This window comes from Benincasa hispida, chromosome 11 (genome assembly GCF_009727055.1).
Source record: "Benincasa hispida cultivar B227 chromosome 11, ASM972705v1, whole genome shotgun sequence".
Taxonomy (NCBI): Eukaryota; Viridiplantae; Streptophyta; class Magnoliopsida; order Cucurbitales; family Cucurbitaceae; genus Benincasa; species Benincasa hispida.
Window position 1 is genome coordinate 75378277 of NC_052359.1, and position 72089 is coordinate 75450365.

Sequence of the window (72089 nt, forward strand, 5' to 3'; positions counted from 1 at the left end):
GTTACTAAAGCTCTCCTTAACACTGAAATGTTTAAAGTTGTGATAACTCAAAATAAAAGACTTAAAATTTCTCCTAAAGAAAATGTCCGTCTTTGGCACCTAAGGTTGGGACACATCGATTTCAATAGGATTGAGAGATTGGTAAAGAATAGACTTCTAAATGAGTTAAAAGAAAATTCATTACCTGTATGTGAGTCATGCCTTGGAGACAAAATGACTGAAAGATCTTTTACTGGAAAAGGTCATAAGGGCAAAGAACCCTTAGAGCTTATACATTCAGACCTTTGCGGTCTTATGAATGTTAAAGAAAGAGGATGGTTTGAATATTTTATCACTTTTACTGATAATTATTCAAGATATGGGCATGTTTATTTAATGCGATAGAAGTCTAAAGCCTTTGAAAAGTTCATAGAGTTTAAGGCTGAAGTTGAAATGCATTAAATAAAACAATTAAAACATTTTAATCTGATCGAGGTAGAGAGCTTTTAGATCTTACATTCTAGAACTATTTGATAAAACATGGAATTGTATCCCAACTCTCAGCACCTGGTAGACCACAACAGAATGGTGTATTCAAAAGGAGAAATCGAATCCTATTGGATATAGTTCAGTCTATAATGAGTTATGCATCCCTACCGGACTTGTTTTGGGGTTATACAGTATAAACTGCAACATATATTTTGAACTGTGTTCCATCCAAAAATGTTACCAGAACACCTTTGGAATTATGGAATGGTCGTAAAGGTGGTTTACGCCATTTCAGGATATGGGGTTGCCCAGCATATGTGTTTGAGGCAAATCCTAAGAAATTAGAACCTCGTTCAAAATTGTGCCTATTTGTAGGCTACCGTAAAGGAACGAAAGGTGGTTACTTTTATGATCCTAAAGAAAATAAAATGTTTGTGTTGAAAAATGCTACATTTCTAGAGGATGACCACATTAGGGAGCATAAGCCCTGCAGTAAAATTGTGTTGAATGAACTTTCCAAGGAAACGACTGAACCTTCAACAAAAGTTGTTGAATAACCAAACACATCAACAAGAGTTGTTGAAGTTGGTTCATCTAGTAGGTTATGTCCATCTCAAGTGTTGAGGGAACCTCGACATAGTGGGAAGGTTGCGAACTCACCTGTCCATTACATGTGTTTAATAGAAATCCTAACTATGATAGTTGACGAGGATGTTGAGGATCCATTGTCTTACAAGAAGGCATTGGAGGATGTTGACAAAGATGAATGGATCAAAGTTATGGATCTCAAAATGGAGTTTATATACTTCAATTCAGTTTGGGATCTTGTAGATCAACCTTATGGGGTAAAACCTATAAGTTGTAAATAGATCTACAAGAGAAAACGAGTAGTGCTAATGGTAACATGCAAACCTTCAAAGCTAGACTTATGGCAAAGGGTTATACCCAAGTTGAGGGAGTCAACTATCAGGAGACTTTCTCACATGTTGCTATGTTAAAGTCTATTCAGATCCTCCTGTCCATTACCTCATATTATGACTATAAGATCTGAAAAATGGACGTCAAGACTACCTTTTTGAATGGCAATCTTGATGAAACCATTTGAATGGAGCAACCTAAGGGATTCATAACCTAAGATCAAGAGCAAAAGGTTTGTAGGCTTAATCGATCCATCTATGGCTTGAAGAAATCCTCTTAATCTTGGAATATAAAATTTGATACTACATCAAATCTTATGACTTTGATCAGAATGTTGACGAGCCTTGTGTATACAAGAGGATCATCAACCGTTCAGTAGTTTTTCTAGTGTTATATGTAGACGATATCCTACTTATTAGGAATGATGTAGGACTACCGACAGAAATTAAGAATTGGCTAGCGACCCAATTCTAAATGAAAGATTTGGGAGAGGCACAATTTTTTCTGTGTATTCAGACCTTTAGATCAAAAGAACAAAATGCTAGCTCAATCTCTGGCATCGAACATTGATAACATTCTTGTCAAGTTTTTGATGCAGAACTCCAAGAAGGGTTTACTCCCTTTTAGGCATAGAGTTAAATTGTCTAAGGAACAATGTCCTAAGACACCTCAAGAAATTGAGAAAATGAGACGGATCCCCTATGCATCGATTGTTAGCAGCCTGAAGTATGCGATATTATGTACTAGACCTGACATCTGCTATGTGGTGGGGATAGTCAGCAGATATTAGTCTAATCCAGGATATGATCACTTGATCGCTATTAAGAATATCCTCAAGTATCTATGAAGAACGAGAGACTACATGCTCGTATATGGTTCTAAGGATTTGGTCCTTAAAGGATACATGGACTCTGATTTTCAGACTGATAAAGATTCTAGGAAATCCACATCAGGATCAGTGCCTACTCTTAACGGAAGTGCAGTAGTCTGGAGGAGCACCAAGTAAGGGTACATTGCTGACTCTACCATGGAGGTTGAGTATGTAGCGGCTTGTGAGGCTGCTAAGGAAGTTGTGTGGCTTAAGAAATTCCTGACTGATCTGGAAATGGCTCCAAACATGTCAAAGTCCATCACCCTTTATTGTGATAATAGTGATGTTGTAGCTAATTCCTGAGAGCCTCGGAGTCACAAATGCGGGAAACACATAGAGCGAAAGTATCATCTCATCCGAGAGATTGTGCATCGAAGAGACGTGATCGTCACGCAGATAGCTTTGAAGCACAACATTGTTGATCTATTTACAAAGGCCCTCACACCTCAGGTGCTTGAGGGTCACCTACAGAGTATGGGTCTATAGGAAAAACCACATAGTCTAGGGAAAGTGAGAGATTTTGTACTGGGCACATTTTATGCCCTAGTTTAGTAATTTTTTTTACTTGTATATTAGTATGACTTGTATATTGTACACTTCACTAGTTTTAGAACAGAGAATTGTTGTAGTTGGTGTCCTAAATCTTGTAGGGTCATGTAGTTTGTAATTGCATAATACAAATATTTTATTTATTTAATAAAATATTAGATGTTTTATTTGACATTTAGTAGCATTAAACCCACAAACCAATAAACTAACATCCAACGTTATCTTCTGTAGCTTAAACATGTATGTAGAGACATACAGGTGGATCATGTTTACATAATAACCTAAATGGTCTATAGTAGATGGATAAGGCTGGATACCTTATCCTGTTGACACTATGATGTAGATGTTACAATTGTTGTAAAGTTCTACAAATAATCTGATCTTGATCATTCATGTGGAGACATGTGATCGGGGCTATTTTATACAAAGGAATTTATATAAGACCGGACCACGAAATGACTAGTATCATTACATAACACTGTTCATAATAGAGACTTACATTTCACTGGGATGACCATAGGTGACATGACCTAAATCTTGAGTGAGTTGTGAACTCCTGCTTATGAGGGCGATTGTTTTTATTTATATGGGTGAGAATGGCAAGATCGTCGACTCAACAAGCCTACCATTTTGGGGATTCGTCTAATTGGGGAGTTGGGAACACATCTACACAAGATGGAATTCACTCCTTCCCCAACGTCGGGGAAAGTAGATAAATTGCTCGCTTAAAGGCTGATTTTGGGACTTAAACAATGTGGTGCCACATACTCTCCTGGTTGAGTGGGGTTTAGTCATAGTTAAACTATGACTTATTGTTCATTAGAGGGATCAGTGGTACTTAAAGAGTTCGATGTAACTATAGAGGAAAAACGGTAATTTTTGGCCTAGTTGTACTTACGAGCAATTTGTGAAGGGTCATTATACTGTTGACCGGTTACATCCAATGGATACAGAAATATATCTGTAGTGCGAAGAGTGCAGTTGTTGGTCTTTAATGGAGTGTCCGACAGTTAACGGATGTTGAGTAATTTGTAATTTAATTAAAGGAGTTTAATTAATTATTCAAATACCGTTGAAGCTTCAAGTTACAGATCCATGAGGTCCCCTCTATAGTTCAACGGGTGTTTATGAGAATCAATTTTGGATTAATTTGAATTGTTCAAATTAATTGAGCAAATTAATTATATGTGATATAATTGTTTATTTTAATTATATATGATACAACTATTATAATATAAAGTTTATTTGAGAGGAAATAAATATTTGAATATGATTCAAATATCAATTATATGAATTGGACTCATATAAATGAATATAATATAAATGGGATTTATATTAAATGTCAATAATTAAAGAATTAAAACTATAAGTTATATTGTATTTGATACAATATAAAACTATAGGCTATGTGTAATATTTGATATAACATATATCCTCCCTCTGGATTCTCTCAAGATCGTGAGGTAAGGTGAAAGGGTCTTCATCTTCTTCTCATGAGACTGTGAGTTCTCTCTCCTTATGTGTAATTGCTTCTTCCCAGAGAAAAATCACTTCCTTTCATCTCATCTTTCTCTCTCCCAAAATTCCAAGAGCCCACAAACTCTTTGGATTCTCAGAGGAAACCAATTGGTGGTTGGGCCTTTCAAGGTCCTAAAGCGAGTTGGCCATGTGGCTTATCGATTAGCATTGTCATCGACCTTTTATGCAGTTCAGAACGTCTTTCATGTCTCCATGTTAAGGACGTATGTAGCAAACTCGTCTCATGTGGTAGATTACAAGTCATTACAATTGAATGAGAACCTAAGTTATAAGGAGAAACTTATCCAAATCCTAGCTAGAGAAGTGAAAACTTGTGTAATCGTGAGCACTAGTAAAAGTATTATGCAGAATCATCAGTTTGAAGAAGCAACTTGAGAACGATCGGACGAGATGAGGACACAGTACCCAGAGCTTTTTCAGGATTAAAACTTTCAAGGACAAAGTTTTCTTAATGAGGGAAGATTATAACGTTCTAAAATTTTGAGGTAAATTTCAATTAATTATCTCTAATTATTTGGGATGTATATTGAATCTTTAAGGATCGATTGTTTTACTTCGAAAATAATGTTTAATTCAATTAGTGAAAATTAAAATTTATTTGGAGAAAGTTTTGGAAAAGACTTCCTTATTTAATAAAAGATTTTGGAATTTAGTTTGAATTTGAAATTTGAAAAGTTAAAAGGGAAATATATATTTAGGAAAAAAGAATAATTTAATTCTCCAAATAATTTAGCTCCCTACTAACTCAATCCAATCAGCTCGACCAAATGTCCCTCGGTAGTTATAAAGAAATGGGCACCTTATGTCCACCTCACTCAATACCTCAAATTAGAGGTTTTTTTTTTCTTTTTTATAATTAATTAATATTGTACTTTTTAATGAATTTGTGAAAAGCTTTCCCCTTTTTCTGTTAAAATTAGGGGCCGATTTAGCAAAAATTGAAATCAACAGTAAAAATTGCACACTGTTATTAATTTAGGGTCTAATTTGATGAAATTGAATTAAGGTGGGAATAGATAAGATTGGTCTAAGTCGGTCAAATTTGATTTTTTTTCACCACAAATTAACCTGGCACTCATAAATACATATAATAGAATCAGAAAAACTTTATTTCAAATAATACAACATTTTTAAATCCAAAGAACAAACAATAGTGAATAAATACTCCATCGCCTTCGTTGCCCTCCATCACAAAGTCTTTCCTTACGAATCAAATGTTTCCATCACACAGTATATATTCAACTCACAACATCTTTGTATATTATGAATTGTTTCTTCAGAAAAATTATTACATTTTTTGGAAAGAATGTGTTAGAAGCAGATGTACCTTTTTCTCTATGGTATGTAGAAGAGGCATCCTAATTACACCACTTAATATATTCTCTCTACTGTGGATACTGGATGTAAAAATACAACGATTACTGTGATGTTGTCGTTGCTGCCCCGAGCTGCCGCTTCTGTTGCGAGTCGCTTTGAGCACATTCCCGGATCTTTGACAGTGTCCCTGATTATACCAACTACCTCAGAGTTGCTAAGGACATCCCACAATCCATCACTAGCCATAACCTGATATACAACATCATGGTTTCATGATCAAAAGAAATGAAAGGAATATAGACTATGAACAGTCATATTGTTTGATCGATAGAGTCTATTTTGATTGTACCTACTGAGAATCTGTTTTCTTTTTCATTGCTCATCTCATAGGTTGGAATTGATATCACAAAATTACTTTTCCATATGAAGGTCCTAAGTAACTAACTATTGCATCACAATATCAAATTATCTATAACATACTACCCATCTGCCATCTCAAATCCTTTCTGTGACTTTGAAATGAAACAGAGTTTGTAAACTGATTTTACCAGGTAATCATCCTGTGATGTCAGAACAGTTTCCGTAATCTCAGGTTCTGCAGTCACAGCTGGCTTCAGATCATCATCGCCAATTGATCGAGTTACCTGTTCAAGCTCAGAAGAGTCAATGAAAAACATCATTTAATGTGAAAAAAGAACTAAAATTACTGCGTTGATCAGCTTTTACTTCCAACTGCTGCAAACAATCTTTATCCTAAGATATATTATTTTGCCATCTGAAAAGAGAATGTGTTTATAACTATTTGTTAAGATTGTAGAAGGGGTCAATGGGGTCATAAGATAATGAGTTTGTTGGGAAAATTTTAATATCAGCACTGCGAGCCAGGAAAGTCTACTTTGGAGATTAGAAAGCTGTCGGTATATAAGACAATCGGAGAACTCGAAAGAGAAGGTACAACCATCACTGCTAAAGTGATCAAAGCTCGGTGGTAATTCAGCTGTACTTCTTCCCCTCAGGTCGGAAGTTGAAATCTCTATATGAACCAATAAAGTCACGCATTGCATAATCCCACTAAGCATGGAGTAGCATTTCATGACAATGATTTTCAACATTGAAATAATTAGCAGATGGTGAACGATGAAATTTTAAAATAAACGTCCTTGGATAATCTAGTTAAGCTGTACTCGGCCCTAGGAAAAAAACTGATTGGTTAGGTGTATTTAACTTTTATATATATTCTTTATTGAAATTTAGGATCTCATGCTTATACACCAAGTTAAATCTACATTATATATTTCTATAAAACTCACCAAAGAATAGTGTTTACCAAGCCACAAAAATAGCCATTTACATTGGAAAGCAGAACCAGCTTTGGTTCCTTTTGCATTCAATAAACTTTTCATCTGTAGTGGAATGCAGAAATTGTTAGCTTTAGGGCTTCAATCAAACCAATTATTTTGATGATAACAAACTCAGATTTTTTGTACTAACATTTTCAGTGTTTCAAAGTCACTATCTTGTAGAGCTCGGAAAGACGATTCCAACACAATTTGAATCGCTCAAATCGGAGTTCAAACGAGAAAATTATAAGCAAAAGAAGATTGGAGAGGAAATCCAACATGGCAGTGACACGTGGCATCCGACGTGGTGGCTGATGTGGCACACAAACGGTCAATTTTGATGACGTGGCACTCCAACCAGTCACTTTTTTGCTGGCGTGGCGATGGCATGGCCCATGATGTGGCAGTGACGTAGCGACCGTGGACGAATAAGATAATGACAAGTGGCAGCTGATATTTAAAAAAAAAAGAAAAGGAAAAGGAGGAGAAATCGTTAATTGACGCGTGGATCAATAGTATGGCGACACGTGGCGCAGTTTAAGATTTTTCAGCCTTTACAAATTTGATTTCCTTCCTAAATTGTCATCCTTCAAATCCTTTTTTATTCTCCAAATCTCAATAATTCCAATTTTTCAATTCCTCTCTTAATTACAAATCCTTCCCTTTTCTATTTTTATTCAATCTCCACTCTTCATTTGCAATCATATCCAATGGCCAAAATTTATCCCCTTCGCCTATAAATTCGACTTGATTTTACTCTTCAGAAACACACACCAAAAGCTATCAAGTCCTTAAGCTCTCAATTCTCTCTACTCTCAAATTTTTGTCCTCCTTGCTCCTAAATTGGCCTAGAGTTATTTTTGTGAGTTTTTTGTTTGAGTGCTCAAATTGTGTATTTAGCCTTCAAGAGGTAATATTCTGAGGTTTTCTTTTAATTTTTGGGAATTGTATTAAGGTGTGGGTACACCTTGGGTTATGAGAAAAAGAAATTGGTTTAATCCTGAACCAGTAAAAAGGATCTTGGGTTTCTCTTTAGCCTAGGAAAAAGAGAGTCGTGTGTCGATTTGGTCCTCACCTGCAAGAGGATCCCTTAGTGAAATACCCAAGAAGGAGTCTTGGAGAGTGGAGTAGACAATTTACCGAACCACTATAATTCACGGTGTTTTCTCTTCCTCTCTCTCTTTTATTTCTTGTTTTCAAATTTTTTACTCCTTGTCTTAGTTATTTTTTTAATCTTTCCTAATTGCATGATTTAATTTTTAGTGTGTTATTTAAATTTATCCTTGATTAAATTGTCTTTAAATTTGAAGTTATCATAGCTTGCATGATTTAAGTTTTGTCTTGCATAAATTTTCTTTAATCAAATTAGTGGCTTAACTTTATTGAGCATTGTTTGAAGATAAAATTATTTTTTAAAAATTGGTAGTCAACCCTATTCAACAACCCCCCCCACCTAGTGTTGCCTTTAGATCCTACAGAAATTATCTTGGTGTAAGAGGAGAAAAACATGGTCCCATAATTTATCCATCAACTTGGTAGACAACACCCATTTTTATTTGTTGCAGAATATTTCAGCCCTGTTTCATAATCATTTAGCTTTTAAAAATTATACTTATAAACACTACTTCCACTCATAAGTTTCTATACTTTGTTATCCACTTTCTACTCAAAGTTAGATTTGAAAAACAAAAAAAAAATAGTTTCAAAAACTTGTTTTTGTTTTTACAATTTGACCTAAAATTTAAATGTTTAATTAAGAAAGATGAAAATTGAAAACCATAATAGAAAAATGGGGAAAAAAACAAACGTAAATTTAAAAAATATAAAACTAAAAACAAAATTATTAAACGGGATCTCCGTTTTTCATAGAGATCAAAAGAAAAAAAAATAATAACAGACCTGAAGAGCAGCCGGACCAACCCTCCATGTATCAACTTGCCAATTGACCTGGCCTCCAGCACTGATGACACGCTCTCTCTCCTCGAGACAACTAGCGACATGATCCTGATAGAAAATGTTGATTACATCAGATACGTTAGGAACAGAATATAATGAAAAGATTATAAAAAGAAAGAACAAAAAAAACACAAAAAAAACTCACCTTACTTAGAACAACGGGATCCCCAGCCCGACACAATATTGTCCTGCAATCACCAGCATTGGCAACAAAAAGCCTTTCTCTAACAATTAGAGCAACAACAGCAGTGCAACCAGGATGCCAGTCTTTCTGTTTGACTTTCTTGGATTTGCGAAAAAACTCGAGTTGTTTTCTAAACTCAATGTCTGTTTTTACAAATGCTTCCATTAATGCATCTACAGGACTGCACACAGTAGATCCATCTGAGTATATAAAAATAAAAATGCCGAAAGGTGAAAAAGATGGAAAATATTAAAAAGAAAGAATGAAAACCTTCTTGTGGAAAATGATGTTCGCAAGAATCCAGGAATTGCTTGATCTGAAAACTCAGCAGCTGCTGCACCTGCATGCTTTAAAGCTAAAGCATTAGGCATTTCACATACCAACAATACGTTGAAGTGATTAGTAATTGGTAAGAAGGTAACTGAATGGCAAAGCCAGAAAGATGTCTAGTATATCAAATGACAAATACAATTCCTTGTAAAAGTTCTCTTTAAATCACAACAGTATACTTCCCCAAATATTAGCTATGGTTTTAATATGATAGATACTCTAGATATGTAATCGTTTAGAGATATTAAGCATCTGGAACATATACTTTTTTATCTTCTAAAACTAAAATAAAATACAGTAAAAACCTCGATACCTGCCTCACTGTCACTTCTGAAGGTGCTAATTGCCTTTTCTTAAACAGTGTCCCACCCCAATTTCCACTTCCTAGGATATTAGGTAAATTGAATCAGGCCCATCAATCATGGATCTATGATCTAAACAGCTTCCACCCCTAGAGAGAACTGCTTTCAGTTTTGGGAGTTTTCTAGGTACCCCTGCTATTCATGCAATAACCAACTTTTTTCCTAATTTCTTCCACTCCTGTTATGTAACTTTTATCCCAACCACTCTCATTAATGGGTTGCTGAAATGTTTAATTTCCATCCACTTCTCTCTGCACATACTTATAACTGTTTTCTTGATCATTATCTCCTTCCAACCTTGATCTCCTTCTCCAGCACAAGTAAAATGCATTGCAGGCCTATCAACTTATCATGTCAAGCCCCATTGCATCAATTATACCTCTTTCAACTGATACATGGCGTGTATGAATAATATCACTTATTTTTATAGAAACCAATTTCATTTGAAGACGAAGTATACAAAAGAGAGAAGATTCCATAAAAAGATCTAGCAAAGAAGTCAAAAGTCATGAAAATGCTCTCTCAATTGAGTGTAGTAGAAGGGAGATTATTCACAAAAAAGGCACAGATAATTCACACACCAAGAAGAGCAATCTAAGACCATACAATGATCCGAGTCTCTCAACATGAAACATTCTTTGAATTTCTACTAGCCACACTTTCCAAGAAAGAGATTGGATTGCATTAAACCAAAGAACCTTCTGGCTTCCATCTCTGTAAACATATGACAGCACAAAGTTGACAAATTCAGTTATCAGTTTTCCTTAGCCTTTATTAAACCCATTCCACCAAAGATTCGACCAAAGGGGTTCAAAAGTATCTGTTAGGCCTTATCTTGTTTGACTGGACCCCCTTCTTAGATTGGTTGGGATGAGCATTTTATGTCTTACCGACAAAAATTCCTGCAGAAGGATACACCAAGAAGTAGAAGAGCTTTGGCATCTTTATAAGTTGAATTTCATCACTTGTATCGATACCTTGTTAGATGTTCTTATTTTCCATTTCAATACTAATTCACTGGTGCACTAAACAATAGTTTCACTATTAATGCAGGGATTCAACATAGAAATTTTCCCTATTTTGAAAAAAAACAAATTGAGTTGATTTGTGGGGGAGATTTTCCATTCTACTTTTTAATGACAAAAATTCTTTAAAAAAAAAAATCAACAAAAGTATTGTTCACACAAATATATGTGGTTTATCACTAAAGCAACAGAGTAATGTGAACTAATGACAGTTGCATTCTTCTCCAATTCAGTCTGAGGTGCTTTGATAATAGTTAAAGGAATTTGCAATTACAAACCTCTATGACCATCAAAGATCCCAAAGACATGGATGTCCTTTTCACTGCAGAAGTGAGGCAAAAGAAAATGAGTGTCCTCCATCGTCTCCCTCCTCCCACAGGTGGAGAAGGATCCCCAAGAAAGTGTTGGGCGGTATGCCAATTGGTCAGCTGAGAAATCAAGCCACTCATTCAAAGCACACCTATCTGCATCAGATGACTTTTGAGAACAATGTTCTCCCTGATGTGACCAGTTAATATCTTCTCGATACACATAATCATGTTCATTAGCATCACTAAGCCTACCGCACAAGTCAGATTGTATAGGGGTGTCAGATTCTAGACCCTTTCTATTCTCCCAAATTGACTCCAAGTCCATAACTATATCAGAAAAAGATGGTCTGTTTATAGGATTTGCATCCCAGCACCTCCGTATAAGTGATAACAACCTAGATGGTGTGCCAGACTCATCACTAGGAAGAGCTGGCCGCAAGCCATCTGAAACAATAGCTGCCGTAAGTAGCTGCTCTGTATAATTCATTTCCAGTACAGTGTGGGCCTGCCCAATGAAAATTCACACCATTCATCTAGCCATCAAGTGCTTTGAAAAAGAAAGGATATATTTTCATGCATCACTGCTAAGTATAGATATGAAATGAAATGTGATAACAGAGTTGTGATATGCCAATATCCACCTCATAGGGCATAGGATTTTCCAGTCAGGTAGTGCTTTTCAATCCAAGTCTTTTTCTTCCCCCCTTTTTTCCCGCTACGAAATAATTTCATTAACAAAATGGAGGCTAGATTTATATTTTAGCACCCTATTGCTTGAGTGGTTTTTCAATTTAGCTTCTAAACAGTTTAGAATGTTCTAATTTAGCTGCTTAAATTTTAAGATTTTTCAATTATGCCATTTCCATTAATCAATATATGTTAAATGCGGTTGATGGTAACCTTACATGACATACTACTTGGAGGAAAAATGAGAAAATTTCCTCAATTAGGTTTTTCATCCTTTTAACTTTCTAATTGCAAGGAAACAAACGTTGTTCAAGAAAGCCCTAGGTATGGAGTACATTTAACTTGAGGGAGATGATATACATGATCTATTGGTATACCACAGAAATAATAATAAAAAGAATATTAAGAGGAAAAAAAAAAAGACAAAAAGCAAGTAGATGGTAACTTGGGAGTGGACTACAGTATATACACAAATACGTTTCAAAAGATATATGTTGTTCAATCAATAGCTGAACACATCTGTAAGAAATGCTTGAATATCCAATTGAGTGTTACTTAATCAATATCTAATGTTCATTGGTAAAAGATTAATTAATTCAACATATCTGACCTGTGCTTCAGTACGAAGATCGGTATATGGAACAACACCAGTCAAAAGCTCACTGCAGCAGAAAAGTCACAGATTCAAGATTCAGGGGGAAAGATAGAAAGAAGCTACAGAAGAAAAATGTGATTGCAGTGGTCAACAACTTTATGAGAACTATCAAACACACTAATCACGATAAAACTCATTGATCCCGTCCTAATCATGCTGCATGCACACAATTGGATGTCTAAAGTACCAACTCATCCCTTTGAATTTTAAAGAGTAAATAGACAAAATTACCCCTGCATTTAAGGTCTTGTGCACGACTATTCCCTGGTCTGCATTTTTTTTTAAGTCAGATTAGTGATGTTTAACCCAAGTATCCAGAAGAAATGTCTCAAAGATATATATATATATTTTTAATATGGACAAACTTTTCGTTGATATATGAAAAAGGAAGAAAAAGTTCAAGGGAAAAGGAGGGAAAAAATGCCAAATAGAACCAGCAGCAACCAAAAAGAGGAACCAAAAGTACAAGAACCAAAGACACCAAAAAGGAAAAACAAAACCAAAATTCGGGTAGGCTAAGGGACTAAAGGTGAGAATTCACCAAGAATCAAATCAAAGCCTATATTATCAATCAGGGAGTGTCCACTACATAAAGGGGAGATTCTCTATTTATAAAGAGTTAATAGAAAAGGATACTAAGAAGGGATTAACCAAGTAAAAACCCAAAATTAACATAATCCTACTATATCAATTCTATACCTCAAAAAAAAAAAAAAAAGAAAAGAAAAGAAAATTCCATCCTCAAGTTTTAAAAACAAAACGAAGGTTTACAAGTACATTGCTGGAAGTTGAATTTATGCATGTTGGATTTGATTGTATATGGATGACCCATTTAAAATGCCTTTTTTCAATTGGTGTACTCCCCATAAAAAAGTTTCAAAATTATTCCATTTTGGTCCTTACGCTTTCCAAACTTTACTTTAGAATTTATTTAATTTTGGTTGATAAACTTTCAAAATGTTTATTTAAGTCTCTAAACTTTAGAAGATGGATTTAGAAAAATTGAATCCATTGGCTTCAAGTATATGTATCGACATGCTGCATGTATTGGAGCCAAATGGGTTGAGTGGTTGATTGAGGTGAGTGTAAGGCCCCTAGTTAGGAATATTGGAATAATTAGTATGATGAGTGGTAAGGGACATTCTAGTAATTAGACGTTAAGTTTGTTAGGTTTTTTGGTTATAAATAGTATAAGAGAGTATGGTTGAGGGTATGAAGAATTTTGTGGTATTTCCTAACTTGGGAATTTGGGAGAGTCTAGCCCTCTCGAAAGACTAGTAGTTATCTTGCTACTTTTCTATGATATCATAGAATATTCCAACATATTTCCATATTTGATTGTTCTTGAGTTTTGATGAAAAACAAAGTAGAGAAAAAAAATAGCACACCAAGATTTTACGTGGAAAACCCTAATCTGGGAGAAAAAACCACGAGATAAAAGGATTCTTATTAGAAGATTGATACACAGAGTAAATAGAGACTGCCAGAATAAATAGAGAAAAGGGAAACCCTAGGGTACAAGTATAAAGATAGAAATACCCCTAGAGTAAAAAACCCTAATTTCAACACTCCACCTCAAGTTGGGGCGTAGATGTCAATAAGACCCAACTTGCTCACACATGCGTCAAACAACCTATGTTAGGACATCTGCAATCTGTTGGTTGGAAGGAATATAAGGAACACAAATGTTGCCACTATCAAGTCTTTCCTTGATGAAATGCCGATCAATCTCCACATGCTTTGTTCTATCATGTTGAACTGGGTTATTTGCTATACTTATTGCAACTTTGTTATCACAATAGAGTTTCATTGGACCGGTATGATCTTGATCAAGGTCTCTTAAAACTTTTTCAAGCCAAATTTCTTCGCAGATTCCCAGACTCATGGCCCTGTACTCAGCCTCGGCACTACTTCTGGCAACAACACCTTGTTTTTTGCTTCTCCATGTAACAAGGTTACCCCACATAAAGGTACAATACCCTGATGTCGATTTTCTGTCTACTACAGATCCTGCCCAATCTGCATCGGTGTAAGCTTCGATGCATCGCTTTTCAATTTTTCTGAACATCAAGCCTTTCCCTGAAGAAGTTTTCAGATATCTCAAAATGCACTCCACTGCCCTCATATGTTCTTCGTATGGAGACTGCATAAACTGACTTACCATACTTACTACATGTGAGATGTCGGGCCTAGTATGAGAGAGAGTTATTAATTTCCCAACAAGTCGCTGATATCTTTCTTTGCTAACTGGAACACCTTCGCTCATACCACTTAACTTTGCATTTGCTTCTATAGGAGTGTCAACTGGTTTGCAATCTGTCATACCCATTTCCTTAAGCAAGTCCAGAGTATATTTCTGTTGGGAAACTGAAATTCTTTCTTTCGATCGAGCTACTTCCATTCCAAAGAAGTATCTTAGTTTTCCAAGGTCCTTGATTTCGAATTCCTCAGCCATCTTTGCCTTCAATCGGTCAATCTCTAAGGTATCATCGCCTGAAATAACAATGTCATCAACATAAACAATCAAAACTGCAATCTTCCCGGATACTGACCTTTTAGTGAAAAGAGTATGATCAGAGTGACCCTGTTTATATCCTTGCAACTTTACAAACGTAGTAAACTTGCCAAACCATGCCCTTGGGGACTGTTTTAACCCATATAAGAACTTCCTTAATTTGCAAACTCGGTGATTAAACTGTTTCTCGAATCCTAGGGGAGGACTCATGTAGACTTCTTCCTCCAACTCTCCGTTGAGAAAGGCATTCTACACATCAAGCTGGTGAAGAGGTCAATCCTTATTAACTGCAACAAAAAGCAGGACCCGAACTGTATTTAGTTTTGCGACCGGCGAAAAAGTCTTGGAATAATCAACCCCGAAAGTCTGAGTAAAACCCTTGGCAACTAATCTGCCTTTGTATCTATCAACTGTTCCATCGGGCCTATTGATTATGGAAAATCTCCTCCTACCTTGTACATTTGATTTTATTCCCTACAATTAGGTTTTATTTTTATTCTTACCTTATATACAATTTTTGACTGTTATAGATTTTTCTATACTTAACTATCATAGTTGTATATAAAAAGGGTGCTCCCTCTTGTAAAATAATCACAAGAAATATAAAGAAAGAATTATGTATTTCAACATGGTTTCTATTGGTTTCACGTCCGAAACCCTAGAAAGAAAACAACAGAAAACGTTGAAATCTCAAACATACCGTTCTCTTTGAAGCAGTACATCAGACTCTTTAGAGCTTCACGTCCGAAGCAAACTCATACTCCAACTCTCACGAACGGCTGATACTATTCGAAACATTCCCGGCCGTTGTATGTACTCCCACCGATTCTTCGATCGACACTCGTTCCTCAGCCGATTCTCTGAACTTTACTATTTGAAGTCGATCTACTGTGACTCAAAGTCGCCGACCATGGGGTACCGAAAGTCGTCGACCGTGGGGTACCAAAAGTCGTCGACCGTGGGGTACCGAGTCTCGTAAGCGAAGTCTCCGTTCGTGGGTGGTTGCTGATCGTGGATGCAGAGTGGCTGCTGAACCGGGTCGGATCGTGTTAAGGAAACAAGCAGACTTTAAACCCAACCAAGTCGGATCCGTTTGTGAGTTTGTCAGCCTGATTAGGTCGGGTCTGGAGCAGCAAGCGACCGGGTCTGGAGCAGCATATCTTCGTGTTTTTTTTCCTAGTCGGGTCGATAAACCAGGTCGGGAACAAAATTTGACAAAAATCGGGTCTGGAGAGGTTTTTTTATAAGTTTTCAGTTTGATTTTCCCCTATTTCATCCTTAATTTCCTTAATTTCGTGTTTTGCCAATCGTCTATTTCTCTATGGCATCCATAAATTCTAACAATACTGAAGGGACCATTCTTCCAATCACTAATCACAAATTAAATGGAAGGAATTATCTACCTTGGTCACAATCAGTCATGATGTTCATATGTGGAAAAGGAAAGGAAGACTACCTGTCAAGCAAATTTCCTATCCCAGACCAAACTGATCAAAGATACAAGACATGGAAAGCAGAAAATAATATGGTTATGTCATGGCTAATCAACTCCATGACAACAGAGATTGGTGAGGATTTTTACTCTTCTCAACTGCAAGCGAAATTTGGGAAGGAGCTCATGAAACTTATTCTGACCAAGAAAATACTACAAAGTCATTTGAAATTGAAGGAAAAATCCATGAGCTTCGGCAAGGGGATATGCAAGTCACTCACTATTTCACTCAACTATCTCGCCTTTGGCAGCAACTGGATGTTTTTGCAAGCCATAAGTGGGAGTGCACTGCAGATGAAGCTACATTCAAAAAGATAGTTGAAAAGAAACGAGTGTTCAAATTCCTGCTTGGGCTTAATAAAGAACTCGATGAGGTACGTGGTAGAATCTTAGCTATTAAACCATTACCTAACATCAGATAAGTATTTGCAGAAGTACGAAGAGAAGAAAGTAGGAAGAAGCTAATGTTAGGAGTGACTGCAAGCTCTGAATCTGAATCATCAGCCTTACTTGCTCGAAACCTTGGTAATGAGGTATGTACAAATACTCATGATAACCGTTACAATCGAAACCAAAACTACACAGGAACTAAAAATCGGCAACGAAAACCAAAACCATGGTGTGAACACTGTAAAAAACCAGGACACACTAAAGAAATGTGCTGGGATATACATGGAAAACCTCCAGATTGGAAGCCCAACAAAGGTGCAGGAGACAGACGTGGAAAGGCATATCAAACAAGTACATCATCAGAAGGTAACGTCAACCCTGAATATAATGTGTTTACTAAGGAGCAGTTGGACCTTCTCCAAAAATTATTCGGCCAACCGAAACCTACTCAAAAGACATCAGAAACCAGTGTAGCAGCAACAGTGGCACAATCAGGTAACTTTCTCTGGGCCCTTAATGCAACCAAAGAAAATTGTAATACTTGGATTATTGACTCTGGTGCATCAGATCACATGACAGGTGACATCTCACTTTTAACTAACTACACACGCTGTAACAGTCAAATTACTGTAAAAATTGCCGATGGTACCTATTCTAAAGTAATGGGAATTGGTAATGTGCTTGTATCTAAAGATCTAGTATTAGAGAATGTGTTGTATGTCCCAAATCTTAAATGTAATCTTCTTTCCATAAGCAAATTAACATCTATGAAAAACTGCAGTGCAACTTTCTACTCACATAATTGCATATTTCAGGATTTGAATTCGGGGAAGATGATTGGCAATGCTAAGGAAACCTCCGGTCTCTACATACTAAATTCTCTTAAGCCACAAGTCAAGGAGTTAGGTCTTAGCAAATCTCATTTTATTTCTAAAGATTATTATGACAGTGCATCTAGTACATCTAATTTTGTTGTCTCTAAAGATAATTATGTTAGTACATCTACTTTGGTTGCTTCTAAAGACAATTATGACAATACAATAATGTTATGGCATTAATCGTTTAGGACATCCCAATTTTCTATATTTGAAACGAATGTTTCCAGACATTTTCAATAAAAGTTCTCAGGTGTTTCAATGTGAGTCTTGTGAAATGGCAAAGTTGCCTCGATCCTCATATCCGGTAAGCGCATATAAACCCTCTTATCCTTTTTCTATGATGCATAGTGATGTTTGGGGACTTAGTAGAGTTCAGAATGTAACAGGAGCTAAATGGTTTGTTTCATTTATCGATGATCACACTAGACTTACTTGGGTTTTTTTAATGAAAGAAAAATCTGAAGTTAGTTCCATATTCCAGAATCTGTTTGCCATGATTCTCAATCTCTTTAACACCAAAATACAAATCCTTCACACTGACAATGCTAAGGATTATTTTAACAATTCCTTAAAAAAAAAAATTTAAACGAAAAGGGTATTGGCCACCTGAGTACATGTCCTAACACTCCCAGCAAAATGGAATTGCGGGGAGAAAAAACAGACATCTTCTAGAAATTTCTAGAACTTTAATGTGTCACGCCAACAGCCCCCATTGTTTTTGGGGAGAAGCGGTTCTAACAGCCACCTATCTTATTAATAGAATACCCTCTCGAATATTAGGCTTCAAAATCCCCTTACAAAAACTTAAGGAAGTATTTCCTCATGTTAGATTATTTTCTCAAGTCCCTTTAAAAATATTTGGTTGTACAGTTTTTGTCCAAGATCATAGACCCAATAGGAGTAAGTTAGATCCTAAGGCAATAAAATGCATCTTTCTCGGCTATACTCCAAGCCAAAAAGGATACAAATACTATTCACCAACTACAAAAAGGTTCTATGCATCCATGGATATAACCTTCTTTGAAACCCAACCTTACTTTAAAAAGCAAGACACCACTGAACCTTCCACCCTCATAGAAAACGGAAAACTTCTAGAAAACGAAGGAGACCAAAAACTAGATCTCATTGAAGAGAGCGCTCCGTATGTTCCCTATATACATGAAATAGATATTCCTAATCAAAGCCCACTGGAAAGTAGGAAAGAGCCTATAGTCTATACTAGAAGGAAGAACACCCTTGAACGTACATCAATACTCAATCAAAATCCAACCGAAATACAGGAAAATCATGTCTCCAACTCCACAGCTAAAACTCCTACTGAAGACACAACTGAAAATATTGATCTTCCCATTGCAAAACGGAAAGGGGTAAGAACTTGTACAATGCATCCCATCCAAACCTACCTGTCCTACAAAAACCTCTCTCCCAAGTTTAAAACATTCATAACTACACTATCCCAAGTTTACATTCCAAACAATGTCTATGAAGCCCTCAAGGACATTAATTGGAAGCAAGCTGTATTAGACGAAATAAAGGCCTTGGAAAAGAACAACACATGGGAAATAACAAACCTACCTCCAGGAAAGAAAACAGTAGGATGCAAATGGATCTTCACCATCAAGTACAAGGCTGATGGAGAAATAGATAGGTTCAAAGCTAGACTCATCGCCAAAGGATTCACCCCAGTCCTATGGCATTGACTATCAAGAGACTTTTGCCCCGGTGGCAAAATTAAATACTATTCGTGTCCTGCTTTCCTTAGTTGTGAACAATGATTGGGTTCTTCACCAATTAGACATAAAAAATGCCTTCCTTAATGGAGACTTAGAAGAAGAAGTGTATATGGATATACCGGCCAGTATAGAATCAACTCAAACCATAACTAAGGTATGCAAACTCAAAAAATCCCTATATGGCCTAAAACAATCCCCTAGGGCGTAGTTTGATAAATTCTCAAGAGTAGTAAAGGAAAACGGATACTTACAATGTCAATCTGACCATACTCTCTTCGTCAAACATTCTTGCACGAGTAAAATAGCAATTATCATTGTCTATGTAGATGACATTATTCTTACAGGAAACCATCAAGAAGAAATAAGAAATCTAAAACTTCTCTTAGCCAAGGAATTCGAAGTAAAAGACTTAGGCAACTTTAAATACTTCCTAGGAATGGAAGTAGCCTGCTTAAAAACAGGCTTGAGCATTTCTCAAAGAAAATATGTCCTTGACCTGTTAAAGGAAACTGGAATGCTTGAGTGCAAACCTGCTAATACTCTATTTGACACAAACAATCACACAATCAAAGAAAACAATCACAAAATGGTTAACAAAGATCAGTATCAAAGGCTAGTTGGAAAATTGATTTACCTAACTCACACAAGACCTGATATCTGTTTTGCAGTTAGCTTTGTAAGTCAATTTATGAACAGACCAACAGAAGACAATATACAAGCAGTATACAGAATACTCCGGTACTTGAAAGGAACTCTAGGAGAGAGATTATACTTCAAGAAATCTAAGAGAACAAACATCGAAATCTTCACTGATGCCGATTGGGCAAGCTCAAAAATAGATAGAAGGTCAACTTCTGAATATTGCACCTTTGTATGGGAGAATTTAGTCACCTGGCGAAGCAAGAAACAATCTGTAGTATCCAGGAGTAGTGCCGAAGCAGAACTAAGAGCTCTAGCTCAAGGAATATGTAAAGGAATGTGGCTCAAAAGCATTCTATCTGAACTTAAAATCAAATCAGAAGAACCAATGGAGGTACACTGTGATAATCAAACTGCTATCAGTATCGCCAAAAACCCAGTCCATCATGATCACATAAAGCATGTGGACATTGATCGGCACTTTATTAAAGAAAAAATTGAAAACAAAAGCATCTCACTCAACTACATACCTACCAAGAGGCAAATTGTTGACATACTTACAAAAACCCTATTCAAGAATATGTTTGAAGACTTAAAAACCAAGTTGGACATAATCAACATATATCGCCCAGCTTGAGGGGGAGTGTTGATTATGGAAAATCTCCTACCTTATACATTTGATTTTATTCCCTACAATTAGGTTTTATTTTTATTCTTACCTTATATACAATTTTTTACTGTTATAGATTTTTCCATACTTAACCATCATAGTTGTATATAAAAGGGGTGCTCCCTCTTGTAAAATAATCACAAGAAATATAAAGAAAGAATTATGTATTTCAACAGAACCTATACTTTATTGTGAACACCCATTTACATCTGACTGCTTTATGACCACTTGGAAGAGTGACTTGGCCCCACGTATGATTTTTCTCAAGAGCCCCCATTTCTTCCAAGACTGCGGCTTTCCATTCAGGGCTTTCCAATGTTGTGTGTATACTGTTTGGTATCACCACTGTGTCTAGATTTGTAGTGAGGGCCTTGAACTCAAGAGATAGATTGCTATAGGACAAGTAACTCTGCAGCGGATATCTTGTACATGATCTAGTACCTTTCCTTAAGGCAATCAGAAGATCAAGGGATTCATCTCTGTCTTTACTTCCTTCTGACTTCATACTGCACCCACCCTCCTGTTCTGTCATTTTCTCACTTTCAACGATGTTTTCAGCGGGAGTAAGAGACGTTTCTTTTCCAGGTTCAACAACGTTCTCAAGTGTCTCACAATCATCTGTCAAGACACAATCATCGACCTCAATTACATTTTTGCTGTCATTATCTTCCCTACTTTTGCTCTCAACATTTTCAACACAAGCATCAGTTTTATCACATTTATTATCATGATCAGGGATAGGAATATTAGTATCTGGAACTGATCTCTGTTCTGACTTATGGACTGAAGCCAGAGAAAAAACAGGCGGCGCCATTTCCTTCCTGAGATTCCTCCTATAGTATGTGATCCAAGGGACTTGTTTGGTCGGGAGAATAGGTTCCTTGGTACTGATACTGATATCAAGGGTGGGTTCAGGCAAGACAGATAGACTCGGACCCCAATTGGTTTCTTCACTAGTATGCTCCCCCTGCAGAGAACCATTAGGAAAGAATGGATGATCTTCAAAGAATGTCACATCCATAGGGACAAAGTATTTTCTGGAAAAGGGATGATAACACTTGTACCCACGCTGATGTAGTGGGTACCCCATAAAGATACATTTCTGAGCCCGAGGGGTAAACTTGGTACGGTTAGGACCATGAGTATGGACAAACACCACACAGCCAAAGACACGAAGGGGTACATCAGAAAGAAGTCGGGTATTTGGGTAGGACTCTTTGAAGGAATCTAAAGGGGTTTGGAACTTTAGAACCCGGGATGGCATGCAATTTATTAGATAGGCTGCTATCAAGAAAGCATCACCCCACAAATAAGAAGGAAGGGAAGTTGACAACATAAGAGATCGAGCAACTTCAACTAGGTGACGGTTTTTCCGTTCGGTCACTCCATTTTGTTGAGGGGTGTACGCACAGGAACTCTGATGGACAATTCCTTTTGAGATTAGGAATTCTCGTAAGGAGTTATTAAGGTATTCTCGACCATTATCACTCCGGAGAATAGTGATTTTGGTGTTGAACAGGGTTTCTATAGAATTGTAGGATTGTTGGAAGACCGAAATAACTTTGGATTTGTCTGTCAGAAGAAAAAACCCAGGTTAGTCTAGTATGATCGTCAATAAAGGTTACAAACCATCGCTTCCCAGTTATGGTAGTAACAGGTGACAGACCCCAGACATCGCTATGGAACAGGGTGAATGGTTTAGAGGGCTTATAAGGCTGAGACGTGAAATAAACACGATGTTGTTTGGTTTGAACACACACATTGCATTTCAACTTAGAAATATTAATATTATGAAAAAGATGAGGAAACAACTAGTTCATATACTGAAAATTAGGATGGCCCAGGCATAGTGCCGATAAACATATAATCAGTTTCAGAAACAGAAAAATGAGAAGAAAACAAACTAGTCCTATCACATATCCTAAAGGAGGCTTCTTCAGTGAGGAAATAGAGTCCCCTGTCATGCCAGGCAGTGCCAATCGTCATCCCCGAATTCAGATCCTTAAAACAAACAGCATCAGGTGAGAAGATAACACGACATTTTCAAATCCCTTGTAATTTTACTAATAGATAACAGATTGTAAGAAACTTTTGGCACATGCAACACATCTTGGACGATTAAGCCCGCAAAGGGCGAACCACCCGTCCTTTTCCAGCAACGGGGGCAAAGGACCCATCTGCAATCCTGATCCTTTCATTTCCAGAACCTTGATATGACAGAAATTGATTGGAGGAACCAGTTAAATGGTCCGTGGCTCCTAAATCTAATATCCATGGTTTATTACCAGTTATACTCATAAGGCCAAAGGAGTGAAAAGTACCTGATTAGGCGATTGCACTTACTCCAACAACTGTAGTGGTAGTGCTCTGAGTGGTTTCTTGATTCTGAGGCTGAGTATCTCCAGTTACAGATTCACATACAAGAGCCCGGCTTGGCTGTCGTTTCTTACCATTCGACGGTCGGCCGTGAAGCTTCCAGCACTGATCTTTCGTGTGCCAGGGTTTCTTGCAATGTTCACACACTGGGGGTGGCTTACTGTTCTATTTATCATGGACGGGGCCTAAAGTTTTGAAAGAAGCGGAATTTGTTGGTGTTACAAGTGTACTGTTCATGGCCCTCGACCTATCTTCCTCCAGGCAAACTTCAGAACAAACTTCCATTAGGGATGATATAGGTCTGGTCCCAATATACGACTTCGCACAGCATCAAATTTAGAGTTAAGTCCAGCAAGAAAGTCATACATGCAGTCAATTTCCTCAGACTGATAATGTAAAACTCCTCCACAAGGACAGTTCCAAGTCATTTCACGGCACAAATCCATCTCTTGCCACAAGAGAGATAGTTTGTTAAAGTAAGTTGTAACGTCCATTGTCCCCTGTTTACATGCATGGACCTGCTTACGTAGGGTATATAAACGAGAGGCATTCTGTCTCCTGGAGTAGAGTTTTTGGGCTGCCTCCCAAATATTACGGGTCGTGGCTGCATATAATAAGAGTTTTCCAACCTAAGGTTCCATACTTCCAATCAGAATCGATCTCAATAAAGAATCCTCTCCTTTCCAAATTCGCTCTTGGAGATCACCTGTCCTTGGTTTTGGTATTTCACCTATCAGATATCCAAATTTGTGACGACCTTCAAGGGCCATTTTAATAGATTGGGACCAAGAGAAATAATTATCGCCATTCAACTTTTCTCCCATAATAAAGCTAGAAGAGTTGCCTATAGCTCCAGAACATAAATTTGAGGAGTAAGTGGGGAACGAAGTTAACAAATTTTCAGGATATTGGTTTAGATCTGGTTGGACATTGGATGCCAATCCCAGGGCTTCCCCAATAGCAGCTATCTGCTACTGAAACATCTCGTTCTGTCGTTTCATCTGCAGCTACAACTGAGTGAATTGATCTTGGATTATACTCCCTTAGTTCTGGTGGTATGATGAAAAATCTCCCCCTTCAAACTCACCCGGCGAAAACTGCCCCAACCTGTTGCTCATGTTCGGCTGAAAAATAGGATCCCGACAGCTTCTGAAAGATTATGATTTGAATAAAGATTTCCTTCCAAGGCCAGTTCTTCAAGTTCTTGAGTTCCATTGCATTAATGAATCGGCTGAGGAGGGAAGATCGACTGCGACTGGGGAAGATCGTCGGTTTTAAGGAAGATCGACTGCGACTGGCGCGATGCGCTTGCGGCAGGGATGCGACTGGGTAGCGCCGATCGCGACTGGCACTGGGTCTGATCGCCGATCTGCAGGTCGCGTCGACTGGTTGTCCCTACTTCGAACGAACCGGTTGGCAGGTCGATGGGCTGCAACGGCTGGTCTGCTGGATGGTCGGCTCGGATCGGCTGGTCGGAATGGGTTTGGTGATCGTCACGCTAAAAATGGGGAAGAAAAAACTGAAAATATCTATCAATGGCTTTTTGGATAACACTGGTTATATCTTGATTATTGGTTTGGGATTCTTCTATTAGGTTTTCCTTAATGGTGGCCAGGGTTTCGTCTTCATGCTCTAATACCATGATGAAAAACAGAGTAGAGAAAGAAAAATAGCACACCAAGATTTTACGTGGAAAACCCTAATCAAGGAGAAAAAACCATGGGATAAAAGGATTCTTATTAGAAGACTGATACACAGAGTACATAGAGACTGCCATAATAAATAGAGAAAGGGAAACCCTAGGGTACAAGTATAAAGACAGAAATATCCCTAGAGTAAAAAACCCAAATTTCAACAAGTTTATTTCGTGTTCTTGAGTATTTTCTTATTAGAAGGTATCCTAACAGTGAGTTCCTATAAATGAATATTAGATGATAAAATAATAGCAAAACCAAATAAATTATTTTTTGAAATTCAGGGAATAATAAACATTTTGAAAGCTTACGGACCAAAGTAAAACAAAGTTGATTTAAACCCTAATTATTACTTTGGTCAGCTTCTTCCGTTCGTTTATTTAGTTTGTTGGTTTTTGGTGACAGATTAAACACAATTCAAAGCTGTTTTAGCCTTGACAATTAAGAGGCTTATTGGCAACCCAAAGGCATCAAATCCATTAATTAAAATTCTATGGTACGAGTGCTGGACACACCTGAAAGATTCCAAGCTGGAAATCTAACCTGTATTCATTGACTGAATTTTCCTTCGCTAGAGGAGCTACAGCTCCTTAGAATAGAAATACATTCTTCCTTTTAAATTCTCTCTTGCTACATAGTTTACACAAGCAATGGCACAAATGTGAAAATAAATTAAATAAGAAGTCTTACTTCATTAGGATGCCAAAGCTATAGACATCTGATAGGTCTGTATATATTTCCTTCCTCAATATCTCAGGAGCCATATAGATGAGTGTCCCAACCATGCTTTTCTTATAGAAACCACCTGTTGGCTTGCCAGATGACTCCCAATTTTCAGCAGAAATTTCTTTCAGATATTTCCGGTGTATTGCTAAACCAAAATCAGCCAAGTATGGATGCAAATCTTTGTCAAGCTGCATCAGAACATCGCTAGAGCTTAGTGCCAAATACACCCCAACGAAGGCCATACCACTTGGACTTTTTCAAATCTTTAGGACAAGCACATGACCAGATTAACAGAGTAATCTGGAAGACACTTACAAGAACATTCGCTGGTTTCACATCCCTATGTACGATCCCCAAGTTATGCAAATACTGCAAAGCCTTTGCTGGAAGAGAATAATGTGAATATGAACTAAATATGCATCCTTAAATAAGCCTAAAAAAGAATGTAAAACTGTTTATACAAGTTTTATTGTATCCGCAACAGCAACTTTATTGTTATTTTTGTACGAAACAATTAAAAAACATGGAGAATTGTGTGCCAATTGCTGAGTGTTTAGCTAACACGTATGCAGATGTTTGTGAAATATGTAAAAGAACATCACCAGATAAGGTCTTAAATTGCTGACTATAGAAAATAAAATAACCAACGTTTGCTGGACCTCTGTTAAACTATAGCTTTAACAAGGATTGCCATCTCGTCATGAAGAGGGTTCAGTTTCATCCTCCCTTCAAGGATAAAGGTAGTGTACTTGGCAATGCAGGTATTTTTCTGCCCTGGCTAGGTCTAATGCCTTGTTTTGGGCGTCCAATAAGGGGCTATTTGGGAGGCTGTAATGTAATCAAGATTACTGGGAATCAGACGAGTGTTAAACGTGAGAAATCGAGGGTGGAATGGAAACAGGATCATGAAACGTGAAAACGGTGGAAAAGAAGGTCAGATTAAAAATTGTTCAAGTGAAATGAGTTTAATATTATAAATTGGGTCGAGAACACTCAATCCAAACATGGGTTTTGGATTACATTACAATCCAAACTCATTCCATTACGGGCCCCCAAAAAACCCCTAAAAGTATTTTATAATTACTTGTTAGACATAATTCTTTTGGATTGGAGCATGTTTTTGTTTAGTTAGGTTCAACTACATATTTAAGGGCTGTTGTTTCTTTATTCCATTTTTTTATTGGACTAATGTTCTCCCCTCTTTCATTTTACTCAATGAAAGCTTTGTTTCTTCGGACCCGTTTGGATTGACTTAAGAAAAAAGTATTTTTCAAAAAACTCATTTTTATTTAAACACTTTTGATAAAAACTTATTAAAATACACTTAAAAAGCTATTTTGAGTGATTGCCAAACACTCCAATTTATTCTAAAATGACTTATTTTTTAAATAAAACACTTGAAAATGTATTCGAAATACCTCCTTCATTAAAAGAAATTATTAAGTTTAATCATTTATTAAATTAATTTTTTTTTATGAGTTTATAGATTATCAAGAATATCTATCATCATTCATAAAATTGAAACATTATTTCATTGACATCAATATTTAGAACCATGAGTATAGAAACTACTCCATCATTGTTAAATTAGTCGGGGCTTAAAGAACGGTAAAACCCAGAGTTGTGGAGAGAAAAAAATACATATACAGAAACCAACCAAAACACTCAAATTCTACAAATGAAAAATTATAGACACAAAGGTACAAGATAAACCACTTAAAATAAAGAACAAAGAAGATGTTATCAAAATTGATACCGGAAAAAATTACCTAACTGTAGAGTGACCGTGAGCACCTGATTGATACTTGGATTCCATTCTTCAGCATGCAATTTCTCCGCAAGATTTGGAGACTCGTAGAATTCAAAGAAAAACATGTAGTTAGGTGGCTTCGCATTTGCTGCAACCAGTTTTACTATGGCTGGATGATCTAATTCACTTCACGGAAAGAAAATTTTATGAGTAAAAGGAAAGACGCACCCATTATCATCAGCGCTTATTATTTTATTTTTTTTTTAACAAGAGAGTCGGAGACAACTTTTCATTGATAGATGAAAACATACAAAATATACAAGCAAACTCCCAAAGGGAGAAAAAGAAAAGAAAGAAACTGTGAACCAGAAATTAAAATAGGCCAAAAACAAAAGGCGAACAACATAGACTCTGAATAGTAAATGGACCAATCAACAAAATTAACCCACAACAAAGAACCAAAAACCAAAGAAAATACTTGACAAACTAAAGAAACCAAAAAAAAAAAACAACAACAGCAGAAGACGTACTCCCAAACAGCCAAGGACAACCGTTTGAAAATAGCAAACCAGCCACCCCAAAAGCTTTCTGCAACCCAAAAGAGAAGAAAGCTTTTCATCACAAAGCACACCTTTCTGTTCATTTTTATTGCCGATATTATGAGCTGGTTAGTGTTGGTAGGTCGATACGGGTTTAGTTGAGGGTCTTGTTTAAAATACTAATCTCGGAGTGTAAAACATAGAGAATTTCATGATAAATTTCTTATGAGAACGAATCTAAGAGATTGGTGAATCTCACTCGGTTAAATTGGAAGTAGTTTCACAATCGATGGAGACTAGAGGTTTAGACATTGCTGCATTGTTAACCTGACAGTCTGAGACTACATAATGAGGCTATGTTGGTAGAACAGTAATGTCATTTTTTCATAGAACTGCATTGACGTAGCCTAAGTATTCAAAGGCGAGAAATCTCCAAGAATCCAAACCAAAGTCTTTTTTTAATGAGAAGATCATCTAATACAAGAAGGCTTCTCTATTTATAGAGAAATACAAGAGTCCTAAAAGGATAACTAAAAGATGTTAAAACTAATTAAAATGTAATTAATCAAGGATTAACCAAGATTAACTTGATTTTACCAAAATATCCCAAACCTATTACATCATATTCTATCCCTCCCAAAAAAAAACTCGTCCTCGAGTTTTAAAACGAAAATGAAGGTAATAGTAAAACAATAAGCCACTCGAACGGAAATATCTCTGAAGAATCAATACCAACATCCAAATTGTACAATTCGGTCCAAGATTGGACTTTTGAAATGGAATAAATTTTTCTGCACAATCATCACGAATTAATCCAAGAATTATGTTGTCCAAACAAGCCTTTGTCGTCAATTTAGACTCCTCTCAGAATGAAGGAAAACCCATGTGGTAAGTGTGAAAAATCAAAAAAATTCAATTGGACTTGGTATAAGATATTCAAAGAAGATCAATGGTCCTTTTCATCCATTAATCACCACATTCTTGGATCACCCTTCGACAAAGGGTTAAAGAAAGTCTCAAAAGATATTTCATCCCTCCCCTACTCCAAGAAAGGTGTATCACCATCTTCTAATTGCGCATTGAAACCCAAAAGCAAAGCTCACCTATTCAGACCTTTTCGAAAGCAATTCATAAGGAAGAAGACAACCTTCCGCGATGTTTGGACAGCCATGGTAAACGTGGATTTGCTTGAAGAATGTTGCATTAAAGTCCAAATTCTGAGGTCCTCTCCAGCCAAGCCAGATAGTTCTCACTCTAAATCTTGTTATTTCTCTTATTCTGATTTCAAAATTGCCAGCTTAAATTAGCCTTTGTGCGAGGAACCTTGGAATCTCAACAAGCCGTTGATCAAAACCGAAAATATGATTCAGATGGAGATTCTATAGCCAGCGTCAGTAGTAAAGAGCTAGAAAGATTAGATTCTGAGGCTGTCCAAGAGGAGGAAGAAACTTACGATGATCAATATAATGCTTTACAGTGCTTATTTTAATCAGAAGAAGGACATGTGACTGATATTGCAACTGTCCCACCCTTACAACCTATTGACAAGAAGGCAATTTTGCAAAAACTATTATCAGTGATGGAAGATTGCAATTTGATCCTCGGTTGAATTCCAGTGTAAGAGCTCCTTTACAATGTTGTCCTAGCATGAAGATCTTGTAGTGGAGCACAAGAGGATTAGGCAATGACTCCAAAAGATTGGCTCAAAGATGAAGCTTAAAGAAAATAAACCCGGATTTGGTCTTGATTCACGAAACTAAAAGAAATTCATTTGACGTTAGCTTTATCAAGGAGGTATGGAGCTCAAAAGACATCGGTTGGGACTTTATTGATGCATTTCGAAAATCTGGAGGCATTCTAACTATGTGGGATGAAAGCAAAATTTCAGTTTTGAAAGTGCTAAAAGGAGGCTATTCTTTATCTCTGAAATGCTTGACTGTTTGCAAGAAATCATGTTGGATCATAAACATTTACGGACCTACTGATTATAGAGAAAGAAAACATATCTGGCCAGAATTTATTTCACTTTCAGACTATTGTGATGAACCTTGGTGAATTGGAGGGGATTTTAATATCGCCTGAAGAATTCAAGACCGTTTTTCTCTGGGGAGATTAACTAGAGGAATGAGGAATTTTATAACTTTATTGATTTGGCAAAATTAATGGAAATCCCACTTAGCAATGGTCGTTTTACATGGCCACGAGAAGGAATTACTGTATCACGTTCGCTTCTTGATAGATTCTTAATCTCCAATAACTGGGATGAGTTATTTTCAAATACTAGAGTAACAAGACAAGCATGTACATTCTCAGATCACTTTCCTATTTTGCTTGAAACCGGTTCCTTTGAGTGGGGGCCTTCTCCCTTCAGATTTTGCAATAGCTAGCTAGACATTAAAGAAAGTTGCAGGGTTATTGAAAGAGTATTGAGTTTGGAGGATCAACAAGGTTGGGTTGGTTTCATTATTTCCTCTAAGTTAAGGAAAGTCAAGGCTGCCTTGAAGACTTGGAATGCTGAGTTTGAAAATAAAAAGAAAAGAGCAGCGGAAGAGTTACCGAAAGAAATTGAAAATTTGACTTAGAAGCAGAAAATTCTGTTTTGGAAAGGGATATGAGAATCTCCTTGAAAGCTGATTTGTTATCCATTTACCGAATTGACGAAAGGAATTTAAGACAGAAAAGCAAGCTAGATTGGCTGAGTTTGGGAGATGAAAATTCTAAATTTTTCCATCGTTTCTTGGACGCGAAGAAAAGGAGGAATATTATTTCAGAGCTGACCAACGATCAAGGAGTATCAACAAACTCTTTTAAGGAAATTGAAGACTTAATACTGGGATTCTACTCTTCTTTGTACTCCAAATCTCCAGGTATTAGAGCTATCCCTCTTAATTTGCAATGGCCTAAAGTTACCCGTAACCAGAATCTCAAAGATGTCGGGGAAAAAACAAGGCACCTGGACCTAATAGCTTTACAGCAGAATTTTGTATAAAATTTTGAGATTATTTCAAAGATAACTTCATGAATTTATTTGAGGAGTTTTATAGAAATGACAAGCTAAACTCTTGTGTAAAGGAGAATTTCATTAGCTTGATTCGGAAAAAAGAAGATGTTTTGGTAAGAGATTTTCGACCAATTAGTTTAACTACATTGACATACAAAATTGTAGCAAAAGTATTAGCTGAGCGCCTAAAGAAAGTTATGCCAAGTATCATTGCAACTACGCAAAGTGCTTTCATTAGAGGAAGACAAATTCTAGATCTGGTTCTCATAGCCAATGAAGTGGTGGAAGATTATTGTTCTAAGAAGAAAAAGGAGTGGATCTTAAAACTTGATTTAGAGAAAGCCTTTGATCGTGCAGATTGGGTCTTTCTTGAAAAAATTCTTGTTGAAAAGAACTTCTATTCAAGATCAATTTTGTGGGTAATGGGTTGGGTATCTAACCCAGATTATTCGATCTTCATAAATGAAAGGCCAAGGGGTAAAATCTACGCTTCGAGGGGTATAAGACAAGGTGACCCTCTCCCGCCTTTTCTTTTTCTACTAGTCAGTGAGGTATTAAGCGCACTTTTGGACAGGCTTCATGAAAAAGACAAAATTGAAGGTTTTATTGTGGGAAAAGATAGAGTTCATGTCTCCATCCTTCAATTCACCGATGATACATTGATCTTTTGCAAAAATAATGATGAGATGTTAGAAAATTTAAAGAAAACAATTGAATTCTTTGAGCGATGCTCAGGGCAAAAGGTAAACTAGGAGAAATTTGCATTATGTGGCAACAATATTGACGATAACAAGCTGTTTTCAGCGGCGTCTAAACTGAATTGCAAGGTCGTTCACCTCTCTTTTATGTATCTTGGTCTACGTTTAGGAGATTACCCCAAACAGGTTGAATTTTCGCAACCAGTGATTGATAAAATCCAAGGCAAATTGGATAAATGGAAGAGATATAACCTCTCTAAAGGAGGTTGTGCCACTCTTTGTAAGTCTGTCCTTTCGCACATCCCTACTTATTACATGTCTATCTTCTTGATGCCAGAAAAGGTGATCCTGATTGTAGAAAGATTAATGAGGAATTTTTTCTGGAAAGGTCATTCCGGAGGCAAATTGAACCATTTAGTTAAATGGGACATAGCTACCCGAATACAAGAAGATGGAGCACTCGATATTGGAGGTCTGAAATTTAAGAATTTAAGTCTTTTGGCTAAGTGGGGGTGGAAACTTATCAGCAATGAGAATTCCTTATGGAGCCAAGTTGTAAAAAGTATCCATGGTAGAAGCTTGTTTGGGTGGCATACCAATGGAAAAGTTAATTGCAGCCTCTGTAGTCCTTGGACTAGCATATCAAGGACATGGTTAAAAGTGGAATCATTGGCAACCTACAAAATTGGTAATGGTAGAAGGACTGCATTCTGGCATGATCCTTGGGTGGATAAAATACCTCTAATAATTTCCTTTCCAAGACTCTACAATATTTCTTTAAATCCAAATGGAGTTGTCCATGAATATTGGGATTTTGCACTTGCTTCTTGGTCCATTAACTTCTGAAGACTACTCAAGGAAGAAGAAATAGATGACTTTCAGCTCCTCATTGGTCTTATATCTACAAAATCACTCACCTCAAATCCAGATAAAAGATTTTGGGATTTAGAAGCGAATGGCTCATTTTTGGTAAAATCCCTGGTCAAACATCTCTCCTTGGCCTCACCCATTGGAAAACGGTTGGAATTAGCAAGTCCACGGAGGATAAACATCACGATTTGGATAATGTCATATGGGCTTCTCAACTGTGCAGCTGTGATGCAGATGAAACTCCCCTCTCACATTTTGTCTCCACAAGTTTGTTCTTTTTGCTTGGCAGACTCTCAAGATTTGCAACACTTGTTTTCTAGTTGCGATTATGCTGAAAATTGTTGGCTACAATTGTTCAATTGTTTCAATCTTAGTTGGGCTCTTGGTGATGTTTTTAAAGATAATGTTCTTCAATTACTGACCGGTCCGAAGTTCAAAGAAAAATTGAGATTACTTTGGATTAATGCAATAAAAGCCTTATTGTCCAAGCTGTGTTTTGAAAGAAACCAAAGAGTTTTTCATGACAAAGCCTCCCCTTGGTCACTTAGATTTGAGACAGCCCGGCTTAATGCTTCATCAAGGTGTTCACTTTCCAAAGCTTTTGAAGATTTCTCCATTCAAGACATTAGCCTTAATTGGAATGCCTTCATGTTTCCACCTTTGTAATACTTAGATGGTCGTGTCTAGAATTTATGTTGACTGTATTTAGATATTATGTTATTGTGCTAGCTTTCGGTCTTCATTGTAATATTTTGGTTTCGTTTTGGTCGGATTTTGTTCTTGGTTTGTTTCTTTTTGGATGTGATGAGAGTGCTAAAGGGGTGTCAACCTAGTTAAGATGTCCGGGTGCACTCGCTGATCCTATTGCTTTAATTTTGTCTCTTCATGTATTACCATTCACTTTGTATTGCCTATTCATCATCTTAACGAAGAGGCTTGTTTACTTTTTCAAAAAAAATGTAGGTTCAGGTATGTGCTAGGTTGCAGACTTCATTGGAAAAGGATGGATTTCAAATATTTCAAATTGGCATCGGGGCTGGGTTTGATTTTGGGTCAAAATTTGTGGGTTATTGACTAAGAAACCCACAGTTTCATTAAGAGGGCATTGGGTCTTCTCTGTCGGGTCGGGGAAAATGAAATGGGTTGATGGATTTCGAGAACACTTATGGAACTAGGTCTTTCAGGTTGGGTCGGAACGGGGAATTAGGGCGAAAAATTTGTGAAAGCGCTCACCTCGAAAGGCTGCGTCTTCTTCTTTTTCTACCAATGGCGTGTTTTTCACCTTCTTTGTTCGCTCTTCCAGTTCAACCCCTCCGTCGTTGCCATCGATTCCAATCGAAAACCTAATTTTTTCCAATTTCGAACATATTAACTCACACGTTGTTTCATGGTCTATTGCAATTAAGGTTTCAAACCTTTTCGAAGTGGGACGCACATGGGTATTGTTTTCTTCTGCTTCTATTGTGCCTTTGCCTTCAATGTCCCCACCATCAATTTCATTAATCGATTGTTCCTCCTCGTCCAATTCATGTTATGCAATCTCCGAGTTAATCTCATTTATTTTCTCAACCTTGTTGTCGACAATTTCTTCAATTTTATTTTTGTGTCGTTGGTCTTCATCTTTTCAATGGGTTTCTTTTCCATTTGTTTCTTTTCCAGTTTCACAGTCCCTTTGGATGGATTCTTGATTTTCTTGCATGAGTTCTTTTTTAAGTTCTTGCAACTGTTATGAAAGTCACTCCACATTTCAAGTCATCTCTCCCAATAAATGTTGGATTTTCTTGGCTCCCTTCTTCATTTCTTCCAATACTTCAAGATTTATGTATAAATTGGGTGTTCTTGAATAAGCTTCTTCATCATAATTGTTGTAAGACCGATTCTTGAATTTTCTCGAACATGTTTTCATCTTTCGTGGTCGTTCTTCATAGCAAAAATGATAATTCCTATCCCAAAATCCATTAGATCTTCTATAAAATTTCATTCTTGGATGATTCTTCAAACTTCTTCTCGATCTTTTGAATTTAAAGGGTTTCCCCTATTTAGGTGTGTGTTGTTGAGTAACGAGCACAACTCACGAAGCTCCCTCTTGCGATCAGTGTTGACATGAGTTTCTCAGACTTTTACCGGCGACAATCAGCTTGGCTCAGATCGAATTCTCTGATACCAAATTGATGTAGCCTGAGTATTCAAAGGAGAAATCTCCAAGAATCCAAACCAAAGTTTTTTTTTTTTTTAAAGAGAAGATCATCTAATACAAGGAGGCCCTCTCTATTTATAGAGAAATACAAGAGTCCTAAAAAGATAACTAAAAGAGGTTAAAACTAAATTAGTAATTAAAATGTAACTAATCAAGGATTAACCAAGATTAACTTGATTTTACCAAAATATCCCAAACCTATTACATCATGCATACTTTGTGGCAAGGATCATACTGATTATTGAGTAAGTACGGTTTGCACCCTTTTGAGTGGGTTAAAGGGCACTAGTAAAGACCTCTAGACCACTATTGCTTTGGATTTTCCTTTATTCTTTATATTCGTTAAATGTTGGGTTGGGAATGGGTCTTATACTTACTTTTAGAAGGATTGTGGGTTGGGAGACAAGTCCCTCTATGTGCTGTTTCCCTAGTTTTATGATTTTTCAGATAAGAGATGTTGCATTTGGTGGCCCTTTTTTTCCTTCCTATGATTTGTCCTCCTCATTTTCCTTGGGCTTTCGCCATCCCCTCACTAACCAAGAGACATCAACAGTGATCTCCTTTCTTCCAGTCATCTCTAAACAATTGGTCCATTCAAGGAAAAGAGTTTAGGTTTCTAATCCATTTGAGGGTTCCTCTTGTAGATCTTTCTTCCATGTCCTTTGCTCCTCTTCTTCGTCTTAAGGAGCCTCGGTGTTTTAAAAAGCCCTCTCAGGCACGCGCCTAGGATCGAGGCATAGGTTTGGCACCTTGCCTTGAAAAGGCGAGGCTCGCAAAATAAGGTGCACGCCTTTTATAAAGCCCCAAGGCTCAAAGCACTGGGCCTTAGGGCGTTTTGATTATTAAAAAAAATAGTAATAATTAGGGTGTTTCCTTCATTATTAACTAAAAGAATCAAAGTTTACTAAGCCTAAGTGCAAAGTTTCTTGCGTTTGGGGTCTTTTTTTCCATATTTCTTCCTCAACTATGCTTTCTCTTTTTAATGTAATACTTTTATATATAGTATGCCTCACAAAATAAAACCCACGCTTTTTTCTATGCCTTGTGCTTAAGCCCCAGATGTCTATTGTGCTTTATTGAACCTTGAGCTTTAAAAAACACTAGGTACATTAGTATTTTCCTCCATCTGCAAGACCAAAGTCCCTAATGAAATGAAGTTCTTCATTTGGCAAGTCATTTCTGGAAGAGTGAACGCCTAAGAGTATGGCCGCATCCAAAGATATTTCATTTTGATGAGGCTGCAATGTTGTGCTCTTTGCAGATGGTAGGAGGAGGATTTGGACCTTATTGTGGGATTTCCAGTTAGCTTATCCCTCTAGAGTCGTTGCTTTAGTTTGTTCGGGATTGCTATAGTGCAGAAAAGAGATTGGCACTCTATGATCGATGAGGTCCTTATAAATTCTCCCTTTCAAGATAACGAAGATTGTGGTGACATGCTCATCTTCTCTCTGGACCGAAAAGATTTTTAAGTTCCTTTCAGAATCAAGTTAGGGGGCTCCTATTGTAGGCTTGTTTTTTGCTTGCTCTTTTACATTCTTTCACTTTTTGTCAAATAAATATATGTGTGCGTGTGTATGTTAACATAACGGAACGACAGAGAGAAAAGGGGACTGACCATAGCAACTGAAGCTCCTTATGAAACTTGTCCAATTCCTCAGAAGTAGACAAGGTCGGCTTCTTTACAGCCACCTTTTTACCATCCAACCTTCCTTCATACACAATACTCTCGGCTCCTGCGTCACCATTTGATATATCAAATCTTTCAACAAAATCTCTTACGCAATTTTATCATAAGCTTGTACAGTGAAGCAATTGGACCGGAATCAAGTAGTGCAGCGTTTAGTGCTTACCTCGGGCAATTGGGGAGAGCAACGTAAATGCGGAACGTTGAAGATGAAGAGGGATCGATTTGCTGGAGCAGCAGCCCCTGATGCACGTGTTTGGAACCACAATTTCCAAACCCATATCCATTCTTGTGGAGCACGAAGAGAAATGTTGAGGAAAAGCTCATTCTGTGTTCTGTTTATACCACTGGAGCGTGGGACATTTCGCATTGGACTGCTCCTTTCGTCAATCCTCATGTTTTGCACTTGGACGTTGTACGGTCGTCACTTGCATGGATGACCTATTTTTTGAGGCGTTGATGTGAGGTGAAAATAATGATGATGAAAATTAGATCACTATTACTAAGGGATGTCTCCCTACCCTCACAATAATTGGAATATTAGGTCACATTTCCCTCACAATAATTGGAGTCTTAGGTCACGTTTACCTCGGTTGGAAAGTAATTCATTAATGGTAATGTAGAAGGTGGACCTTAGTCGATTACTTTGTATTGTTTACTTGCTTTTTGTAATTGTAATGAGATGTGGGGCCTGCCTTGAAATTTGTAATCAAGTTGGGTAATCTTATTGAGGAATAAAAGGTGTTCAATTTGAGTGTAGTTGAAAATTATGTGAGCCCCACAACCTTTATCATTATCGTTATCATTACTATTACAGATGTTATTACTGTAACAGTATGAAAATTATGAATATCGATACCTAACTGTTCCCACTTATCTTTTTTCACCCACCACCTTTCATATATTTATTATATTTATTGTTACTGTTACCGTTACCGTTAGGGTCAAACGGTAATAGTAGTGGTAACAGTAAAATGTAACAGAATCATAATTTTAGGTAAACACGATCAATAGCAATCCAATTGTATTTGCGATTCAAGTTTATTACGATTTATCCATCAATGAAATCTCATTCCAATTTACACCAAATTTCATTACGGTTTGGTAAATGTGACCTTAATGTGGTAGTCATTTCAATCGAGATTTTTTTTTAACCATGGTCAATCAACTAGTGATTAAAAATTAAAATCAAGTCAAGGCTCTTACTACTTCATTATGGGTGAGACATCCTTAATGCGATCATGTATTTAACATAGTGGAGTGCTCTGCGACAGAAGCAGAATGTTAGTTTTCATTCATCTTCTAAAATTGGGTCATTCTGCATTAATGACGTTGGTATTAGGTCATTCGTATAAAATCTCACTTCACATGTCCCAAATTGTTCAGTATAACATTTGTGAGATTATGGGGATTGGAAATAAGTTTACATTTATCCATCAGCTTGAACTTTTGAATCAATTAGTGGTTTAAGATGGTATCAGAGTAGGTAGTCTATAAAGTCACGTATTTAAACCATTGCAATGTTATTTCCTTCCCATCTACATATTTCAAGTCTACAAATGAACGGTTTGCACATAATGTTTCCATAGCGTTGAGACACTTTTATTAAGTGCTTCGAAAATACTCTTTGGGTTAGGTTGGCTTGAACAACTTTAGCGCCGCAACACTATCTCTTTTGGCTTAATTTTCTCTTATATTTCCTTTGTTTCTTCAATTCTTTCCCAAATAATCTTCTTCTGCATGCTATGTGATTGCACAAATCTCAATGTGTGATTTTTTTTTGTTATGTTTCCCTCGACACAACTCTGTTTTAGTTAAATAACCATTTGGTTTCATAATTTTTTTTCATATTCTTTTGAAGTACGCATATAAATCTAATTCAAATGTTAAATGATACTTACTTTTAAATGGTCTCATAAATTTCAAACTTAGATCAATTTAACTTTTGGGTTATCAAATTTAAAGGTCGTTTAAAATTTTGTTAAATTATGTATGAGCATGATTGGGAATAACACAAAAAACCATATGAAAGTGTCATTTAACAAGAGTGAAGTTATATCGAGAGAGATATGATCAAATTTATGGTATGTGATGATTTTGGTAATATAAAGGTAAAAAGAATGATTCCACTCCTAAAAAAGGTTTAAAAAAAACAAAAACATGTTTTTTAAAGGTCATTTGTATCGTGTAGAAGATTTTAGATTTTGGGATCATTTTGAGTAATTTTTCCAAAAGCAATATTGATTAAAAGGTAACAAGTGCCTAGCCAATTTTGGTCAATGACATTAACATTTATAACAAGTTTACTAAAACAAGCATCGTTCAACTGGCATAGTGCTTACTATCAACCTCGAAGTCAAAAGATTCGATTCCCCCACTCCATTCCCCATCTCGCCATACCAAAATTAACCAATTGACCCATGAAAAGTGACGTAGGTTTAAGAAAAATATGAAAACTTAGTGATTTAAAAAACACTAATATTGTTGTGTGCAGTGCTTTAAAAGGAATGAGATAAAAAATACCATACCTTAAACTCAAAGGTATGCTCAAAGATAAATATAGAAAACAACATAGTATGGATAGGCTCTAAAATATGTATTTAATTAGGGGTCGTTTGAATTAACTTGAGAAAAAAAATGTTTCTTCAAAAGACTCGTTTTTGTTTAAATATTTTTTTATAAACTGTTTAAAATATACTTCAAAAACTATTTTGAGTGGTTACTATTGAAGGAGAAATTTTGGATATCACAAATTGCCGCGTCATTTACTAAATTAATGATCAAATTCCAAATCATCAAATTTAGGACCAATTAGGAGTGGACATGTGTCTCGAATTGAAGTTGAAGACAAAGTCCAATGACGCCATGTGGTTTCATCGTGATTGTTGAATCAGATAAGATTAGTTTGGCCCAATTTAATATTATTATTTGGGTTAAGATTCAACTATGCCAAAAAAAAATAGGTTGAATTTGACCCGAATGTCAAATCAGACCCAAATCCAATTAATTGGGCCCAAAGGTCAGGCTCATGTACCAACCAAGCTCAAACCCATGGGCTAACCAACCCAAGCCCATGAAGCTCATCAAAGAGCCCTATAAATAGAGAGACTTTTCTCATTTTAAAGGGCAACAATTCTACCCTCTAGAGGATCTAGAGAGAATTTTCCCAACAATCAGAATAAGTTCAAACTCTTGAAGCTAACCACACTTGAAGACGAAGATGGAAGTCCTTTGAAGATATAAGAATTCTGACCACACTTGAAGACGTCCTTTGAAGATACAAGCATTCTTCCAAGACTCCAAGCTTAAGAACATCCACTCGTTCCGCTTCTATACATTAAGCGTACGCATTCAACCGAGAGAGAATCAGATAATCAAGTACTAGAGCTCGAACCACATCGCATCAAATTAACATCAACTCAAGCTCAACTCCACAAAACAAGTTTCTCCGGAAGCCTCATGCGAAGACTAATCCTCCAAGAAGATCATCAAGCCCAAAGGTCGATCATCCAAAAAGATCATCAAGCCCAAAAGCGATCATCCAAGAAGATCAACAAGCCAAAAGGCCAATCATTCAAGAAGATCAACAAGCCCAAAGGCCAATCATCTAAGAAAATCAATAAGCCCAAAGGTCGATCATCCAAGAAGATCAACAAACCCAAAGGTCACTCATCCAAGAAGATCAACAAGCCCAAAGGTCGATCATCCAAGAAGATCATCAAGCCCAAAGGCCAATCATCTAAGAAGATCAACAATCCCAAAAGCTGATCATCCAAGAAAATCAACAAGCTCAAAGGTCGATCATCCAATAAGATCATCAAGCTCATAGGCCGATCATCTAAGAAGATCAACAAGCCCAAAGGCCGATCATCGAAGAAGATCAACAAGCCCAAAGGTCGATCATTCAAAAAGATCATCAAGCCCAAAGGCCGATCATTCAAGAAGATCATCAAGCCTAAAGACCGATCATCCAAGAACATCAATAAGCCCAAAGGTCGATCGTCCAAGAAGATCATCAAGCCCAAAGGCCGATCATCCAAGAAGCTCGACAAGCCCAAAGGCCGATCATCCAAGAAGCTCGACAAGCCCAAAGGTCGATCATCCAAGAAGATCAACAAGCCCAAAGGTCGATCATCCAAGAAGATCAACAAGCCCAAATATTGATCATTCAAGAAGATCAACCAGCTTAAAGACTATAGTTTATTTTGAAAGCATCAAATTATTATGTATTAGAGATTATACCCACTTTCCACAAAATTAATACAAATACAAAGTTCAAGTTCCACGAAATAAATTTCTCTTGAAATATCGTGCAAACAAATTGGTACGCCCAGTGGGACCTATCTACCTCTCATCTCTCTCTCAATATTCAAGCAAACTAATGGCACCAAAGAAAGTCGCATTTAAAGCAACTGCTGCAAGTAACACATACACAGGAATTGTCACCTGCATCCATTCAAGAGAGATCATGTAGGAACAAGAACAAGGTTTTTTCCTCTCAAAGAAAATCTGGGAACAACTGAAGATCTTCATAAGAGAAAATCCTTTGTTCGACAACTTGCTCCTGCTTCTAATTAATCAAAGAAAGAATTACACTTTGAAGTAGTGTATGTCATGATGGCAGACATAACGGCCGAATCGGCCATGGCGGAGATGAAGAGAAAGATAAATATCCTAATGTTGTAGAAGAGTGCGATCATGAAATTGTTGCTTTAAGAGATCAAATATAGGCTCAAGAAACTGCTAAGTCGAATCAATCTCTAGCTACAAAAGCCAATGACAAATGAAATATTGTCTTGTAGGAAAGTTAGTAGCCACAATCCACCTCTATCACCCCCCTGTCGGTTCAACAGTTGCAGGATATGATCACAAACTCTATAAGAGCGTAGTATGGAGGACCGTTGCAAATTTCTTTTTTGTACTCCAAGTTATACACCAAAATAATTGATAACTTGAGAATGTCAGCTGGGTACCAATCTCCTGTTGGGAATGTCCTAGAACTCGCAGTTCGTGTTAAATATTTTATTTATCAATAATAATAATAAGTTGTTGATTTCGCATTCTATTATGAAAATCCAATAAACATATCCATGGCTATAATCTGAATACTTTAACTTTATGTGGTGACATAAACATGATCAAGTTAACTGTATATAGCCCAAATGGTCTAATAAGTATATGGATGAAATTGAGTATCTCATCCTGGTAACAATATTGGATGTGGCTCACTTTATAGTTGTTACAAAGAATTGTAAAGTGCTACAAACGATGTGATCCACAGATCGTTCATGTTGAGACATGTGATTGGGGGCATCCTATGCAATGAGTTTGCATATAGACCGGATCACGAAAATAGTCAATTTTCTTTATAACGACCGTTTACTATTAAAATTGACTATTTCATTTATCAAGTAACCTAGGTTAACTCGATCTTAATCCTAAGCTAGCTATGAACTCCTGTTTATTTGAGACTATCCTTTGATCTGCAAACAGTAAGAGTAGTCCAACAGCACTGCTTAATAAGCCTCCCATTTTGGGGATAAGACCTGATGAATAGCTGGGGACATAACTCTGTAAGATGAAATTCCCTCCTACCTGATTCAGAGTTAGCAGATAGGTTGTTCTCTTAAGTACTGATTCTAGGTCTTGAACAATCGGGGGCCTGCCTTCTCATGATAGAGAAAGGACTTGATTCATAGGTATTATGAATCAAAATTGTTCATTATATGGTTAGTAGAAACTTAAGGAACAAGATGTATTCACAGGGATAAAACGATTATCTTGACCCAATTGTGATTACGAACAACCCGTGAAGGATTGACTTACTGATTATGGTTATATCAAGTGGATATAATATATCTACAGTGGGGGAGTTCAACTATGAGCTATAGTGGAGTGACCCATTAGTTAACAAATTGGGGTTAGTTCGGTCTAATGAGTTTAACCGATTAATCTCGGATCGTTGGAGCCCATAATCTTTAGGTTCGTGAGGTCCCCCTACTAGCTCGTAAATGGATAAGCTTTAGAGTAGCTTGATAAGTTAATTTGAAACGTTCAAATTAGAATTAAATGGAATAGGAAATTCTATATTTAAATACGATTTAAATACATGAAGATGGATTTGTGTAAAAATTAATTTAATATTTGATATTAAATTAATTAGAATTATTTAAATATTTATTTATTGCTTTTATTATTAAATTAATTTATGAAATTAATTTTATAAAATTAATAATATTTTCAGTTTTGAAATCAAATTTGATTTATTGAAATCATTTGATTTTTGGAAAATTTAAAAAATTACGAAAATGACACAAAATGGAAAAATCGATTTTTCCATTAGACATCTTCAACTTGCTCACAAAAACACCACTTACCTTCTCTTCAATTACTCCAAGTATGAGTTGCATCTCATGCAGTTATCTTCTTTGCATGTTCACTTACAATAAATAAAGAAGATTGGAGTGGAATTGAGGCATGCATTCAAAAGAAATTTTAGAGAAAATTTCATGTTGAAGAAAAAAGTTATTCAAGCAGACTAATGCAGTGAGCTTTTCCTTATTTTTCCATTGCTTCAAACTGTTCTTGAGTCCCACAACTCGTTCTAAAGCTCCAAGAGGATAGTGGGGAAGATCTTTAAGGTGGTTCACGGTAAGTTTTGAAGAAGACAACTCTGTTGATCAAGATCTTGAAGAATTCTACAAAGATATGACTACAAACCCTCTTATATTGGATGAACATGTTATAGTTTCTGCCAAAATTAAGGAATTTGAATACTTAATGATCTTTGTTACTTCCGCTGCATGTTGATACACTCTCACCCCTCTAAAGTTCCAACAATTCGATGGAAAAGGCAATCCAAAACAACATATTGCTCATTTCATTGAAACCTATGAAAATGCAGGAACTAAAGGAGACCTGCTGAAGTAATTTTTCAGAACCTTAAAAGCGAATGCTTTTGACTGGTATACTAATTTGGAGCCAAAAGTGATTGACAGTTGGGAACAACTAGAAAGGGAGTTCCTCAATCGCTTCTACAGTACAAGGCGCACCGTTAGCATGATGGAGCTGACGAACACCAAACAGCGGAAGGGAGAGCCGGTTATCGACTACATCAACCGATGGAGAGCTCTGAATCTGGATTGCAAAAATAGACTCACTTAATTATCTGCAGTGGAGATGTGCAACCAAGCATGCATTAGGAACTTCTCTACATTCTACAAGGGATAAAGCCTCGTACATTTGAGGGGTTGACAATGCGCGCTCATGATATGGAGCTGAGCTTCACTAATAGGAGAACTAAAGGTTTCCTAGTCCCTAAAGAGAGAAAGAATAAGGAATAAACTAAAGGCCCTGAAGAGATCATGAGAAGTGCCACAAAAGAATCTATGGTCGTTATGTGACTCCATTGAAATTTTCCTCCAAAGGAAAACAAACAAAATTTGATAGAAGACACAATGAGGGCGAGAAGCATCGTTCAACTCTTAAAGAAAAACGAGAGAAGGTTTATCCATTCCCTGGTTCTGATGTGGCGGACATGGTGGAGTAACTGCTAGAGAAACAACTTATTTAGCTGTCGAAATGCAAACAGTCGGAACAAGTAAGAAAAACAGATGATCTTAACTACTGCAAGTATCATCGGGTCGTTAGTCACCCAGTTGAAAGATGCTTCGTGCTAAAAGAGATGATTCTAAAGTTAGCTCATAAAAAGAAAATTGAGCTAGATCTTGATGAAGTAGCTCAAACAAATCACGCCACAGTAGTGACGACTTCAAGTGCTCCAACACCGTCTACGTCCTATGATCAAAGAGAAAGCATGATCCAGTTTGGAACCTTCGAGCCTATAATTGTTCAGTTCCAACAAGAGATTCCAATGATGGACTCCTAAAAGAAAGACGAGCCTGTTGAGGATAACGATAAGTGGTGGATCCTCGTGACTCGTTGAAAGATAAGACAACCAAATTCCACCCAAAAAGAGTCACGTTCCTATTTAAGTTATAGAAGAAGGAACAAGACTTATAAAAAGAAAGGGAAAAAGGAGGTATGAAAGCCTACGCCTGCTAAGGAAGAAGACAAAGACCTTCAACTTCAACGATTGGTGACTTTGGATGAATTCTTCTCAAGGAGCTTCCTAGATAATTGTCCAGAGGAAGTATCAGAGGTTATTGCATGTCATGCTATTAACATAACGAAAGTCAACAACAATCTATAACGGCTGAAGAAGTTAATGATTCAAAAGAAACTAAGCAAAGAATTTCTGTCTTCAGTCATATCAAGTCTTCAATTACTCGATCATCAATCTTCTAAAAATCGAGTATGGCCACGATGGAAGAAGAAAACGAATGTCCAACGTCGACTTCCACTAGAACTTCAGCCTTCAAATGACTAAGTATCTCCACGTCAAAGAAAGATTGACCTTCAACATCTACTTTTGATTGTCTCAAGATAACAAACGATCAACATAAAGGAAGGGTGAAGATCTTGAAGGCAACATCATTTCATGAAGAAAAAAATGGCAAGAAGATTCATAGTTGTGTCCCTTCACATATGAAGAGGACATTGTCTGTTGATATAAATACAGAAGGTTATTTAATAGTAAAGTCAAAACTCATCATATTGACGAATACTACAAATGAAGAGGATGATAAAAAACATGATGAAATAAGAACTTCTGAAGTTTAAGTGAAGAAACTCCTCATCACAATATCCTAAATCGCATGGTGCTCCTTGCCCACATGAGCTTAAAAGGTGAACGACCGAAAACAAAAATCTCTTTATTGAACTACGTTATGACTTGATCCCTATCATTGTAAAGGATATGTAGGCAGCTTGAAAGAAACTTCAAGTTCAGTTCAGCAAAAAAAAATATTGAACTATGTTATAACTTGGGTACGTAGGCAACTTGAAAGAAACTTCAAGTTCAGTTTAAAAAATAAATAAACATTTGAACTACGTCATGACTTGATCCCTTTCTTCAAGGGTACGCAGAAAACTTACAGAAATTTAAGTTTAGTCCATAAAAAAGGTACCACAATCACCCTATGTACGACACTACACGAAAAATTGAATATGTTCATCCCTGTTGGGGACAACACGACAAATTGAAGATATTCATCCCTTTAAGGAGCTAAAGTAAATTAAAAACACACACTTGGAATGGCGCTTCGCTTTCTCTTCGAAGTCAAGTTTGGAGGCTTCACCACTTCCTCTTTGAAGTCAAATTTGGATGTTTCGTTTCTTCCTTTTCGAAGCTCGAGTTTGGTGCGACTTCCTTACTTCCCGTAAAAAAATATTATTCCCTGCAGCTTCGCTCATTCTCTAAAAGTTATTGCAGTTCTGCTTCCTCTACAAAAATGTTGGCATTGTTGTTTCTTCATCTCCAAGTTCGAGGATTAGACTATTACTTTTATGGTTGCACCATTGTTTCTCCATCTCCGAATTTTATGGTCGTACTATTGCTTCCCCGTCTCTAAGTTCGAGGGTTGCACTATTGCTTCTACAACTCTAACTTTGATGGTTACATTGATGCCTCTCCATCTTCAAATTCGATGATTACACCATTGCTTTTTCGTCTCCAAGTTCAAGGGTTGGATTGCATGCCCCTCTATCTTCAAGTTCAGAGGCTTCGTCAATGTTCCTCCATCTTCAAGTTTAGAAGCTTCATCGATTTCCTTCCATCTTCAAGTTTAGAAGCTTCGTCAATTTCCCTCCATCTTCAAGTGTAGAGGCTCCATCAATGCTTCTCTATCTTCAAGTTCAGAGGTTTCATTGATGCTCCATCTTCAGTTTGGAGGCTTTGCAATGCTATTTTCATGCTCAAAGTCACAAAGTCAAGCCTACTGCCAAAGATTCATTGGTGCTTTATCAAACTCAAATGCGAAGCATTTGCTGATGCTTCGTCAAACTTAATTGCGAAGGATTCGTTCATACTTTAAGCTCAAGTACAGAAGATTCGTCGATGCTTCGTCAAGCTCAAATGCGGAGAATTCGCCAATATCTCAAACTTAAATGCGAAGGATTCGCCGATTCTTTAAGCTCAAGTACAGAGGATTGGTCGATGCTTTGTCAAGCTTAGATGTCAATGATTCATTGATGCTTTGTCAAACTCAAATGCGGAGCATTCGTTGATGCTTCATCAAACTTAATTGCGAAGGATTTGACGATACTTCAAGCTCAAGTGTAAAGGATTCGTCGATGCTTCGTCAAACTTAATTGTGAAGGATTCGTCGATACTTCAAGCTCAAGTACAGAGGATTGACCGATGCTTTGTCAAGCTCAGATGTCGATGATTCATTGATACTTCATCAAACTCAAATGTAGAGCATTCATCGATGTTTCGTCAAACTCAAATGCGAAGAATTTGCCGATGCTTTGTCAAACTCAAACATGAAGGTCTCGTCAATGCTTCTCCATCTTTAAGTTTAGAGGCTCCGTTAATGCTCCTTTATCTTCAAATTCAGAGGCTCCATCGATGCTTCTTCATATTCAAGTTCAAGATCGCGCGTACATGGCTCGCTTCCATCTTCAAGTTCAACATCAGTGTGCATGGCTTCGCTTCCATCTTCAAGTTCAAGGTTGATGTATCTGGCTCTGCTCCATCTTCAAGTTCAAGGTCGATGTGCGCGGCTCCACTCCATCTTCAAGTTCAAGGACGATGTGCATGGCTCCACTCCATCTTCAAGTTCATAGTCGGTGTGCATGGCTCGGCTCTATCTTCAATGTCTCCATTTATGACATTTATGATGCTGCTTTGCTTCATCTCCAAGCTAATGGCATAGCTTCGCTTCATCTTCAAGCTGATGGTGCGACTTCACTTTATCTCCAAAGTCTGGCGTGACTCGCTTTATCTCTAAAGTCTGGCGTGGCTCGCTTCCTCTCCAAAGTTTGGCGAGGCGTGCTTCATCTCCCAAGGCTGACGTGGCTCGCTTAATCTCCCAAGCTGGCGTGACTTACTTCATCTCCCAAGTCTGGCGCGGCTCCGCTTCATCTTCATAATTCATGTCGGTGCAACTTTACTTCTTCTCCAAAAGGTTGGTACAACTTCACCCCCTCTCCAAAATGTTGGTGCATCTTTGCTTTCTCTCAAAAAATGTTGGTGTGATTCCACATCATATGCAAGATCAAGTTTGGTCTGCCTAGCTCCACCTCATATGCGAGAACAACTTTAGCTCGTCTGGCTCCGCCTTATATGCGAGATCGACTCAGTCAATCTGACTCCACTCAAAAGCTTGATGGCATATCTGCCTCATCTTCAAAGTTGAGCACGAGCCACAATACAATATGTAGACATTTCCGGGGTCATCCCTAGGTTGATCGAATCGGGGAGTTGTAAGCCTTTCTGGGGCCCCCCATGACGATAAGGAAGCACGAGCATGAGCGGCAATACTAGGTACACCTTTCCGGGGTCGTCCCTAGGTTGATCAAATGGGGGAGTTGTAAGCCTTTCTGGGGCCCCCATGATGACCAGGAAGCATGAGCACGAGCAGCAATATTCTAGGGTAGACCTTTCTCAAGTCATCCCTAGATTGATCGAATGGGGGAGTTGTAAGTCTTTCCGCCCCTCCCCCCTGATGACCAGGAAGCACAAGCACGAACGACGATACAATAGGTAGACCTTTTTGGGATCATCCCTAGGTTGATCAAATGAGGGAATTGTAAGTCTTTCTGAGGTCCCCCATGACGACCAAGAAGCAAGAGCACAAGCGGCGATACTCTAGGGTAGACCTTTTTGGGGTTATCTCTAGGTTGATCGAATGAGAGAGTTGTAAGGCTTTCCGAAGTCCCCCAAGCATAGATGAATCAGGAGAAGCATGAGCACAAGCGGCGATACAATAGGTAGCCTTTCCGAGGTCATCCCTATGTATGTCAAGAACGGTCACGCAGAGGGGCATCGATGCAAAAAAAAAAAAAAAAAAAAAGAAGAAGAAGAAAGAAAACGAAATAGAAAAGATGGTAAAAAAAAAAGATAAAAAAAAAAAAAAAAAGAAGAAAAAAAGGAAAAGAAAAAGGAAAGGTAAAAAAAAAAGATTAAAAAAAAAATAAAGAAAAGAAAGAAAAATAAAGAAAAACGAAATGAAGAAAAAAAAGAAAAAAAAAGGGAAGGAAATTTGAAAGAAAAAAAAAAAGAAGGGAAAAAACGATGAAAAAAGAAAGAAAGAAAGAAAGAAAAGATTAAAAAAAACTTGGAAGAAGAGGAGGAAAAGGAGAGAAAGCAAAATGTAGAATAAGAGGAGAGGATAAGGATAATTGAGGTATTTAGGGTCTATGTTTAGAGGTTCCAGATTCTGTAACAAATTAGGAAATCCAAATCAAATAAAGATTTGATTTAAAATATTAGATTTTTATTAGATATCCTAATTTGATTATATCCTAATTTCAAATTAAATTAAACAAATTCTCTACTTAATTTAATTTTATTAGATTTTGTCCTCAAATTTATCTTTAAAAGATTTGGACATATTCCAAATTTTATTTAAAACTAAATTAAATTGGGGATAAAATTTAAATTTTTTTCCTAAATTAAAAATCAAATTTTTTTCTTAAATTAAAATTTGGTCATATTCCAAATTTTATTCAAAATCAGATTAAACTGTATATAAAATCTCAAATTAAAATTTGGACATATTCTAAATTTTATCCTAAATCTAAATCATCCAACTTTAGATTTTTATCCTCACGTCAAACCGAATTAAGATAAAATCTCAAACTGATGTAAAATTCAAATTTGGTTATCTTCCAAATTTTATATAACACATCCAAATTTAGGTTCGTTGTGGGAAAGATCTAAAACTATCTCAAATTAAATTTTGGCCATATTCCAAATTTTATTCCAAATTCAAGTTGTCCAAACTTAGTTTTTATCTTCAATCAAAATAAATGGTGGATAAGAAAAGAAATCTTAATTAATATTTTATTAAAATTTGGGCATATCCAAAATTTTATCTCAAATCCAAATCAAATTGGAGTAAAATCTCAAATTAAAATTTGGTCATATTCCAAATTTTATCCCAAATTCGAGTTAAACTTATGTACTAAATTCATAGTTTGTCTAACATATCAATTGAGGTCAAATTCAATTAAGATATATTTGGATTTTGATTCCAACTTTATATTTTTCGAAATTCATCCACCCATATATGTGCATAAAATCTTGAAAATGACATTGTTGAAGGAGAAATTTTGGATCAATCACAGATTGCCATGTCCTTTACTAAATTAATTACCAATTTCCAAATTGAAGTTGAAGACAAAGTCCACGTGTTTCATTGTGACTATTGAATCAGATAGGATTAATTTGGCCCAATTTGATATTATTGTTTGGGTTAAAATTCAATTATGCCCAAAAATAAATTTAACTTGACCCAAATGTCAAATCAAACCCAAATGCAATTAATTGGACCCAAATGCTAGAACAATGGACCAACCAAGTCCAAAGCCTTAGGCTAACCAGACCCAATCCCATGAAGCCCATCAGAGAGCCCTATAAATAGAGGAACTCTTCTCATTTCAAAGGATCAACAATTTTATAAGCTGACCACACTTGAAGACGAAGACGAAAGTCCTTTGAAGATGACCACATTTGAAGACTGAACATCCACGTGTTCCGCTTTTATACACCAAGTGTACAGTTTCTCCGGCGAAACTAATCAAAGGCCAATCGTCCAAGAAAATATCAATAAGCCCAAAGGCGGATTATCCAAGAAGATGATCAAGCCCAAAGGCTAATCACAACAAATCCAAAGATCGATCATTCAAGAAGATCAACAAAATCTAAAGGCCGATCATCCAAGAAGATTATTAAGCCCAAAGGCATTCCAAGAAGATCAAGCCCAAAGACCAATCATTCCAAGAAGATTATCAAGCTCAAAACCGATCATTCCAAGAAGATCATCAAGCATAAAGGCCGATTGTCCAAAATCAACAAGTCCAAAGGTCGATAAGATGTCCAAAAGCCGATCATTCAAGAAGATCAACCAGCTTAATCTATAGTTTATTTTGAAAGCTTCAAAAATATTATGTATTAGAGATTGTACTCACTTTCCACAAAATTAATACAAATACAAAGTTCATGTTCCACAAATAAATTTATCTTGAAATCTCGTGTGAACCGTTACCAAACACTCTATTTTTTTTTCAAAATTATATATTTTTTAAATTAAACACTTATAATCCAAATACACTCTATATTTATAAGAATAATGTAATCAACTTTATTTAAAATAAAATCTAATTACACTCTTTATGGAAAAAAAATGTAATTACATATTAGTTATGATAATTTCTCTAATTGAAATAATAATAACAAAAATAACTCAATCCAACTAAAAAAAAATATAAGATGCAAGTATAGTTATCCATCTTCGAGCGTTTACTCGTGCTCTGACAGGGTGGGGATTTCTTGGTAATGTAATGGTTATTATTATTGTATTTCAATGGATTTATTTTCAAATATTGAAAAATGTTTCAACTTATTTATAAATATTTATTACGGATAGATAAGTGACATTTTGCTATATTTTAAAATGTTTCCAACAATTTTTTAATTTAAAATAATTATCCTATTTCAAATTTTATTGTTTAATGGTCAAGATAATGTAATGATTTGAATCGAACATTTATATTTAAATTATATACGAATAATTTAAATGATAATTATTTACTTCTACTAGTAAATTTGAGTAATTTTCCTTTAAATTCAAATTGTTATTGAACTAATCATAGTAAAACAAATTAGTGAAAAATTTAACTATTTAATAAATTTTTTTTTGGCATTAGTTATAAGTTAATTGATTTTTTAAAACCAAAGACGAAAAAATCTATGTGGGAAACTTGATTCCAATGAATTTTGGAAGAAATCTCTAAAATTTTTTCGTGAGATGGAGAAGGAAATGGAGGGGAAAAATCATCTTGAACTTTGTCCCCAGCTGTGTGGACATCTCTAGATATAAATGTTGGGTTGCCTAAGTATTAAGTACTATTAGTCTATCCGGTTCATTCAGGGCAACCCAACCATCCGGTTCATATCGACCGCATACATTTTCTAGTTGATCAAACAATAAATAAATAAATAGATAAATAAATAAATAAATAAACCAATCAATCAATCTCCAACTCAACCCAATTCGCGTAGGAAATTGAAAGGGAAGAACAAAAAGGAAGAGCTAATTCGATTCTCTCCCCTTCATAATTTGCGAAAAGATCGTAAGTTGTGTTCTCCTTACTGCTTTTCGAATCGGGATAAGAATATTTCCTTTTTACTTTCCCATTCCGACTGATAAATTCTTGGCATTTTCTACCCATCATTTATAGTTGAAGCAATTTTGATTTTGCATCTTCGAAATTGTTGGGAGTTCGATATTTTGATGTCTTTTACGACAAGTGAAGTTTTCTTCTCGTTCGTGGAGTGAATCTGAGTTCAATTTTGGGGATTTGATCTGATTCTTTGATCTGCAGCCTTGCTGGTAGTGTAATTGCAAGCGGAAGTTGCGATGGCAATAGACCAGGCCGAGCTTAGCACTGAGCAGGTTAGTGATTGGATATTCTTTTTGTTTTTTTTTTTTGTTTTCTTTTCCTTGTCTTCTTAGATTTGATTCTGAGGTGGTCTAAGATTGTAAATAGTAGTACGCTAAAGAACGTGATTTCTTCGATGGGGAAAAATGTTTTTGGGTTATCGAATTATTTGTACTGTTAGTTTGAGTGTAACTACACCCATCGTGATTGAATGTTATGTGTTTGAGTAGTTAGGTCAATGATCCAATGATTGTTCATTACTCGTTATTTATGGGTTATAAATAATTGCAAATTTCTTATAGGATCTAAAATTATAAGTCATCTAAGCATCTTAATGGCATTCATTAGAAAATATAACTGGATCGAGAAATTGAAGGGAGCGAAATCAAGATGTTTGTCTTGAGAGATTCATTTGCTTAACAATTGCAAGTTCAATTCTACTATTTCTTTTTAAGCATCATCTCTGGAATCGTTACTAGGATAAAGTCTCTTAAAAGATCTGGGATTTTCTCCTATGAATAATCATTGTCAATATTCATTTGATAGTACTGGTTTCTTAAAGAAAGAAAGAGATACAAGAAAAAACCACAAACTTACCAGGCCCTACCAGCACAAAGGGGTGTTAATGTTTTGTCACAAACTCCTCTTCTTTAAGGCAGCAATGCCTCTGATGTTCAGCTTATATTTGTCACAGAGGTCTTGAAATGCCCTTAGGGACATCCTTGTAATTGATACTGGATGTCTTTTTATTTACTTATTTATTTAGTTAACTTTTCTCTTTCACCCTTCTACTTCTTTGCTGTCTTTTAGGATCTGGATATTGGGACAAGGAATAATCCCATTTTATGAAGGTTTTCTTTTTATAGTGGTTCTTCAGGCTGGGGGAGGGATTCAAAAGGGTTTTGTTAGGAGTGGGAAGGAGTGCTGATATTCCAATTATCTGGGCCAAGGGAGGTCTTTGTGGGAAGATCTTAAAGGTTCTTCTAGGCTATCCTTCGATTTTGTGGTTTGAGTAGGGGATAAAAAACTTGAGCTCCCAGGCTCAATATTCCCTTCCATTCGGCTTGTACTTAGGTGTTGACTACCAATCATCTGCCATGAACACACTCAACTCAAAGGTAACATGTCATTCCCTTCAACAAAAAGTGTTCCCAAGTTTTTTGGAAAAGTTTCTGCCCTCTGGTTGATAGAATTAATGCCAAATCTGCTGATGGATATCAGATTAGATGCAGTTGTACAGGGTCCCTGAGTTGAGGAACAATCAAGTTTGTTTTCATTTAGAAGAGGGGATAGAAGAGAAAGCAAGGTTTTTTTCAAAGAGTTCTGGTAACTTGGCCGGAATGGATATATGGTTGTTAAAAAATTAATCGTGAGCAGGGTTCTGGAAAAAAACTTAACTTGCTCGGCTGCTTTCTATCATAGAGAGATAATGCTTCCTCCCTGGAAAAAGCATCGTGAAACTCTGCAACTCTTCCAATAAGTAAATTTGAATTGGTTTTTTTCTCTTCCGTATTCCAGACTGATAGTGATAGGTTTCTCATCTAGATTCACCCACCAAATGAGGTGATCCACTGAAATTTTGCAAGTAATTTTTGTTCCAAGATCTGGATTTGAGTGTGACATGTCCAAGGCTGGACTATTTGTGCGTACAGAAATCTTTATTTATTATGTTTTTAATGTTCTTTCACATGGATTGTAAAAGTTTTGTTTCTTATAAAAATTATGAAAACGCCTTATAAGGTTACCATTATTGGATGATCCACTCCCCACCCCACACACACAATTATATAATAACCTTCTATTCCATTGACTTCATTTTCTCCAATTTTGTGATGAAATTTGAGGCGAATGATTGCATATGTCTAATTGTTTAAGAAGAATGATTTTTTTTTTTTTTTTTTTTAAATATGATTTATGAGGTTGAATTCTCTACCTGGTTGTTGGACCAAAATATTTCACTTTAGAAAATATTCAACAGTAATTGGATTTTAACATTTTACCTGAAAGATGATTTTGTTCAACAGTTACATCATTAACATTTTTTCTAATTGTGAAAGGTTCTTACAAGGGATATTCCATGGGAGACATACATGACTACTAAACTTATCAGTGGAACAAGCCTTCAGCTGTTAAGGCGTTATGACAATAGACCAGAGAGTTACAGGGCACAGTTGTTGGATGATGTAATTTTTCCTCTTATATGTTCTATTTTAATAATATAATTCATCTATTTATTATTTGGGATGTTTTCAAATATAAAAAATGAACTAATTTATTTATAAATATAGCAAAATGTTACTGTCTGACACTTATAGATAGTAACATTCAGATAGTAACATTTTGCTATATTTGAAAATATTTTCAGCAGTTTTGCCATTTAAAACAATTATCCTTATTATTTATGAAAACTTGTTTGTCCACCCTATGTAGAGAAAATGGTGAATTGGGAACTTATTGTTTATCATAACACTTAAGTGCAGTTGGATTTTGTAGGATGGTCCGGCATATGTTCGGGTATTTGTTAGCATTTTACGCGATATATTTAAGGAAGAAACAGTGGAATATGTTCTAGCATTAATTGACGAAATGCTTACAGGTAATTTCATATGAATAGCAGTTGATGATTCTGTTTGGGATATCTCCTGGAAAGGAGTTTTGAAAGATTAAGAATTTTATACATACATACATACATACATACATACATATATATATATTTTCATGAGATATATCTGGGGCTTTTTTTAGAAGTGTATAAAAGGGTGCTTTTCTGAAAAGTATGTCGTATTTGCAAGGTAACAAATTGAATAATCCAATTATATTAGAAGGGGCTGGGATAAGAGTGGTTTGGTAGAAGATAGCAAGTTTTTTTAAGTTGAATCATTTATTAGGGAATCTAATTAGAGCATTTGTGGTTTTGATTTTGATTTATTATTTATTATTTATCTTATTTTTTTAATTTTAGAAATGAAACAAAATGAAAGAATGCAAGGAAGGAGCAAGATTGATGATAAATACTTTTACTATCAGATCTCGTATTACTATTTTCTTCTTAAAATGTTTCTCCAACTAAGGGACGTGGGAAACTCAAATATTTATCAGTAGAAGTCTTAACTAAAGTGTTTATAGATAAATATTGTTAAAGCAAACACTAACAAACCTACTGATATATATGTTATGCTTTGGCAGCAAACCCTAAAAGAGCAAGATTGTTCCATGATCCTTCTCTTGCAAGCGAAGATGCTTATGAACCTTTCCTAAGGTATGTATGAGATTCAAGCATGGCTTCATGCTCAATCTTTTAAGCTAATCATACATTTCATTAATTTCTACGATCTTGATATTGATTTTTTTTGTTCCATTTTGTTTTTGCTTTTTTCAATCTCTCTCTAATGTATTACATTCTTTGCTTATAGTTACATTGTTTCTTGACCAAGTAAAGTTTAATTCTTCCATTATGTATAAAGTAACATAATTTCATGTCCCCAAATGGTTGAGCCTCAACCAAGCTTTATAATCTACATATAAGACATAATTCACATCCACTCATTTTAGAGTTCAACAACAAGGGGGTGGGGGCTTTTGACCTTGGTCGAGAACATGTGCCTTAGCCAGTTGACTATACACTATACTCTAGTTGGCTACATCCTTTTATTCAGATCCCACTTAAATCAATCTTAAAGGAGAGTTCTAATCCTGACTGTGTGAGGATCAATGGAACAAATGGAATGAAAGAAAAGGCCCTCGAAGGAGAGGAAGTTTATTAATTCTCAAGTAACTAAGACACAAACGAAGTTTTTGTGCACTTAATCTTTATAACATTCCCCTCCAAAACATTCTTCTATTTCTGCTTTGGTTTCCAGATTTTCATTTCTCATAATTTATATTTCAGTAGTGTTTTGTTTCAGTTGATGTTACTTGAACCAATGGCCCAAGAAGAAAAGGAAAAAAAAAGGAAGAAGAGAAAAAAAAGTTTCTTGTTTATTTTTTTTTAAAATAAAAGTTTGGGACATCAAGGATAAAGTATCTTACAACACTAACTGTTTGCATTTTTTAATAAAATTTTCAATTAAACTCCGGATTATTACAAATTTATCATTTATTTACATGTGATTCAGAATATTTAGCAGTATGCTAGTTATATTTGGAAAGGTATAATACTAATAAATTTCTTATGTAATTCAGATTGCTTTGGAAGGGAAATTGGTTCATACAGGAGAAGAGCTGTAAAATACTTGCTCTGATAGTGAGGTACACTTTTGGAAATATTTTCCACTACAAATTTGAAGGAATTAGTTGTGTATGTGTGTATATATGATTGATGTGACCATTCTGGCATGCTTTAATTTCTTTCTCATAACTATAGTGCTAGATCAAAAACTCATGATGGAAGTTTTGCAAATGGTGATGCCTCAAACTCCAAGAACAAAATTACTACCATCGATGATGTTTTGGATGGACTGGTGAAATGGCTTTGTGCACAGGTATGCTGCATATGTTCAGTATCTCTTTACCATCTCTTCAATGTAGAGATTAGAGAGCCTGTAACATAAATGCATTCAAAATTTTCCTGAGGGATCATTGATGTTATATATCTTATTCATTCCTTCATATTCTGTTTTAATGGATGTATATAAACATGTGTGTGTGTGTGTGTGTGTTATGTATATGTGTGTATATATATAGATATATAGATATATCTACATGTACATATATATACATATATATGATGTGTTGTTTGGAAATACCTCTTTAGTCTTTAGGTCTTGGGTCAAGTTTCATTTGGTCATAAGATTTCAAAATGTTACATTTTTTTTAAGAGACAATTTCATTGATGTATGAAATTACAAAAGAGAGGGGGGAAAGAAGCCCCGCAACCAAAGGAGTCACAAAAGACAATTGGTATGGATGTGACATTTGTTCAGCAAAAGCCCAAAGGAAAAAATAAATGTTATGTAAACATAAATGCAAACCTAATCATGTATGTACTTTTCTCGTTTGGTGATTAACTTTGAAATGTAAGGAACAAGAGCAGATGCAGGTCATCCACACCCTTTTAGTGGCCCATTTATTTTGGTCAATTGAAAATTTATTATTGAGCTCTAGATTCAACGACGCTGACACAGTGGTCTTAAAATGTTGTGTAGCTGAAGAATCCTTCACATCCTAGTCGTGCTGTACGGACTTCTATCAATTGCTTTGCAACTCTGCTGAAGGAACCAAAGGTCAGATCCTCCTTCGTCCAGGCAGATGGAGTGAAATTGCTTATTCCTTTGATTTCTCCTGCATCGACCCAACAATCTATTCAGGTAATCGTGGTAATTCAATTCTTGGCATTGGCACTTATCTTCTTAATAGTTGGACATTTCTTTGGATTTCTTATCATATTTATCATTTGACACTGCGTTCACATTTTCAAGGTTGTCTTCAGTAATCAATTACTCCATTTAATTTTGAAAATTGTTATAAGCAAACTTTAACATTGAAACTAACTGTTCTTTTTATAACAGCTTCTATATGAAACTTGTCTTTGTGTTTGGCTCTTATCATATTATGAGCCGGCAATTGAATTCTTGGCCACTTCTAGGACCCTTCCAAGACTCATCGATGTTGTCAAGAGTTCCACAAAAGAGAAGGTGAAACCATCCTCTTGTTTATATTGTGGTTATTCTAATAAAGTTACTTGTCTTGTTCTTCGTATTTTAGTTTGCTATAACGGACTTGTATTCATTCTCTCCAGTACATTCTTTGCAGTGTTATACCCTGCCTTTATTTTTTATATCTTGAAGTGATTAACCACTTAGACTACGTTGGCTGGTTTACCATGTTCAGCTTCTAACATCAATGTTTATGTAACTTGTTTGTGCTATTTCTACTAGGTTGTCCGAGTTATTATTTTGACCTTGAGGAACTTACTCTACAAGGGGACATTTGGAGCTCAAATGGTGAGTCTCGGACTGCCACAAGTTGTTCAAAGTTTGAAATCACAAGCATGGAGTGATGAGGTACGAAAATTTGAAGATTTTTCCTTCTCAAGTTTCTTTTATATTCTTGATTATAGTCAATGCACCAACCTCATTGATGGACATCTTGTTTGTTTTTTTTTAATGGTTGACTTCATGAATTATTTGAATAATCTCACTGTTTCAACGACATGTAACAATTGAATAAAAATCACTTGAATGACATTATTTTCTGTCTCAAGATCATCTCCATAACATTGATGGTTGGAAGTTAATGTCACGTGTTTTATCCAAGTCTTTGATGGCTGAATTATATCCCATGTCCCCCTTTCTGTATCAGATATAGGTTCTCCTTTCTTCTGAGTGTGAAATGAATGACGTTATTCATCGCTCTTATTATTTCTCTGTATTGTATTTTCACGACTGGATAATTTTGTTTACTAATCTTTAGTTCTATGATCCCAACCCCTTTCAAGATACACTTCCCTATAATGTCCTCTATTTGATGTTTCCGAAAAGAGGGTGTTGGAGGGACTGAGATAGGTTTGTGATTGAACTTCAAATATACTGGATGTGTAGAGAGATCATTTTATACCTTTCTAAAGTTTTTTTCATCGTTTGTTCCACCTTTCTGCAACCCACGACCCCCACTTCCAATCTATAACGACAATGACTTTACAAAAAAATCTTAAAAAAGGTTTCTTACTGTCGTAATTCAAACTTTGAAAGTCTACTAAGTTTCTTTCCCGGTGTGACTGCCTATTCTGCATTTGGTTACTGTATTCTTACCTGCCACCCACCAACTGGGATAAGATTCTAGACAGAATCTTCATTACGAATTCACAATCTCTTTGGCAAAATTAAACAGATGGGTTAATCCTACTTCTTTTCAACTAAAACTGGATTTTATGTACGTTTTCGAATATGGAAATATGTACCAACAAGGTAGACTGATTTCCATTTTTATTCAAATTTATATTACCATATATACATTTCTTCACCAAGCAAATTTTTTAGTCCTTTCCCCCTTTTTTCTATAGGGTACTTACTAATTTGATCACCAATATGTAATAGGACCTTTTGGAGGCTTTGAATCAACTAGAAGAGGGGTTGAAAGATAACATCAAGAAACTAAGTTCTTTCGACAAGTATAAGCAAGAAGTCCTTCTCGGGCATCTTGACTGGTCTCCTATGCACAAAGATGTAAATTTCTGGCGAGAAAATATTACAAGCTTCGAAGAGAATGACTTGAAGGTTTTTTTCTCCCCCTCTCGTTCTAGATCCTTTTTTTTCCCCAGAATCTTCATGAAGTCATTATCATGCTTAAATGGACTCAATAAATATACTTATTAAGATGCTCCTACTTATATAAAGAATTAAGAAACCATTTTATCCTTCATAGATCTGTATGATATAATTAAAGAATTTGTTGGTTGCATTGAAAGTGAAAGTAATCAGTGAATTATTTGATACAGATATTGAGGGTCCTAATCACAATTCTGGACAGTTCCAGTGATCCAAGGGCTTTGGCAGTTGCCTGTTTTGATCTTTCACAGTTCATTCAACACCATCCAGCTGGGAGAGTTATAGTGACAGACCTTAAGGCCAAGGAAAGAGTGATGAAACTGATGAATCATGAGAACGCTGAGGTTACTAAATATGCCCTCCTTTGCATTCAAAGGCTCTTTCTAGGTGCCAAGTATGCTAGCTTTCTCCAGGCTTAACTCGGTTCTCTCTCCATTTGTGTAAGTTATAATAAATCCATCCTACTTAAACACCTCAGTTGCTGAAGCTAAAAGGGTTTTTATTACTTTCATCAAGTAATTATCTTCTTAAATTTTTGGTGTGAATCAACAGAGATTTTATTCGTTTCTTTGCATTCCCAGAATGTTATTTGGGCATATTGAATAAAGTCACCAGGTTTTCATACCTTGTATTTTACCTTTTGATGTCTATTGATTTGAAACTGAAGAGAGATCTGACTCTGAGATAATGAGTTGAAAGCAAGTAAAAAGAACTTTTAATTTTCTTTTCCTCTCTCTAAATTGTGGAAAATCTATACTTTTTATTTCTGAAATTATTTGGATGCATGTTCGAACATCAGACTTTCTATCATTTTGACATATTATTTCATTCTTTCTAAATACACTCGGTGAATATGTGAATGAGATTGTACTGAGTGCTATAATCATAGAATTTGACCCCTTTATTTTATTTATTTATTTATTTTTAATCCTCAACAATTTATCAGCATTATAGGTCAGGTAAATCACACCTAAAAGCCTTTAGTTTTGATTAAGGCCACGTTTACGAACCTATAATCAAAATAGGTAAAATTGCAATGAAATTCTATTAATGAATCAATCGTAATAGGCCTCAATCATAAATGTGATTGGATTGCTTTTGGTTATATTTACTTGGGTATTTTTCAAATGTAATCTACTTAAGATTGAGGTGATTTACTTTGCATTATCTTCTTACCATCATCATAATATTTACTGTTTTCGTTTTGGGTCAATTGATAATAATATCTATAATGATAATAGTAGTATTGGCAGATTCATTCTCTTAGAATAAAAGTATCCTAAACACTAATTGTATATGAGGGCAAAAATGAAAAAATTATTCAAAAGTATTTTCATGAAATTTTCAAACCCAATTTGATTGTTACCTTTCATATCTGCAATCAGATTGCATTTGTTAATTAAAGAGATTCCATTTGTTGATTATAGATTTGGTAGTGGCTCCACATTTTATTAGGATTATGAAACATAGATAAATAACATCAAGCACAATCAAATGAGGTCTACTTTTTAGATTACCATTGATGAATTACGTTTTCCTGGTCTAAGGAATTTTGGATAGACATTTGAATTCCCATTCTCACAGATTTGTTGTACTAAAAGGAGAGAAGCCATCGCTTGTATCAATATTTGAAAAGCTCCCTCAATTGAATAACATTCCTTCTATGATTAAATTAACTCTAGACAAAGCCTAAACTAATTTACGAATAATAAAACATGTTGAAGAGTGTAAAATACTTAAAACAACCGTTCACTCAAAAGCTCTAAAAACAAGGCTACATGTATCAGATGGTAATGTCTTGATAATTCTCATTTTGGTCCTTAATCATTTAAAAATTCTCAAATTTTATTCCCAACCTATCAAATATTTACTCTAGAAAAAAAAATGGTTAATAAAGCCAACCTATAATTAAATAGTTGTTTTTTCCACATATATATTTAGACATGTGAGCACGTCATTTAGAAGAAAGATCTAATTGAGAATTCTTAATACATTGGGAGTAAAATTAAAAGTTTTAAATGATCAAATACCAAATAGAGAATTAACTAATATGAAGGAGGGAAGGGAAAGAGATGGAGGGGAATAAAACATTTTTATTTTAAAAATTTAAAAGATTCTTTTATTTTTTAAAACATTAAGAAGCATATTTTGTTAATGAATAAATAGGTGTCAAACCAACTCCTTTTATTTAGGGATTAATGACAACTCTTGCAGGACCGAGAGTATTACAAAAGATAAAATTGTTGAGTTTGAAAATTAAAAACCTAAATGCAACCTAATCCAAACTCCAAAAATAAAAAATGCAGTTTCCCTAAACCAAAAGTTATTGATGAAGTTAGAAGTAACTCCATACAAAAGTAAAAAACAAACCAACCTCCATATGTGTTAGGATTTAAGCTCTCATGATTTTACTTTTAGTTTCACTATGTTTTCGTTTATAAATTCACGGTCTTCTTATCTAGTAAATGTGAGAGTATGTCACATTTCCACAAGTTTTTCATCAAGGGAATTTAATAGAGAGGGTTATCTAAAAGAATACAAAACATTATGGATAGTAAACCTCTCTACACAGACTATTAGATTTTCATTTTTTCCTGTCTTTTGAGTTGAAGAATTGAGGTGGAGGTTTGAATATTTGGCTAGAATAGAACATAGATTACTGATCATGAACTAGTATTCAAAGAAAAAGAAAAAGTAGAAAAGGCTTCAAAAGTAATATGAAATACTCATTGAAAACATCTGTTTCTGTCATGGTTGCCTACATTTGAGATTTACAGAAGAGTTTTCCATTAACACAAACAATCTTCAACCTCAGTTCCAACCAGAAGAACCCATTTTTAGTAAATCCAAAATCTAAACACCAAACATCAAAACAAAACGAAGGTGAAGATCTTACATGTCCACAGGCACACGTTTGTACAGTCCTGAAGGCAGCCTGGGAGTGGCCACCGCCTGCACCGGCGTCTTCATGTACGACACCAAACCAGGGCTCTCCGTCATGTCGATCTCCTCCGCCTTCATCCCCGGCGACACAGTCCATTCGAAGTGGTGGAGGAGGTGCCCCAACATTGATGTCACCAAATTGATACCCAATTGAGCCCCTGGGCACACCCTCCGCCCTGCTCCGAACGGCAGCAGTCGCAGATCGTGCCCTTTCATGTCCACATCCTCTTCTAAGAACCGCTCCGGCCGGAATTCCTCCGGGTTCTTCCACACTGCCGGGTCACGTGCCAGCGCCCATACGTTCACGTGCACGTTCGAGCCTTTGGGGATGTCGTAGCCGCCGATCTTCACGTTGGCGTTGGATCTGTGCGGCAGCATTAATGGCGTTGGTGGATGTAATCTCATCGCCTCCTTTACGACGCATTGGAGATATGGAAGATTTGAGAAGTCGTTCTCTGTCATGATCCGATCTACTCCAATCGCATTGTCTAGTTCCTCCTGAACTTTCTTCTGCACTCTAGGGTTTCTTACGATCTCCGCCATTGCCCATTCCACTGAAATCGCTGTTGTATCCATGCCGGCCGTGATCATATCCTGCATAAGGTCACATCTACATCAATTAGAGATCGAAATCATCGAAGATTGCGCTTCAATTTCACTTCACAGAGCTGAATAGATCTGGAAATCATTTAAGATCGATGTTCAACCACAAGAATTCGATCAAATTAAGGGAAAGCGGATAACGTACCCAAAGGAGGCCAATGATGGTGTCTTCACTGAGATCGTACTTATCTTTGAGAGTGAGGAGAGCGTCAACGAAGTGGTTCTTGACATTGCCGCTCTGGTCGCGAGCTTTGGTGTGGTCGTCCATGATGGCTCGAGTGAGGCGGTCACGACGGGCGCCGTGCTTGGCGAAGGCTTCTTCTTCGAGAGGGAACATCCAGCGGAGCCAAGGGATGTGCTCAGCCATGGCCAGGGAAGCGCCGATCTTGAGGCCATTGGCGACAATGGCCTTGAATTCCAAGCCCTGTTCATCCAAAACGCCATTGGAATTCACAAACCTCTTCCCGAATGCGAGCCTTGTGATGTTGTTGAATGAAACTGCTCCCAGAAACTCCCTCAGCTTCAAACTCTTTCCATAGTTCTCTGATACAAATCCCAAATTTAAATTAGTCCATAAAATATAAGAAAAATATTCAACTTTAAAGTTTAAATTCATATACCGATGAAAGTTTAATACACCACTATAAGAATTAGTTTAGTAACAACGCCAACAAGTTAGTTTTGAAAAATAAAAAATAAATTAATATATTATGTTTACTATCTTTTTCTAAAGAGGAAAACAAAAGATAGAGTAATCTAAATTTAATAAAATAAATTAAACAAAAATGGTTAAATATTAAAAAATAGAATTAAAAATACCAACTGGAATTCAAATGGGGCGTTGACTCTAATATTCCCTTCTCTCATCTTCTCATCGACAATGACAAATTAATTTCCCAGTTAGACATTTCCTCATTTGACTTTTTTAACCTATTAATTTTTAATAATTTAAAATAAACATAAAGTAACAAAATAAATTACCTTAAAAAATTTATATTGCAAAATTACTTTTTGAAATGTTAATAAACAATTAAGAGAAAATGTTACCATTATGAAGAAAATAATGTTATTATTTTTTTTGTAACAAATGACAAGTCAAAGTGTTTTCTATAATTTAGCTTACAAAAAAGTAAAACTATTTTAAAGAGTACATGACTTGTCAAAGACAATTGACCAATACAAGATCCAAATGTTTTCTTAAAACATAAAGTTTTACAACTTTTTGCTCGCATGATCATAAAGTGAAATTACGAAATTGACCCCTTTATGAATACTTACTGAAATTGGAGAGTGAAATTGACCCTTTTATGGCATAAAACTTAGATTTTAAAAAGGATAAGTTATATCTAATAGGGATGTGTTTGGTCGAAGGAGTTGAAATTGGAGAGTGAATTCCATCCACCCTCTCGACTCCATGACTCCACTCTTTACCTCAAATACGATGAGGCAAGAGTGGAGTTGTGAAGACATGAACTCTAGGGATCCATAATATTAAGAATCAATAAATATAAAATTTGACGTTTTTTTAATTGTCGAGTCTACCAACTCTTTGGACAAATAAAGAGTCAAGTTCTCAACCCCACTCCAAACAGCCTGTTTATTAGAGTCTTAGACCTTATCAAATTCACAATGGTAGGTGAGCTACACTTAACAAAAGCAAATCTTACTTATTAGTTATTACCTATTAGGACGTTTCTAATTATTTGGCCAAAATTATATTTAAAATAGTGGGACCCACAACACGTTAATTCCATTTTGCTTCTAACTTCTTCTACCTTACTCTGCAACCACCAAATCCCCAAATCCAAAAATTTAAAAATATAATAAAAATAAAATAAAATGGTTTACCAGGATTAGTGCAGTGGTTGAAAACATCTTCAACCATGGCGGAAACTTCATCTTCTCTGATCGGCCTCAGAGATTCAAGTCGTTTCGGAGAGAACAGTTCGATTGTACAAACTTTCCTTACCTTCACATAATGCGGTCCATAATCCGCCCAGATCAGATCCTTCCCATCCCGGCTGAATCTCGCCGCCGATCGACTCCGGTGCCGGTCCGCCAGGCTCTGGTCGTGCTCCTTCAGAACCTCCCTCGCTAACTCCGTGTTCGACACCACCACGTTCAGCGTCGACCCAAACCACACCGATATGATCGGACCGTACTGCTTCGCCCACTCCGCGTAACATCTGAACCGGACCGGTTTGACGTCGTACAGGTTTCCGACGACCGGAAGCGGGCGTGGCCCTGGGGGGAGCTTGAACCGGAGGCGGTTGTAGAGGTTGTAGGCGAGGAGAAGGAAGAGGGGAGAGAGAAGGATTAGAGAGAGAACCATATTTTGAAATTGTTGTGATTATTTTCCTTTTGTGGGGTTTTATTTTGAAGAATTTTGAAGTTAAGGGATGAGGTTGATATATGACTTGTGAGGGAAGGGAGTTGGTGGACTGAAGATTTTACTTCTACCCTACAACTTAAAAGTGGCTCTATTTTTTTTTAATTATTATTACATTACAACTATTTTTTTTTTTTTTTTAAAGAGCATGGTCTTTTTTAAGTTTTTATTTTTTTCAAAAGAAACTAAAAACAATAAGATTATTTATATAACATTTTCATTATTAAACTTTCGAACTCATCTTAAACTTTATCTTAAACTTTCGATTTTAATCGAATTGCCTCTTAAATTTGGATAAATGTTACCACAATCTCAAGGTTAATTTTTTTTCTCTCTCTCAAGAAATCATTGAAAAGAGTAGTCATATATGAGTGTCCCATGAATTCAAAATGCATACAAGTAAGAAATTTAATAGGATTTTTTTATGGTTGAAATTTGTGAGGGGAATAAGTAAAAGTTGAATAGTGGGTAAAATTTGTAACACTTAAAACAAGTTTAAGGATTTAATACGATGAAATTGACCATTTAAACTGATAAAGGCTTGTATTTCATATTTTTATATATATGTTTAGTAACATATTCGAATATTGAATTCTAATTTGAATAATTGTTTAAAATGTATGATTGATAGTATATTTATAAATCATAAAACTTGTTGTAGTTACCACAAAATATTAATTGCCAATAAACTATCATTAATTTATTTGTGAATATGTTTTATGTTAATTTCTTTTGTATAAGTATTATTTTGTTATATAATATAATATATAATACATTACATAATACATATTTTACTTTTCAAAAAATGAATTGAGTTTTACTGTAGTTCTAAGTGCTTTTATTTTTATTTAATATAATTTTACATTTTAAAATTTAAAATTTGGATACAATAAAAATATAAAAATGGTGTTTTTAAAATTTTGCACGGTTTGGATTACAAATCCGAAAATAATTTTTCAGAAACAGAATCTAGATGTTTACCAAATACATATCTACTAAAATATGAAAACATAAGACTAATTCTTTAGGACAGGCTCTAACCTTTTGGATCAAAGGTATATACTTTAATTAGTGAGCATTGTCGATAATATGTCTATGCTTATTTATTTATTTATTTTTTGAGTTCAACAATATATAAGGGATGAACATTTTTATTTTGGTTCAAGCATGCTTTAACTTTAACCAATTGAGCTAATTAATTATAATTCAACAAAATCAATGTAAAAATCTGCATAACCTATTAATTTCAAAATTTTGCATAAATTTAATTCGATTGATAGACAAATCAAATATGGAATAACTTCATCAAACCATAGAAATATTAACAAATAAAAAAATAACTCTAAATGTGATTATCTTTAAAATCATATCAATTTTCTACCATATACCTGCGGTTTACAATTCATTGGAAAGCATACATATAATAAGAATATTTCAATTAACAAAATTTCAAACGAAAACATTTCGAAAGGTATAAATTGATACACTAAAATTGCAACACTCACTTAAATTCAAAGTGCAATTCGGTGTAACTTAACAAATATATATTTCTTTCTTTAAAGTCAGATGTCTAAATTCTCATACCGAAATCGAAAGTTTACATAAAAATTGATTTGAACTTTTGTTTGGAGCGTGTATTGCACGAGCTTGTTGGAGAAGGTGGGGGAGGTTTGAGGGAGTCCATTGGATGGTGTAGGTAAAGGGGTAGAAGTGGAAATAACAAAAAGGGAGAGTGAGTTTGTTTGTTGGGGGAAAGAGAAGGAGAAGCGGTGCGTGGACGTGGGGGAGATAAGAGGTTTGGTGAAATGTGTGGTTGTTGATGAAGAGCTATAATTCAATGCTTCGCGGATCACCTACGTCTTTCATTTCTAACCACTAGTCTTTTGACATCTCAATTTCCAATTAAAAAATCTTCCATATTTTAATTGAGTGTTAAATAAGATGAGATTACCAAAATGTTTTCATTTTACTATATTTCCTATTATTTACTTTTTTTTAAAGATATAATTTATTGTAGGTGAATCTATTGTGGTTTGAGGTTCGTTTCCTCACCTCACACTTTAATTACAATACCTCTTCAAACAAAATAAATAAGCCAAAAATGAAGAAACTGTGAGAGAAGATAAATACAAGATAGAGTGGAATTGAGTTCAAATAAGTCTAAGTGCCAACTAATCATTAATTCAATCAAATGTAATTCTAACTTATGTAGGATAACAAAACATTCATTAGGGGTGTACATGGGTTAGGTTGAGTTGATGGATTTTTTTGGACCAACTCGAAATTTTGGATTGGTCGGATTGGCTACCCGAATGACCCAAATAGGGTCTCCAACCCAACCCTACCCAATCTAACCTTTTAAAATTCGGGTTGGATTGTCAGATTATTTATTATTATTTTTTTTTATTGAGTTAAAATACTTAAATTTGTCTATAATATATACTAATAACTAAAATTTCATAAAACTCAGATATTAAATATCAAAATCTAAGTTATCTATTATAAACTTCATACAAATATCATAAAATATATATGAGTTATAATATTTATAAGTTATAATATATATATATTATTTATTTATTTATTTTAATAGTATTAGATATTTGGGTCGGGTTGGGTCAACTCGAATTTTTAAAAGTGCAACCCGAACCTAACACAACCCGAAAAAAAACATACAAATTTCAATCCAACCCAACCCATAATCAAAACTAACCCAACTCAATCCTTACAATTTGGTTTAGTTAGTCTGAGTTGTTCAGGTTTTCGGGTCATTTGAACACTCCTAAGATCTATCTAAAGATCCATCACATTCCAACCCTAAGAGGAAAAGGTAAATTTTATCTCATTCTCTCTATAAAATATATTTTTATAACTTTATATGAGGTATCTGAGGTATGAAACTTAAGGATCTGTTTGATAACATTTATGTTTCCACTTCCTACTTATTTTTGGTTTTTTAAGAACTATGTTACATGAATATATTTGGTAACTATTTTTGTTTCTTGTTTCATGAAAAAAGAAATTGAAATAGAAACTTGTTTGACAACTATTTCTTGTTTCACGTTTCTTGTATTTTTTTCTCTTGTATTTTTTTTCTTATTTTGTACTTTAATTATTATATAATTATGTAAAATAAAAAATATATAAGGCCTATGAAGTGGAAGGTTATATTCGCACACAAAACAACCAATGATAAGCCAATATTTGTTAGGAATGTCCTAAACCTTTCCGTTCGTAAATGTTAGAATCGTATTATGTTTATCAATAAAAGTATTATTGAGTATTTTATTCAATAAATAGTTATTGATATTACATTTTATTATAAAAATCTAATAAACAAATCCATGGTTATAATATGAATCCTTCAACTTTATGTGTAGACATAAAAGTGGATCAAGTTTTAGTATATAGCCAAAATGGTGTATAAGTATATGGATGAGATTGGGTACCTCATCCTGGTAGCACTATTGGATACGACCCACTTTGTATATTGATACAAATGATGTGATCCCAAAATCATTCATGTGGAGACATGCGAGTGGAGGCATCCTATGCAAAGGATGTTTGCATAAGATCAGACCTCGAAGTAGTCATTTTTCTTTATAACGACCATTTACTGTTAAAACTGACTATTTCAAAATCAATGACTTAGGGTAACTCAATCTTAATCTTGAGTTAATTAAGAACTTCTGTTTATTCGGGATTATCTTTTGATCTGCATAGGTGAGAGTAGTTCAATAGCACTGCTTAATAAACCTCCCATTTTGGGGATAAAACCAGATAGATAGCTGGGGACATAGACCTGCAAAATGGAATTCACTCCTACCCAATTAGGGTTAGGAGATAGGTTGTTCTCTTAAGTATTGATTCCTAGTCTTGAACAATGGGGTCTTTCCCTCTCATAATCAAGAGGGTCATGGTTGATTAGTTGGACTATAAACCACATATTCAATAGAGTTATTCTAGTGTTGGTGATTTACTGAGATTGTCTCAATTCATGGGAGGAGTAGTTGATACCTCTGAAGTATCGTTGTAAAAATGAAAATCAATAGTTTAATTGGGGTTCTATGATTACATTATGTATGTTTTTGCTAAATTGATTGGATTATAAAGTAATGAGTTATGAAAAATATAACTAATACAGTTAATTGATTGTTGTATATTTCAGCATGTCTTCCACAATCATATCTTTCCTTAAAAATGAGAAATTAACTGGTGAAAACTATATGACGTGGAAATCTAACCTATATATGATTCTGGTTATTGATGATCTGCGATTTTTCTTGACGGAGGAATGTCCTCCAGTCCCAACTTGAAATGCATCCCAATCGTTGAAGGATTCTTATGACCGCTAGACGAAGATCGATGATAAGGCTCGAGTCTACATCTTGGAAAGTCTGTCTGATGTTGTTACCAAGAAACATGAGGCCATGATGTCTGCACACCAGATCATGGAGTCCCTCTAGGAGATGTTTGGATAACCATCCTTTTAGATCCGGCATGAGGCCCTTAAGTACTTTTATAATGTGCGCATGAAAGAAAGCCAATCAGTGAGAGAACATGTTCTCGATCTGATGGTCCAACTCAATGTCGCTGAAATGAACATGCGGTTATCGATGAGCAGAGTCAGTTGTCCTATATTTTGAATCTCTTCCGAAGATTTTCTTCAATTCCGTGGCAATGCGGTTATAAAAAAAAATACAGTACAATCTGACTACCCTTATAAACGAGTTACAGACTTTTGAGTCTTTTATGAAAGGTAAGGGACCAGTAGAAGGAGAGGCAAATGTTGCCCATTCCAAAAAGTTCCATAAGTTCATCCGCTGGAATTAAGTCTGTTCCTTTGACCTCTAGTTCTAAAAAGATCTAGAAAAAGAAAGGAGGGAAGGGGAAGACTCCCACTGCTTGGAAAGACAAGGGAAAAACTAAGGCTGACAAGGGTAAATGCTTCCACTGTAATGTGGATGGTCACTGGAAGCGCAATTGCCTCAAGTATCTTGTTGAGAAGAAGAAAGAGAAAAAAGGTAAATATGATTTACTTTTCTGGAAACTTTAGTGGAAAATGACCATGATGCCTGGATACTTGATTCAGGAGCCACTAATCATGTTTATTCTTCTTTATAGGGAATTAGTTCCTTCCAGCAGCTCGAAGAGAGTGAAATGACACTCAAGGTTGGAATGAGAGACACCATTTCAGCTCGTGCAGTGGGAGCTGCTATGTTATTTTTTGGAAGTAGATTTTTGTTTTTAGAAAACTTATACATTGTTCCCAAATTAGGAGGAACCTTGTTTCTATTTCCTGTTTAACTGAACAATCATACTATGTTTCTTTTAATTCAAATGACGCGTTCATTATGAAAAATGGTGTGACTATTTGTTCAGCTAAACTGGAAACAACTTATATGTGTTAAGACCAACTGAATCAAAAACACTTTGAATCATGAGATGTTTAAAACTGCTAATATTCAAATAAAAAGGCAAAGAATTTCTCCAAGTAATAATGATATGTATCTTTGGCATTTGAGGTTAGGCCACATAAATCTCAATAGAATCGAGAGATTGATAAAAAAAAAAAAGACTTTTAAGCAAGTTAGAAGATGATTCATTACCTCCATGTGAATCCTATCTCGAAAGAAAAATGACTAAAAGACTTTTTAATGGAAAATGTTATAGAGCCAAAGAATCCTTAGAGCTCATACATTCAGATCTTTATGGTCCAACAAATATAAAGGCTAAAGAAAGGTGCGAATACTTCATCTTTTTCATAGATGATTATTCAAGGTATGGTTACTTATACCTAATGGAACCTAAGTTAGAAGCTTTTGAAAAGTTCAAAGAGTATAAGGTTGAAGTTGAAAACCTATTAAGTAAAACAATTAAAATACTTCGATCTGATCGGGGTGGAGAAATTCTAGGACTATATGATAGAACAAGAAATTCAATCTCAACTCTTAGCACAAGGTATACCTCAAAAAAACAGTGTATCAGAAAGGAGAAATAGAACCTTATTAGATATGGTTCATTCTATGATGAGTTATGCTCAATTGCCTAACTCGATTTGGGGGCATGCAGTAGAGGCTGTAGTTCACATCTTGAATAATATTCCCTCGAAGAGTATTTTTGAAACACCTTTTGAGTTATGGAGTGGACGTAAACCAAGTTTACATTACTTTAGAATCTAGGATTGTCCTGCACATGTATTAGTGACAAATCCTAAGAAGTGGGAACCTCATTCAAGATTATGCCAATTTGTTGGTTACCCTAAGGAAACAAGAGGGAATGAACTCTTGAAGAAGAGTATCCATGAGCGCGTTCAGATCTTTCCTATTTCATTGTAACCGAATTACCACACACACATTCTAACAAATAGATATGCATTTTAACACTAGTTATAGGCATGCTTTAACAAATAAATAATAACAGATTGAGTAAACATACCAGTTGAAGACTGTCTTCACTCAAACTCAATCCAGCAGAAGCGACTCCTCTACTGTACAAATCGCTCAGCAATCAGTCGACTACCAGCAGCACGATCGTCTGCACGAATAGCAGCACATGAACAAGCAGCAACCGGGGATGACACCACCACTTGGATCCCTTGGTATTCTTAGAGTGAGAATCCAAAAAGTGGACTTTGATGGAATTGGTAGAGGAAGGAGGAAAGGGACGATCGTGTAGAACGATAAGCAAATGGGAGGAAGCTATCGTATAGCAAGTGCTTGTCACTTAGAGAAAGGTACACGATCGTGTAGGTTTTACTAAGCGATCGTCTAGTAATTAGTAAGCTATCGTTTAAAAAATTTGGCATGCTAAGTGATCATTTAGAAAAGCTGAACGATCGTTTATAACGCTGGTGTACGATCGTTTAGGTGATAAGACGTTATCGTATAGGCTTTCAGCTAAGCGATCGTGACGTTTTCACACCTTGAGCGATTTTTTCGAACAGTTTTCAAAATTAAAACATTTTTCATTTTATTCTTCAGTTATAATAACCAAAATTGATTTTCCCACTTAC

General features: G+C 35.7%; 3 protein-coding genes across 7 annotated transcripts; 1 reads left to right on the forward strand and 2 right to left on the reverse strand.

Moving 5' to 3' along the window:
• Positions 1-5519: 5519 nt before the first annotated feature.
• Positions 5520-36806, reverse strand: LOC120090366 (protein kinase and PP2C-like domain-containing protein). Of its 3 annotated transcripts, XR_005485526.1 has the most exons (14): positions 36531-36806; positions 36296-36413; positions 27395-27561; positions 25941-26008; positions 25590-25813; positions 12468-12519; positions 11138-11675; positions 9413-9482; positions 9104-9323; positions 8902-9006; positions 7154-7452; positions 6973-7065; positions 6211-6306; positions 5866-5911 (listed from the first exon to the last, which is right to left on the reverse strand). XR_005485526.1 is itself a non-coding variant. In XM_039047979.1 (12 exons), exons 1-12 carry the CDS (start codon positions 36649-36651, stop codon positions 5717-5719), a joined length of 1974 nt encoding a protein of 657 aa, XP_038903907.1. In that variant the 5' UTR covers positions 36652-36801; the 3' UTR covers positions 5520-5716. The 3 variants fall into 3 exon arrangements, 1 of the variants encoding a protein (XP_038903907.1); XR_005485525.1 differs by having other exon boundaries at positions 6973-7452; XM_039047979.1 differs by lacking the exons at positions 6973-7065; positions 7154-7452 and having other exon boundaries at positions 5520-5911; positions 36531-36801.
• Positions 36807-51440: 14634 nt separating this feature from the next.
• LOC120091490 (V-type proton ATPase subunit H) lies at positions 51441-59871 on the forward strand. Of its 3 annotated transcripts, none has more exons than XM_039049555.1 (12): positions 51441-51565; positions 51818-51888; positions 53932-54057; positions 54368-54470; positions 55061-55133; positions 56057-56122; positions 56238-56355; positions 57019-57180; positions 57382-57507; positions 57751-57876; positions 58909-59088; positions 59310-59871. In XM_039049555.1, the coding sequence occupies exons 2-12, from the start codon at positions 51853-51855 to the stop codon at positions 59556-59558; spliced, it is 1365 nt and encodes a 454-aa protein (XP_038905483.1). In that variant the 5' UTR covers positions 51441-51565; positions 51818-51852; the 3' UTR covers positions 59559-59871. The 3 variants fall into 3 exon arrangements, with proteins under 3 accessions (XP_038905483.1, XP_038905484.1, XP_038905485.1); XM_039049556.1 differs by having other exon boundaries at positions 51468-51565; positions 51674-51888; XM_039049557.1 differs by lacking the exons at positions 51441-51565; positions 51818-51888 and having other exon boundaries at positions 53940-54057; positions 54355-54470.
• A 1963-nt stretch (positions 59872-61834) lies between these two features.
• On the reverse strand, positions 61835-65069 carry LOC120091747 (cytochrome P450 98A2). The gene is made up of 3 exons (XM_039049862.1): positions 64534-65069; positions 62831-63228; positions 61835-62676 (listed from the first exon to the last, which is right to left on the reverse strand). The coding sequence occupies exons 1-3, from the start codon at positions 65015-65017 to the stop codon at positions 62032-62034; spliced, it is 1527 nt and encodes a 508-aa protein (XP_038905790.1). The 5' UTR covers positions 65018-65069; the 3' UTR covers positions 61835-62031.
• Positions 65070-72089: the final 7020 nt, after the last annotated feature.

Bases quoted from the DNA above. Each gene is read 5' to 3' on its own strand.
- LOC120090366 (XM_039047979.1), bottom strand. From the start codon at position 36,651: ATGGATATGGGTTTGGAAATTGTGGTTCCAAACACGTGCATCAGGGGC. The intron at 9,324-9,412 runs GTTTTCATTCTT...TACTGTGTGCAG, and splicing joins ACATCATTTTCCACAAGAAG to TCCTGTAGATGCATTAATGG. The intron at 6,307-8,901 runs GTCTGTTATTAT...GAGCTTGAACAG, and splicing joins TTGGTCCGGCTGCTCTTCAG to GTAACTCGATCAATTGGCGA.
- LOC120091490 (XM_039049555.1), top strand. From the start codon at position 51,853: ATGGCAATAGACCAGGCCGAGCTTAGCACTGAGCAG. The intron at 56,356-57,018 runs GTATGCTGCATA...AATGTTGTGTAG, and splicing joins TGAAATGGCTTTGTGCACAG to CTGAAGAATCCTTCACATCC. The intron at 57,508-57,750 runs GTGAAACCATCC...TATTTCTACTAG, and splicing joins AGAGTTCCACAAAAGAGAAG to GTTGTCCGAGTTATTATTTT.
- LOC120091747 (XM_039049862.1), bottom strand. From the start codon at position 65,017: ATGGTTCTCTCTCTAATCCTTCTCTCTCCCCTCTTCCTTCTCCTCGCC. The intron at 63,229-64,533 runs GTAAACCATTTT...GATTTGTATCAG, and splicing joins CAACCACTGCACTAATCCTG to AGAACTATGGAAAGAGTTTG. The intron at 62,677-62,830 runs GTACGTTATCCG...GACCTTATGCAG, and splicing joins CCATCATTGGCCTCCTTTGG to GATATGATCACGGCCGGCAT.